The 72,089-nt window shown below is 35.6% G+C and overlaps 2 protein-coding genes and 1 pseudogene across 3 annotated transcripts; 1 reads left to right on the top strand and 2 right to left on the bottom strand.

Annotated features, from left to right (window-relative positions):
* Positions 1-19,466: 19,466 nt before the first annotated feature.
* Positions 19,467-24,637, bottom strand: LOC127120140 (uncharacterized). 2 transcript variants are annotated; one of them, XM_051050540.1, is made up of 12 exons: positions 24,408-24,637; positions 23,135-23,232; positions 22,936-23,022; positions 22,682-22,838; positions 22,282-22,507; positions 22,005-22,132; positions 21,281-21,423; positions 20,974-21,171; positions 20,729-20,819; positions 20,489-20,654; positions 19,935-20,045; positions 19,467-19,829 (listed from the first exon to the last, which is right to left on the bottom strand). In XM_051050540.1, exons 1-12 carry the CDS (start codon positions 24,522-24,524, stop codon positions 19,693-19,695), a joined length of 1,659 nt encoding a protein of 552 aa, XP_050906497.1. In that variant the 5' UTR covers positions 24,525-24,637; the 3' UTR covers positions 19,467-19,692. The 2 variants fall into 2 exon arrangements, with proteins under 2 accessions (XP_050906497.1, XP_050906505.1); XM_051050548.1 differs by lacking the exon at positions 24,408-24,637 and adding an exon at positions 23,334-24,378.
* Positions 24,638-32,447: 7,810 nt separating this feature from the next.
* On the bottom strand, positions 32,448-42,215 carry LOC127094414 (uncharacterized; annotated as a pseudogene).
* Positions 42,216-45,826: 3,611 nt separating this feature from the next.
* LOC127094405 (DNA repair protein RAD5B) lies at positions 45,827-49,736 on the top strand. Its single transcript, XM_051033248.1, has 14 exons — positions 45,827-46,735; positions 46,905-47,038; positions 47,203-47,338; positions 47,422-47,469; positions 47,601-47,750; positions 47,845-47,996; positions 48,087-48,165; positions 48,259-48,459; positions 48,602-48,745; positions 48,832-48,984; positions 49,128-49,195; positions 49,305-49,427; positions 49,527-49,626; positions 49,671-49,736. Exons 1-14 carry the CDS (start codon positions 45,827-45,829, stop codon positions 49,734-49,736), a joined length of 2,463 nt encoding a protein of 820 aa, XP_050889205.1.
* Positions 49,737-72,089: the final 22,353 nt, after the last annotated feature.

Genomic DNA, 72,089 nt, shown 5'->3' with positions numbered 1-72,089 from the left:
CTTGCACCTCTAGGGTAACCCTCTCTTTGTTGCCTTACGATATTACGGTCATGTCCTGCGAATGTGGGGATACCATTAGCAAAGACCCTTTCGATTAAATCATCATCATCCCTAAACAGATAAGTCATAGTCCTTTCGATCAAAAGGTCATTGTCCCTACAAGATAAATCATAGTCCCTCGAACGTTGCCTTCGAATATATGACCTTGTCCCTCGAACGTTGCCTTCGAATATATGACTTTGTCCCTCGACGACCCTTCGTTGTAGCCTACGATTAAATGATGATCTTCCCTTCGAATGTTAAGGTATCCTTACAAATGTTTCCTTCAATGACCAATCGACGACCCCACGATGTCCCTTTACATCCAAAGGATAAGACTACTTACTTCTCAATAGTAAGGACAGTTTTACCCTCCTAAGGATAGGAAATACCTATAAAGACCTTGGTTAGGTATAACTCTTAAATGCTTGCTCACAGCTTAAAATACTTTTCACACCTCACACTTTTCAAAACATCTTTTAGAAAATCACCACTTGGTATACATTCGCACCAGAATTATCGCCGAGTTATATTTTTCTAAACATCTTTCAAAATCAAACGAGATAAACACTTTGTATAGATTCGTACAAGAATCATTACAAAGTTAAACTCTCATTTCAAAATATTTTCTAAACACACCACATTTCTCAAACACTTTCTCAAACAAGGAAAACATAAGTGAGTTAAGCAATTAAGAGCCCATGGATAACCATGGATACAAAGGGTGCTAACACCTTCCCTTTGTATAATGTACCTCCCGAACTCAAAATCTAATCAAGGTCTTTCCTGTTCTTTTCCGCCTTTCCTTATTGGATAAAAAAAAGTCGATGGCGACTCTTGCTGTCCGCAACATTGCTTTTCAAAGCAAAAACACCAAGTCAGTTCATCGTATCACAGTGATACATATCATATGGGTTGGATGTCATGTAAACATCCCAAACACAAATGAGTTGGATGTCGTGTAAACATTAAAAGTACAAATATGTGTATTAAACTATTCTGTTATAACCAATTTGATAGAGCATGTTATGTGTTTGTTGTGTGTGACACCCTGAGTGGTTGTATTATGTTTAATCAAATTCCATGATGATTTTATGTGTGTGGTTTAGGGTGTTACACCTCCGTCCCCATGACCTATGCTTTTGAAGCTGACGACTTAGGGATGTCATGCAAGTGGAAAACCTCCTGTCATATCTGCTTGTGGTGAGTGTTCAGGGGCGTGAAACTTTCCAAAATTTTCCACCTTGTTAAACATTGTCTTATCCCTGACGGGGAAGGTGTAGTTGATCTTTTGTGGGTGTTGTGAGCCTTCAGATTTAAGGACACACTCTTTCACATCACATGGCTTCTTCTCGGTACCTCACCATTTATATTGCATTCCACCATTATAATCACATGCGCTAATAAAGACGCTGGTCTTCGGGCGAGGGAGCACTACTAGAAAAAACACATTTAACCTCGGACGCAAAATGCATTTAACCTCAGTTACCTATGCGAGGTAATAAAGGGAAACATGAAAATTTTCCAATTTACCCCTTGATTTTAGAATAACCGAGGGGAAAAGCATTGGACCTGTAGTGGGTTTGATCCCTAATAACTGCATATTTGTGTTTTTAAAAGGTGCAACTTTACCTCTCGATTATTACTTTGTTGAAAAAAATGAAAGAAACATGTATTTTTAATATATGAAAGAAACATATATTTCATGTTTTATTAACATATAAAGTTACTTATTTTATATTTTTTGTCGTTCTCATCTACAAGTATAAATGTTTGACAAATTGTAAATTCGAATAATCTTCATCATTGTTCGAATCATCTCCATCACTATAAATATGGGGTAGCAAATACTGGTATCCCTCTTCATTTGATCCTTGTGGAAGAACAAATGTTGGGTATTGCATGCATTTGTTTCTTATATAAAACTAAAAAAAAGATTAAATATATAAAATAAATTTGCAGTTACATGATCAGAGATTATGTTAGAAAACCAACCATGAACCATATTTTTTTCTTGCTCTTGCAATCCATCACAAATATTTTTGGCAAAGTAAATACACTTTCACCAACCACATATTAAATAAACCTAATTTTTTCCTGCTCTTAAAATCTATCACAATGATACTTTTACTTTGTAAAATCTCATGACACTCTGATTAAACATAGAGGGTTTCACAACATTGTTTGGGTTTCACAATAATGTTTGGGCTTCACAATGTAGCGCCCTATATATACATGAGTGGTGTTCGCGTTCTGATTGGACGTAGATAGTTTCTTGTGGGTTGACGTGTAGGCAATATATTGGGCGATGTTACTTTGTAAATGGACGACAAAGATATATTGAGACAAAATTGAATTATTTTGTCCCTCAGTTTTGTAATAAATCGAGGTCTAATATTATTTCTTTTAAAATAAAAATAACATAAAATAAGGACGTATCCCTTCTGTTACTAAATAAATCGAGGTAATATAAGTAACTTTGTATATTAATAAAACATAAAATATATCCAAAATATAATAGTGTTTCCTTTTACGAATTCAACATTGGCAAGAAGTAGAACAACAATATCAATAACAACCAAAACAATAACAACAAAAAAAAAACATCATGTGAGATGGATAACAAGAGCAAAAAAGGGTTTGTTAAACGTGAGTGTTAGAGGAACAACACCACATAAACAAATAATTTTTCTATTTTGATATCTATCCCAAAGAATGATGTTTACAAGTATGGAGATGTTGTATATATGAGTTAGGTTTAGGAAAAACTTAGTGAATGAATCACTTTATAGTTAAATCTGGATAACATAGCCATCAGTTATTAAGGAAACCGATGGAATATATCATTTAATAATTAAATAAAGACTAAAATGAAAAGAAAGAAGCCACTTTTAAATAAATAAAAACAAACATGTTATTGGTTGGATTCTAAGCATGTACCCTGAACTAGTTTACCCCTTAGTTTATTATAAAATCGACGAAATATATTGTTATTTTTAGAAAGAAAAATAAAACATGGCGCATACATGTATTATACCTCGAGTTTTTGTTGTGAGGTGAAATCATTGTCATAAAATATATTATTTGTAGTAGTGGATATATTCCCCAATGACTCTGAGGAGCTATATTGAATGTTGAAAATGATGGTGGTATACATCTTTCTATGTCGACTCACTGTGAATTGGTGCACGAGTTTCTTCACCAGATCTTGGTAGCTGGCGATGGAGGATCGGAGTAGGCCCATGTGTTGGTGTAAGCCCTAGAGGCCAATACTTTTGATACTTGTATATAATTATTTATTAATAATAAAATGCTTTTTCTTTATTATGTTTGTTTAATAAAGTCCCTGGAATAGCTAGTCCGTTTAATGTATCAAGTGTGGCTTAATCATGAGATCCTATTAAACATAAGGACATTATTCTTAAAGTATCCGTAGTCGAGCTTTATGTGAAGTGGGATAACATTAAAGTATTGAGACTATTATGTATGTATATAGACTGATGATCACATCTCATGGATCATGGATGAAGAGTTATCAAGTCTTAAACATAAGTATGAATATTAGGAGTAATATTTATACTAGATTGACCCGCTATGAGAATACTACATAAAATATTATACAAAGTGTCATAAGTTATTCTCATCGTGATAGTGGTGTATACCACCCTTCGACCCAAATCCACTATGGACTCTAGATGTAGAGTCAAGTGCTTTATTGCTGATCAAACATTGTCCGTAACTGGATGACGATAAAGACAGTTGATAGATACTCCACGAAACATGCTGAGAGACATGAGTGACCTGATGGAATTTGCCCATCCTGCGTAACGGGATAAATGTCTAAGGGCCCAATATTAAACTGGACAAGGATGACATGGTCAATGCATTGTGTTCAATATAGACATAAGGGGGAAATTATAATTGTACACACAAGTATTATCACAAAAAGGATTTGTCATATCACATGACACTTTCGTGTCTTGGGTAGCAGTGATGTGTTGCTAGATACCACTCACTGTTTATTATGTTAAATACGTGATTTAATATAATTGTCAATGTCGTGAAAACCTACAGGGTCACATACAAAAGGGTAGATTAATGAGAGATAGAGTAAATAAGGAACATCGCAAGGTACGACGCACTTAAGTGAATTGTAGAACATCGTAAGGTACGATGAACTTAAGTAGAATACAAAATTTGGTAAGGTACCACGCGCTTAAGTGATTTTCGGTATACCATAAGATATGGGCCATATGCAATTAAGTGAGATTTTTAGCTTGTAGCCCACACAAGTGGTTATATAAATAGAACCCTTGTGCAGAAGCATTTTACTTGATGAAATTTTGTTTTCTCTCTCTCTCTCTCTCTCTCTCTCTCTCTCTCTCCCACTCAAAGTCTTCATTTGTAGCAGCTAGCACTGAGACTAAAGGAATTCGTTCGTGTGGACTGAGTAGAGGCGTTGTCACCATTTAACGCTTGTGATCACTCCTTAGATCCGTGTCAAAGGTTTCAATCGTCACAAGAGGTAATTGTTTCTGTCACTGATCATGATCATTCGTAAGGATCACTAAAGGAAAAAAATTTAATTTCTGCTGCGTTTTGGATCGCAATTTTCCTTCACCATGTACCATCGTAGGGTTGCATCCCTAAAAGTTCCAGACAAAAGCTTGCATTTTAGAGAATCATGTGCTCTGATGATGGCCATTTGCACTTTTATGAAGGAGGATACATACTTGTCAGCGTCACTACACCCATCAAAATTTTCCAAAGAGGAATGCTTGAAACCCTCAGGGATAGGTGCTTCCCATATCTCCTCTGAGAGGTGATAGGGATCCATAATCCCCTTCTCCTTTGTGGGGGTAGTCTCTCACTGGTGTTGTTGAATATGAAGGACGTTGTCCTCAAAAGTTTGTTTTTGACAGTGCAACTCATCCATGGCGGCACACATCTCTACCATGGCATTAGAATCGCTGCTACCTCCCGTATCCTCTTGTGCATGGGATTGTTCCCTCATAGAAACCATGATAGGGGACAATTAGGACTAGGAATGGAGACTTTGAGGAGTGTCAAAATGGTGGTAATAATGGAAGGTGTGATCCATGTCAGTTTTACCAGGACCCCATGGTGGGTGTCACTATACTTGCTAAAATAATATAGATGCGTAAAAACTCTTAGCTAGTAAGGATTGCCAAAGACTTTATTATTTCTGCGGGGTTAGAGAAAGCTCGCGAGGGTGAGAAATTCTATTTCATGGATGTTTTATGTGGATATCATATTGTTATCTTCAACCTTATAGAGGCCTATTGGTCTGGATTTGAGGGACCTAAGAAGTAGTAAGCGTTCCACCTCGACCATGAAACTCATGGACTGCCTACTTCTCAGGAATCATGGCCATGATTGCTTCCACGTATGGTTATAGATAACAAGAATATCAATGGGGCTGTTGAAGCTGCTAACAAGAATATCAAGAAGATTGTCCAGAAGATGGTTGTTACGTACAAAGATTGGCATGAGATGTTACCATTTGCTTTGCATGGTTATCGTACATTCGTCCGCACTTCAACAGGGGCAACCCCTTTCTCCCTTGTTTACGACATGGAGGTCGTACTCCCAGTAGAGGTGGAGATCCCATTAATGCGAGTCTTGATGGAAGCCAAGTTGATTGAGGCTGAATGGGTTCAGAGTCGTTATAACCAAATGAATTTGATTGAAGAGAAGAGATTGAATGCCATATGCCATGGCCAGTTATATCAGCAAAGGATTAAGAAAGCCTTTGATAAGAAGGTCAAGCCTCGTATGTTCCGAGAAGGTGACCTTGTGCTCAAGAAAGTCTGGTCTTTCGCACCCGATTCCATGGGCAAGTGGACTCCAAACTATGAAGGTCTATATGTTGTCAAGAGAGCCTTTTCAGGCGGTGCTTTGATACTCACAACTATGGATTGGGAGGATTTCACTCGTCCTGTGAATTCAGATGTAGTTAAGAAATAATTCGCCTAAAATAAAAACAGAATAGCTCGCTAAGTTGAAAACCCGTAAGGGCGGCTTAAGCAAAAATGAGCGTCTCGGTGGATTGAAAACCCGAAAAGGCGATCCAGGAAAAAGTTAGAGACGTAAAAAAATGAATATATATCCTGCTAGATTGAGTACCTCACCCTGGGGAAATCTAGGCAAAAATTAGGGATTTGGCAAGTAACTGCATCCTGACAAGACTTTGTTCTGCAACTGTCTTCTGTCAGAGATTCTCGCTCAGTCATCGTCAACTGAAGTTTCAAATACATCGAATTCAGAGTTGGTGGAGAAATGGTCATTATGTTCAATGTAGCCCTTTTCCAATATATATCACCAATTTCAAATTTGTAAAGATCCATGGAGTCTTGCCATTTACAGACTACCATTCCATCAAATAAATTTGAGCTTTTATCCAATTTTTTGCACTCTTATTTGTTTCTGCTTAACAAATGTTTGCATGTTTTAATTGATAAATATCATTGTTTTAAAATAAATAAAGTTTTTCAAACTGTTTTTAAACAAAGTGAACATTCACAACGACTAAAAAGGATAATTGGGACATCTTCAGTGCTCTCCCAAGGATAGTGTGATCTCCAAAAGGGTAAGACATTTGTTCATTATTCCTGGCATACCTATATCCTCTTTATTTTCTTCCAGGATGTCTCCTCCGTGAATGTAGAAGAAGGTTAGGCATCACCATTCCCCAGGGAGTCTGGAGTCTGGGTCCCATTTTGTTTAGAACAATATATCTCTAACATCTCACCAAGTCCCCCAGAGAGTCCGGAGTTTGGTCTCAGTCTTCTAGCTCCCCAGGTGAAGCTGGATCTAGCATCTGTGTTATCAATTATGTGGTTGTCATCCCTTGTGTGGATTGACCTAAAATCCCTTATAAATTGATGAATTGATATGCTATCTCTTTGAGGAAGTTGATTTTCCCTCATTCAAATTGGAATTCTCCCGCAGAGTGAGCAGGAAATCCCAGCATGAGTGGAATTTTCAACGAATGGATTTGTAGCTAACCCTCAGCAGATTCACGTACTGTGATCTCCAGCAGGTTTGATTCCCATTCATCCTCAGCAGGGTTGTTCATGTGAGACTTCCCTATTTCGGTCGCCAGCAGGTTATCTCCAGCTGATCGCTTTCAGGTTATCCTCGGTTTGATCACCAACAGTGTTCCCCAGGAGAATTGCTTGGCCAGAGCCTGATCGTTGTTATTTCCTCTTTCTCGGATGATTTCTCTTCCTAGCAGAGCGGGTGATGAAAATGTTTATTTTTCTATCCCCAATGGAGCGTTGCTTTCCCCTTCCTCAGCAGGGTTGTTCATATTTGACTTCCCCAGCTTAGTCTCCAGCAGTATGAGGATTTGTGCTGATTCTTGAAATTTCTATTTGGTGGTTGTTCCCCACAGAGTTTCTATCTTGCCCCGGTGGTTTCCTCAGTAGAGCTTCTTCTACAAAGGAATCTTATCCGTGTGTTCTCCCTGGCTGAGGCTCTGTTTGATCCTGGCCTGGCGTTGGAACTTCTGAAGAAGATGTTTTCTTTTCCTTCCCTAGTTGGAGTGACTGGTTCTCCTTCTCCGCAGCAAGGATATTCCTCCGTGGTTAGAAGTGGTTGATTTGTTTGATGCGCTTTTGTTTGGTGGTTGTTCCCCACAGAATCCTACATCACTTCCTGATAAGATCCCAATAGATTTCTTCTCTGATCTTATCCTGTTCTCTAAGTACTGTTGGAAGGTCCCCAACTTTAGTGATTGTGTTCCCTTTGCTTGCTCCCAACAGTGGTCTCTGATTCCCGGTGATCTTGTTTGCTCCCCTAGCAGTGATCTTTGTCCCTGGCAGTGACTTTATTTGATTCTCAACATTGGTTTTATCTCCCTGTAGAGATTGGTGTTTCCTGGTATTGGTTGCCCCCACCAAATTGGGAGTTTCCCTAGTGGTTTGGCTTTCTCTTTTGAGATGTAGTACCGGATGTCTGTCCATTGATTCTTGGACCTGTTTGTGTTATATATGTATGTTTGTCAGCATTCATCATACATAAACTACGCATATACATGGATAATCATAGCATTCAGATATTCATGTTGCATTCTTTGCCATATATCTTTGTTTGTTGTCTCCTTCTATTTGGTGATATATATTCCCAAGCAAATGTTTGCGTCTGATCTCTCCATATAGAGTCAGCCCCATAAGCAGAAAGTATTGATCTATTCTTCCATATTCCCCACTGAGTTATGTCCTCGTGGATGATTATTGTTTCAGTTTCCTCCCAAAATACGTATTGGGATGGAATTACTCCCCTGAGATATGTCCTCATTGGGTTAAGTTTGGTTTCATTGTGTCTCTCTAGTTTGTTCCTAGATTGACTGCTCTTGTTACTTCCCTTTGCAGCTTCCCCGTAGTTTAGATGAATGATTGCTTAGTAACCAGTAATTGTCCATCTTTTCCCGGCGGAGTCAAGTGGCCTCCTACCCAGTAACCAGTAGTTGTAAGTCCTATTTCTGTGGTTTTCTACCCTCATACCGGTAGTTATAACCCCTTTTTATCCCCTTGCAGAGTTAACCCTCGATTTTTGTTCATCCTAACCGATGACAGTTACTCTTTTTTCTGGGGTTTTCTGCCCAATAACCGGTAGATGTAATCCCCTCTTTGTTGGTTATCTTTATCCAATATTCGGTATCGATATTCCTTCACTCGGATGATTGCTCTGATAAAGCAATTTATCCCCTGCGAGTCATCTTTCATTTACCCTCGTTTGGTAATGATCGTTTCTCCCCTTTGATTGGCCATCACTTTATACCCAGTATTCGGTATCCCAATGTCTTTTCTTTTCGGTCGATTTATCCTTTATTAACCTAGTAACCGGTTATGGATAATCTTCCATGCGAGTATCTTATCTACATTCTGACGGTAATAGATAATATATCTCATGCGCTCTTCAGTCGAAGTCTTTTTCTTCCCCAGTCGAGTAAGATTCGTATTTCCTTATGGAGTCGAATGCCCATCCTGTAATCGAGTTTGCTTTTTCAGCCCTCCTTTCGGATGATGAGTGTTTTGGAAATATTCCCCAATTCACGCTTTGGTTGGTCACCTTTTATATGCCCAGTAATCGGTATCCCTGGTGTTCCTTCCTTTCTGCTCCCTATTATGACTTTTTGTCCCCTGTGGAGTCAGATTTCCCTAAGTTGAAATATACCTTTTTAGGTCTTCCTCAGATGTTTTTGGAGGATTGATATCTCTCACCCTTATACCGGTCTTAGATATTCATTCTCCCTGAGCGTGTTGTTCTCTCACCCTTATACCGGTGTTTTGATCACATGTCTCCTTGAGCTTATTACCCAGTAACCGGTAATACCTCATTTTTTGTTGTTTCCTCAGCTGAGTCATTTTTGGACATTCCCCATCGGAGTCCTTTGTAGGCGTTCCCAGCTTGAGCCCCTTAGTGGATTTTCCCCACCTGAGTCCGAATTTTTATCCGAAGTATCCTTTATGGATGGGTTTGCTGTATTGGCATATTCCCCAATACATGCATCTTTGCGTCAGCTTGAGTCTTTCCATTGATTTATCTTCATGGAATCTGTTTATGTCTCTCAGCAAGTTTCAAGTCGTGACATGCTCACGCGTTTTATCCCTTTACTCCCTAGTGAGTTCCCAGAGTCTGTCCCATTTATGAGTGTATTACTCATATGGATTTTCAGTTTCTCCCGATTTCTTTTCCTTTGTGGACACATATCTCCTCAGAGTATTAACTTTGGCACACATACATTTGCATCATGAGGTCTCTTAGGGACCAAAATTCGTCTCTTCGTTATTATTTAAGCTCATTCTACCTCGTCGAGACAAAGATTTTAACCTTCATATCTCCGGCTAGAATGACCTTAAATAGGGACATCTGTAAGACCCTAATTTTGACCCTAAGATCCCTCATGGCATCATATCATTGCACATTGCATTTGCCTCAAGGATCATAACATCTTGGCTCCTTAACCTTTGGGTGGGAACTTGTGTGAGTTGGTTTGAGACCACCAAGCATGCTTGAATTGTATATTATTGATTTTCTTACTTTGTTTACTAACCAAAAGCACAAAAATATGTCATTAACATCTTTTGTTTTGTAGCTTGAGCAATCATAAGATCCAAGGCTCCTAGAGGCCCCTATGCTCAAAGAATGGCCAGATGAAGTGGAAAGCAAGCATGACAATGGTTCACAAGTCTCTCATTCATCATATATGCCTCCCAAGTATCTCAATTTTTCAATTTGATCAAAGCAAACCAAAGTGCTTGAGGATTGTTTCCCAAGGAAACCCTAATTCAATTGTGCATCAACTGTGCCTTGCTCATGAAGCAACCTCAACCCATGATCAAATACAATCAAGGGAAGTTCTTTTATTCATCATTTCATGCATATTTGATCTTATTTTAGTTTCCTCAATCATCAATTCATCAAGGTTTGAGGTATGGACTGGAGAAGTTGATCAGTCAATTCATCTGACTATTTTGAAATCCACTAAGACCTAACTTTTTATGTGTTTGTCAAATGGAGATGACCCCAAGAGAAAACGTTTTATTAAGAAACATATGAACAACTTTCATGTTCATCAAAAATTTATTTGAAGCTTGGAAGGTCATCATCCATTTCAAAACATTATAGGTCATTTTGACTGAAACCCTAATTTTAGGTCAACTTCCCAAGAACATAACTCTCTCATTTTTTATGATTTTGAGGTGGGATCAAATGCATTGGAAATTTTAAGATGTATAATTAATTTGTTATTTTAAACAAATTTTCATAATCCTAAAATAAATACATGTGATAATGCAAAACATTATAGGTCACTTTGGACCAAAGGCATTGAAATGTGAAAAAGTCCAACTTCAAGTGCCCATAACTTTCTCATAAAAAATCCAAATGATATAAAATTTGAGTCCAAATTGATTTTCTTGAAAAGATCTACAAATTTGATGTTGAAGGTTTTGTCATTTGAGGCTTGCATCATTGAAACAGAAGGGCTTGAAGTTGATCCATTTTGGAAATTTTCACATGCACATGTTTTGCACCTCGAACTTTATGACCAGTTTTCACTAATTTCCCAATTCCAAATGAAGTTTTGTTCAACATAACAATTGATCTTCATGCCAACACCTTTCCAACCATTACCCACAAGGCCATGTTTCATTTTGGGAAGAGGCATTTTCGAAGAGATGAAGATTTTGGTGTAATTATGGAAACCATGTTCAAAGTTCATGCACAAGCCTATTACCTCACATTTGCACGTCCATTTCAGATCAAAATGACTTAAGCTTGCAATTCCCATTAGATTTGGGCCCTCCGTGCACCTGTACAGGCCCATGCATGGAGGCCCTTATCATTCATGCACACATAATTCTCATGCTTGCCTTTGCCATTTGCTATATATAGAGGTGCATACCTTCATCATTCTTCAACCTGAAGGCGCCTGTTATGCTGCAAAACTCCATCCAAATCTCACTTTAAAGGAATTTCTCTCTTTCATTTCAAAATTTCATATCTAATTTTCAACTTCATTGGTTGATCATTGAACTTAAAATTCCTTGGCCTTGCTTCATCTTCACCTCAAGAGTAAACTGCAACCAAGAATTGTGAAGAATCGTGCTCCATAGATCTACATTTCAGAGGTGGATGTTCAAACTTTTCTTCTTTGAAACTCATTGATTATTGCTTGTTTCTTGTGTTTATTGGCTTGGCTGAAGTCCTCTCATTAGAGGCATTTGAATTGTGCATTTGATTGTGTAAATCCATGAAGTTCAAAATGAACACCATGATTTTCTCTCTCCGATTTCTCTTCATATGAGAGTCTAGAGGAGAATCCAATGGTACATGGGTGATGCATATCACCCCAACTTTCCAATGATATATAGATCGCTTCGTTGGGTTGAGTTTGCCATGTCTGCAACTTCCACCAGCGCTGGTGAGCTCGCCGGAGAAGACAGTGGTGTACACCACCGTCTCTTTTCCAGATCAATTGTGGACCCTTGGATTTGTTTTCCAGATCTAATCAGGGTCTCTCATTCTTATAACTTTATTTAATGCCTCGTGTGTCTCAGTTGACTAAGGCATTTGGTGCGTGCGCATGCTAGAGCCCTTGGATGTGCCAGCTCAATTAATGAGACTGGATCCAACGCGCTAAATATTTCCTATTTTTTATTTTCTGATTTTAATTTCTTTTATTTTCTTTTATTTCCTTTTATTTCAAAAAAGCATATCTCTCTCATTTTAATTCCAAAAAATATGGGACCAATTGCATTAGTTTCCTTTTAATTTCTAGTTTCTAAAAATGATTTTTAATATTTTTTTATTTTGTCATTTGATATTTTTTGTGATCTTTCTCTTTTCTGGTTATTTTTAATTCATTTTAAATAGTTTCCAATATTCAAAAAATACAAAAATATTTTCTTAACCTCTTTGAATAATGATGGATCTATGAAAAATATTCTCATCAATTTATTGATTGATTTGAGATTTTAATTTAATTAGGTTATTTTTTATTCATTTTTAATTGATTAAAAATAGTTTCTGGTTTCTAAAAATGCTGAAATTTTTTGTCAAGCTTTGTTTAACCTTGTTGAACTTAGGATGATCCATTTGGACTTTTCAAAGTTGATTTGAAATGGATTTGAAGTTTGACCTTTAATTGATTATTTTAATTCAAGTATTATTTTAATTTTGAAAAATACCAAAAATATTTTATTTGTTTCTTGACTTTTAAGTTTCATTTTGCTTCTGTTTACTATTGTTTGACCTTGATTCCATTTGTCTTTGGTCAATGCACTTTGCTTACTTCATTTGAATTCTATTAATGTACATTCTTATGCATCTTCTTCTTCATCTTTTTCTTTTTGATCAATGAGTTAAAGATGGGTGGTTAGCCTTGATGTATATGAGGTTTAACCTTCCTTGATTCAAATCTAATTCATCTTGATCAAAGATCAAGTGAATGGCTTTTCATTAAGGATATGTTGCTTCTTGATCAAGCAAAAAACCTAAATCAATACAAGATCATTCTCATTTTCTTTTGGCATGGCAAGTTGTAGGAGCTTAACTTACTAGTTAAGGTCTCTAACTTGTGTGTGTTGCCTATATTTTTATTGACCGACCTCAGATAGGTGTGACTACTACATTAGTCCACTTACGATTGCTTAACATAGCGCTAAATTGCCTTATGGCACACTAATACTAACTATTGACCATTAACTTTTAATTCAAGTCATTTAATTCTTGCAATTTACTTTATGCAATTTATATCTTGTACATATAATTCATTTGCTTTTGCCCTTTGCTCACTTGAGCTCATGTTTATGTTAATGCAATTTGCCTTTTGCTCACTTGAGCACATAATTGTATATATACTATTGTGCTTGTGTTTTGTTCTGATTGTTGTGAACCAAATGCCAATGGACAAAAGGACTTAGATTCTAGGACATTCCCTATGAAAAAATAGAGTCAAAGAGCAACTAGGCCTCATGCCTTTAGAGTGTTATAAATGTCAAAGAGCAACTAGGCCTCATGCCTTTAGAATGCTTAATCTTGAAGAGGACTTTGAAATGACCTAATCTCTAAACTCACTCTTGTCCATTCTTTGTTTGCATTATAGAACTTTTTGATGTGTGTGTTCTTGTGCTAGGAATTCCAACTTGAGCCAAATTGAAGAACCATTGTCATGAGCATCTAAAAGTGAGAGATACAAAAGCCATTGGAAGATTCCTAGGAGCTTGTTTTGATTGTGTGCTTGATTGCTTGAGTATTTGCTTATTTGCTTGCTTATTCCAAAGGATGGGAGCTACTTGGATCATCACTATGATCTCAAGAAGGGAACTCCAATTGTGATTTTATTCCTCTTCCTTCATCTTTGTATGTTTAGGACTTAGCCATTCTTCTTCTTCCCTCCACTCTAACCCAAGCCAAAACTTTTGTGCAAACATTAACATTTGTTTTCAACATTAGAAACCTAAGCACTATGCTTTTGATTTTCAAACTTCTTTTCATAACACTTATTTTGAATTGAATCCTTAAGTCAACTATGACCATACTCTGTAAATACTTTTCATTGGTAAATACAACTCACTCAATTGTTTTTGTGGTTTCAATGGCCACTTTCTTACCAAAGCTTTTCATAAACATTAGCTATTAGGTTTGAGTTATCCTTGAGGTTGATATAATACTCACCTATATCCTTAGTGATGGAAAATTAGTCTTCCATGCTTATTATAGGGTTAACCCCTCACTAGCATGTTGAAGCTATCCTCACATGGTGGATTTGTGGTTCTAGGTTGAGTTTTTCTCCCTTTGATAACAAAAGACCTTAAGGCTTTCGGACCAATCAATTCACCAACTTCTTTTGAGATTTTTACCCCGAACTACAAGGTTTTGATCATAATCTTTTTTAAGATGGTACATAGGCAATGGTACATTCTTCTCTCATCTCCCCAATCATGTTTGCACAAATAATTTTTCATAAATACCAACCTACCTTACAACAAGTGTGAAAAGGGCTCCCTAGGAGTACTTAGGATGTTTTGGGTGCTTAAAACCTTCCCATTACATAACCAACCCCCTTACCCCGATCTCTGACATTTTTATTAGTTTTTGATTTGATAAAACTTCTCGGTTTTTGTTTGCTTTCTAACCTTTCCTTTGGATAAATAGAAGTGCGGTGGCGACTCGAATTGTATGATTTACTTTTGATTTAGTCAATAAATCTAAAGGTAACGAATACCCCGCTACACATATGTTTTTAGTGCCCATAAAAATCGTGGCAACTCCTTGTATGAATCCTCCCAGTTGCCGAAAACTTGTTCAACAACCTTTGTCCTCGCAATCCAGACTTTCTTGTAAGATGGAGTATAATTATATGTTGTTCTAATATGGGATATAATTATACTCACCTTCACTGGTGGGTCTTTATTAACCAACGACAGAATGTCTTGACATATCAATGATGCGCTTAGTTTACGGTGATCTTATTCAATGTTAGTTGCAATGCAACTGTGAGGTGGGTCTATTGAAGCGATCTCCCAAGAGTCGTTTTTCTTCTTGTAAGACGCATCCAAACGAAACTTACAAAGCATGTTACGACATTCGATAACATACCTTCTAGAATCAGTGTGTTTCATTGTAAAGTTAGCAGAGTTATTCATGTGGAATTTTTTGATAGCCAGAACACATTCTTCTTTGGTACGAAACATGTCTCTCACCTTTAATTCGCCTTCTGATCTCGGATACGGATTATAGACTGTTGGATGTTTCATCATCGTGAAGATCCATATTTGTCATATGTTGAGGCGGATTGTAGACATGACTAGGAGGTATTGGTGGTGGTTGGTCATAATCTTCATCGTCGTTGTTCAGCATGTGATCAACCTGTATCTCGGTCTCCTCTTCTTCTTCATCAACGACGTCCACTTCTGCTTCTACTTCTGGGTTGAGTTCATCTGACCATTGTGGATCATCTTCACCAGATTCATCCTGACTGGTTAGTTGAGACTGTTGAGATGGTATACATGGTTGAAGAGTAATGTACAACTCAATACAGTTGTAGCCTGAATGTTCATGACTAACAAACATGTATTCAACTTCTTCATCGTATCGTACCTTAAGGGGGAAATACTTGCATTGACTATTCTAAAAATATATTGGATTTTGATATGTGATCTTTGACACAATATCTGATCCTATACAGGATTGTATTCTTTTTTTCAAATGCAATAAGGTTGCATTTCTCTTGATCGTGAGTCTAATGGTATCGGTGTTTCAAAAACAAAAACCATATATCTCAGACTCGTATGTTTCACCGTTGCAGTGAACGTTGACACTGTATAATGATGAAGATGATATTGTGTAGATGAAAATTATTTTCTTACTGTAAATGAATGTGAGTGAAATGTCTTGGATGTTGATAGTAAGACACTTAAATAGAGGAGTGAAGTGTCTCACATGCTAGCAAGTTCGAAGTGACGTGTCGCACATGCAAGCTACTCCGAAATGACATGTCGCACGTGCAAGCTACTCCGAAATGATGTGTCAACCATGCAAGCTACTAAGAAGTGACATGTTCAGCATGCAAGAGACAGGACAACCACATGTCAGACATGCAGGCACACACTCCAAATGAATTGGCGCCCCTACTTATTCCTTGCACATGGGCGCCAATTCAAGTGGAGACACCTTGTCAAAGCATGCATTCAGACCTCGAAACCAAGCAATCAGACCTAGGTCTTGCATGCATGTCCCTATGGAGGCGCCAATTTGAATGGTGACCCCTCTTAAAGGTTGTACATGGTCGCCAATTCAAATGGAGACACGATGCAAGCACAACTTTTCATGCTCCCATCCATTTGCCTATAAATACATCCACTCCATCAACACTTCTTCCACACCATCACTCTCACTACTTCTTCTACAATACTTCTTCTACAATTTCATCTGCAACAACTTCTTGTAGTTTCATCTACACCAACCCCCCGACAAAATGTCTATCCTCACAATGGGCGAATCACATAGAGGAACGGTTGCAAACATCGCAACATATGTAAGTTTTTTCTTTTGTTAACTTTTTATCTTTCATCTTCACCAACCCTCTTTTATTTTAACATACCAACTTAGTCAAGTTTTTTATTCTTTCTTTTATAGGATGTATCAAGGTTCCGAACTCGGGTCCACGAATATGTCCATATGGACCCGATGATTCAACCTTATGTTGAACTCGCCGATTTTGGTCATATAAGTAAGATTTTGTCTTGGTCCATAGATAACAAATTCATTCTAGCTTTATGCGAAAGATGGAGACCAGAGACACACACATTTTGGTTCCCAACCGGTGAGTGTACCGTGACGTTAGAAGGCGTCTACATGCTTTTGGGACTACCCATTGAAGGTAAGGCTGTTAATGGTAAAACCAACTATGCAAATTCAATTTGCATGGATCTCTTGGAGACTGATTTGTTAGATGATAATGCAAGAGGTCAAGGTATACTACTCTCACGCCTTAAGTCGTACTATAATAGTTTATACTTAGATGAGCATTCTACCGAAGATGATCGAATAATAAAAACTAGGTGTTACATTATGCTGTTAATTTGCTCGTTTTTATTTCCCGAAGGTAGTGGTTCTAGCATGCATATTATGTATTTACCTATACTTAGACATGTAGATAGAATAGGAAGTTACAGTTGGGGATCTGCTTGTCTAGCCTATCTCTATAGCTCCTTGTGCAAAAACTCACACAAAGACACATCTACATTTTCTGGATGTGCTGTTTTACTACAAGCATGGGGTTGGTCAAGACTACCGTCTCTAGCACCCATCAATAACAACCCTTTCACATTTCCGTATGCACAAAAGTAAGTTGTTTAAATTGCTATATCTTTACTTACTTCTTTAAAGATTATTACCTCTAACTAATATTTTTTGACTTTTTGGTGTAGATGGTATGCACGTGGTATGAGTTACAAGAGATGTCCAAGACACTGTATTACTCAGTATCGCAACCTGTTGGATCACCTTCGACCGACAGACGTAAGGAAAATAACTTAATTATTTCGTTATATTTTGTTAACTTCTTCTACATTGACTATAATCCTATCTTCTTTCACATTTCAGTTCATTTGGCGTCCATACCTTAATTTGGATCATGACCATGAGGTCAACGCTGAAGACGCGGCCGTATGGACTGCATGCACACCGATAATACAGTTCACAACTGTGGAGATGCACAACAGTGATCGTGTGAAGCTGCAGTTCGGTATGCCCCAAAATATCCCAGATCCCCCAGCTAGCCTAAGAGAATGGCATTTGTGTAAAGTTAACGACCAATGGAACTTCAATCCATGGCAAAGCTTCGCAAGATCGGAGTGTCGCAAATAGAAGCACCGTCATGACCATGTGTTAACTGACGCAGTCATGCCAACTGAAGAAAAACCAAGTCGTACTTATATGGCTTGGTACAGATCGGTTGGTTTTCAGTTCATCGCCGAGGATATGTACTTGTACGACCCACGCCAGATGACTTACACACCTGACACCTCAACATCAAACCCCCAACAACAGTGTCAGACCGGATACACACAACCCCATGTCCGTCAAACGTTCCGTTCAACCAACACACAAACATACAACAAAAACATTCCATACACCCAACCCCAATACCAAGAGCATACCCCATACCACCACCAACAAATTGACCATCAACCTGAGACTCAACATCGCTTCGCATCCACCCCATCACCCTACGAAAGTCGCCTAAGCCAGAACACCCAACGATCATTCAACACCAACCGCCACTCCTCCTACCGTAGCCAAGAAGCCCAAACCTCACAAAATCAAAACATCCAACAATCTTATCTCTACCAAACACCCCAACAACCTTTTCAACCTTTCCTCTACGCATCGTTCACACCCATGTCTCCCTTCAACCGTCCTGGTCGCCCATCAATGAGTTTACCATATCCCAACTTCTATGGCATGGGTCATGAGCTCAGCTACAGCGGTACACCATCGATGCATACTGAAGACTATGCCGATTTGTTTGACTACCTCAACAGACCTTCTCCTGTAGTTGGTAGTGACGCTCCTGGCCCCTCAGATGCTCAAACACCGGTACAGAATCGTCAACATGGGTTAGGGCCCTGGGTTAGGTGATCCCGGTCATCACCATTAGGTTTCTTTGTGTAAACGGCAAATTTTATTAATATCAAGTGGTCCTATATCAAATTTATCTATCAAGTATACCATTTATAAAAAAAATGCATTTTAGGAGGAGTCTCAAATTGAATTGGTGACTCCTCTTAAATCCTACACAGGGGCGCCAATTGGATTGGCTAGGGCACCTGCCATAGCCAATCCAATTGGCGCCTCCATTCAATTTTTAAGAGGAGTCTCCAATTCAATTGGCGACTCCTCCTAAAAGCGGGGTAGTTTGAGATTTTTTTGAAACCGGGGGTATTTTGGGAATTTCCTTGAAAAAGTGGGTTATTTTTGTAAAAAAACCTTGATTTTATGCCATTTAAGTTCTTTTAAAATCAATTTACATTTTTATTTAGATTCGTTTGTATATCAACAATCCTAACTTATATGCTTAGGATATAGTAAATATAGTTATTTATTTGTACCGAAATAATATAGATTTTGCATTTATGATATTAATCGAGTGGTATCATTCATATGAACATTCAAGGGTTTGAATTTATTACCAATACAATCTTCACTACCATTAATTAAATTTAACAAATGACTGAAATCCATTTTTTACACTAAAAGTTTAATAAATGTATCATAATTCAATCTTTAAAAAAATTGTAGAAGAAATATTATTAATTCAAAGAACTATGATACATCATTTTTTACAATCTAGCAAGTATATAGAATGAATTTATGTAACTTTGCAAACATAAAGGATCAAACATTCATTACATTTACGCCAAAGTAGAATCATCATACAAGAGATATACAACATCTTCAATATTTGGTTCATCTGCATATTGCATCCTTGCTATTTGAAGAGTTAGAGTGAAATGAAATAATCCAACTATTAAACATGATTAATTACATTCAAAAACCAAAGACTCTTGTCACTATCACCAAAAAATTGGAAGGACCCTTCAATCTGTCAAACAATTATCCTGAAGTCAGCTTTGGTAACCAATCTCTCCTAGAGGAAATGTACTTATCAATTTCGTCTTTTTGCTCAGCTCCATAAGCAAACCATTTTTCATCAACTTTCGCAGCATCTTCGCCATTATCGATCTTGATATCTGAATGTTGCTAACCGTTAGTAAACTTGCTAGAGGCTAAATCCTAATGGTATGATACCATCGGTATCCTTTGAAAAAACTATGCGAATTTGTTTTGGAAATTACCTTGTAACAAGAAAGCATATTCATCATCACAGCTTCTTAATTTCCAGAATGACTTGCAACTGTTATCCATGTACTGATGTTCAATTCTCACTGCATCACAACATTGGTTCCCTGCAATGTTATAAGGAAAAATAAAAATGTCAACCATTGTAATAGCAGAACATTGAACTCTTCCAAAATAAAGTGTAACCATGTATTCATATATTTTCTATATTTGTGTTTCTTTGTTAACCAAATAAAATCCAGTCTGGATGTTAAAAAGGTAAGCATTAGTGATGCAATAATCGTATTTTACGTAGGAAATTGGCAAATTTAAACCAAGTGAATTTAAATGAATTGAGATTCTTTTCTATAAACAATTTTTTTATCATATACCAATTACAAGTTCCTTGCAGTTACAAAGTTCCCTCTATAATAGATGCATCACACAAATACTATACTCACATGCATGCATGCAGTGTAGTCAAGATCAAGATTGAGTGTTGGATCGTAAGATCTTACATGCTAAGGATGCCTGAGAGTGATACAATCAACTCATAAACATCACAACATACCTTTAGGAACTGTGCCTTGTGCCTCAATCAACTCAGTATGAGCTTTCGCTGCCTCACTTTTTATTGTTGCAAGAAGAGCATCATGTTCTGAAATTGAGAGGTTAGCTCCATTTGATACAATAGCTTTTGCCATCTCGTCTTGCAGCTTTTGCTTAAGACTTTTTTCCTACAGACAACATGTACACATAAACATGAACACCAATCAAGAAACAAAAAACAAAACACCACGTGTTATTTTACCTTTCCCTTAGCTTCAGTAACCTTAGCTTTTGCTGCTTTCTTTTCTTCGGCAAATTTTTCATTTTGATCATCAATATAACTCCTTAGCTTCCTGAACATAAAAAAGCAAATAACACACCACTTTAAACAAGATAAGGACTATCATTAAGAAGACAGGGAAAGAATGAAAAAGAAATAAAGATAAGAAAACAACGAAGTAACAAGAAAACTCGGAACAATATCTTGTTTAAACTTGAAATACTTACATTGTGCCTAGAGCTTCATCACAGATAAAATTCAGAAGGATAAGCTTTTTCGATAAGTCCAAATCATAATATCCGCTAATACCTTTACTAAGCCAATCCAAAGGAAATTCTTTTAGTATAAGATCAGATTCAGTAATCAATTCCTCCAGAACTTTCAACCATGAATTTTTTCCACTGCTAGCAGTCAAGGGTGAAGACCTAAATAAAAGCGATCCAAAAAATAACATTCAAGCATAATATACAAAATACATCCCTTTCACCCTACAAAAATGAAATAACAAATAAAAAGTAAAATGAGATAACTCACTCAATTTCTGAATCAGATACTATAAAAGTCAACAATTTGATTTGAAACTCAACCACTAAGGTATTTTGTCCACGTCGCAAATTTTGCTTACGTATCAATGCTCTTAAAACAGCTACCGCCTCTCCTTTGTTGACATCAAGAGCCTGATTATACAAGGGAACAGATGTAAGGAAACTTGATAAAGCAATTATAATCAAATGTAACCATATAATGTGTCACACAAAATTATTTAAATTATAATAACACCATTATGCCTAGAGAACTTGATTCAATTTAAAGGAATAAATCAATTAATTGAACAATTGCAATGTAAATTTAAGGATTGATTTATAGATTAAATAATAATAATAATAATAATAAATAATAATAATAATAATAATAATAATAAATAATAATAAATAATAATAATAAATAATAATAATAATAATAATAATAATAATAATAATAATAAATAAAAAAAATGGTAAATAGTCTGAATTCTATATAATGACTATTATTAATTTGATCTTAGACTCCAATATCAAGAGGTTACGTTAGACCACAACTAAACCAAATGAAAGCTAAGAGATAACACAAAATACTTGCTGATTGAACTAACAATCTATGATCTGTGACAATCAGTAGCAATAAAACAAAGTGATTTGCAATTAATCAAACAAAGATTTAAGATAAAATTGAACATTTAAACAAAAACTGAATTCTAATATTCATAATAAAGGCATACCTTTCCAAACACTCTGCAGAATTCTAAAAACTGCAATGCATTCCCAACATCTTCTGGTGCAAGCTCAATGTCTAATATTTTTGTAATTTCGGTGCCCATGGGTAAAGGAATCTCTTCCTTAAGTTTTTCTGCATACAAAATTACAGCCTTTGTTTGAGACTTGAGACCAACATTGTTATTATCACCTATCACTAGAGTCTTAGCAATTTTCTCATGCAATAGGTTAATAATTCAGGAAAATAATTTGCACCCGAAGCCTTAGGATCATAAATCTTACCATGATCCTCCTCAACATTTGTTTCCATTTTATCATTTCCGTTACACAGTTTAGCCTTTTTTGATTTCTTGCTTTGGCAAACATCATCAACACTGCTGCCATTAGATATTTCCTTTAAGTTTTCCCGCTTCACTTTCTTGCTTTTCTTATCACCATCCTTTAAAGCATTAATTTTACCTAAGGTGTTCTCCTTCTCAGGTTCCCCTGATAGACCCAATACAAGCTCCTATAGTATATAACAAGTATGAAAACCAAGCATAATAAATACACTGAAAATCAACACAATTTTGCTTCTGCCATAATTAGTTTAAGTTGCATACATGAAGAGGAAACTTATTAACCATCAAACAAAGTTAACTTACATGTTAACTACAGAAAAATGGAGAGAAAATCAACACACCTTTTTCAAAGTAGCATCCTCTTTAAGCAAAACAGCAGCACTGTTCAATTCCGAACCTTCAGAAGCCTTCTTGCGAAGCATATCTGACACGGAGTTAAAACCGGATTTCTTGGCTGTATGAGCTAGTAAACCAGTAGGCTGTTGCCCTCTTTTTTTCCTACAAGGTCACTCTTCTTTCAAAACTAACACATAAAATGGTACAAAATGAAAACCACAAGACCAAACAAAAAACACATATTCAAACCACAACTTACATGCAAAAACTGCAGTTACAAATGCCTTTGCACTTAGGACACATCCAATCATTCAATAAAACAACCTCTTCTGCCTTTTCCCCATATCTAAACTCAACATAGAAAAATCATTAGCAAATTAAAAAATCACAATAAACCTGTCTACCTTTGTACTCAAAATAAAACTTATTAGCTCTGAAAAAAAAAATGTTAACCAAACCTATTCAAGAGGCACTTGTGGCAGAACCTAATCGTACAAGGCTTCCCGTTCCTTGGATTCTTACACGCAGCACAAAAGTCCCTTGTTTTTTGCCGGCACTTCAATGTGGAAAAACCAAGCAAAAAACACATTAGAATCAAAATGAACATCAAAACTGAAAATCAAAGACAAACACGGTTTCTAGCTAGTCAAATTATACCTCAAAACATCATCATTGTACAACCTATCAACAAAGTTCACAGTTTGCATATAATTCCCATAAGTCATATACCCATGTCAAATTGTGCTCTCTCCAGAAATCACCGCGTCTCAAAATAAATCAATAAACATATAAATAAAAAATCAAGAAACACACAGAAAGAGTAAACTTCAATCACCATCACATCACCCTACCATCCATCAAATAAAATTTTCACATTAACTAACAGCTTTAGAAAAAAAGGTATGCAATCACAACATGTATCTTGAGCTAACAATATACTCAATGCAAACCAATTAGAACATCCATTCAAGCTGACAGCAACATAATACCTCAAACGTCAATTTTATCCCATTCAAATAACTTTGTAATCAGATTCACAAGTAAAACAGAAAACAAACATTCAATAATCAGATTCACAAAAAAAAAGGTTCAAATCCCACTTTCTGAGTCTTAGCAGAGCCGTCTCAAACTTTTGAGAGGCCCTGTGTAAGAAGCTGAAATTAGCTTCAGTTGAGTAGTGAATTTTTTTAAGGGACCTATTTAACCATAAATTAATCGTAGAATATGTGTATAGAGACCCTTTTGTCCTAGTTTAATCATGAAAAAGCATGAGGCTATGTGCTATAGGCCGCCTTACACACCCTTAAAGACGACCCTCGGTCTTACATGCCAAGTTGCAACAACATCAAACAATTACACCCATTTCCCCCTCTTAACTCCACTTCCTCATTTCAATACACTATCCACCACCACATCAGACAATTACACCTCATTACAAATCACTCCACGATCTAAACCTGCGAAGCTTCAACGCAAACACATACATCAAACATGACACTGACACGTCAACACCGGTAATAATTTAACAAAACAAAATAATTGAATGTAATCACATACACCAACAACACATTAGCCTCATTATTACATAGATCTAAACTCGAATACTACACTTTATTAAACATAAACACAAAATGAATAAACATAACGCATGCATGTTAATAAATCACAATCCAGATTCTGAAGAAACCCTAAGAGGCTGAATCAATCAAAACAGAAAGCTTAGAAATCAACCTGATGACAAGTTTTGCCATTTTCAGAATCATAAATTCTGTTACCAACAACTCGAACTCCGCATTTATTGTTACGATTCAGTTTCTGTTGAGGTGAAGAAGATGAATCGATTTCCATTTGGAAGAGAGAAAATAAGAGAATTTGGGGTTTTCTTCACGAAATGGGTTTTGGAGTTTGAAGTGTGAAGAGGGGATGAATTGAAAATGCGGAGAGATTATTAATTATTATTAAAAGTTTGAAATATTATTTGGAAATTTTATTTTTCCCTCCCACTATGATGAGGTGGCGGAAACGGTACCATTTTGAAAATTGTTTTGGAGATTTTTGTATTAAATTTTAAATTTGGTATAACTTTGAAAGATTTTGTTTTATGAGTTGTTTTGAGAAGAAAAGATTTTTTTTTTAAATTTGAAATTGATATGATTTTTATTTTATTTTATTTATAAAATTTCAAATTTAGATTTTTTTTTAAAATAACCATCTTTTTGAAATTAAATACGAAAATAACCAAGTTTTCAGACAAATTTCCAAAATAATCATGTTTGTGAGAGGATGTGCCGGGGGAGTTGGCGCATCCCTTGAAATTTTAGGGCACCTTCATATCCCCCTAAGGCAGGCGCCCATGGGGTTGGCGCTTAAGCCTCCTCCTAAGGGAGGCGCCCCTAGGGTTGGCGCCTTAGCCTTCAGCTAAGGGAGACGCCCTTAGGATTGGCGCCTGGGTATGTGTGTTTTGCGCCTATGTGTGTTGTCGGATTTATCGCCTCTATAAATACGATCACCTTGCATACAATTATTTTCAGTCAAATTCATCTCCTAGTCTATATTTTCACTCAAATTCATCTCCTAGTCTAGTCCAACCATCAATTTTAATTTTCTTTGTTTTAACAATGTCTACATACATTCAAAAACGAAATGCTGATGTAATATTTTCTGTCGTTGCGGCTCCGATACAGGTTCGACTTTGGAACACATATACGTTTGAACGTCTTAATCGGACGTTGTATAGTTGGTTAGAGGGAGAAATTGGAGAGGGTGAACGGATTAGAAGAATACAATGGCTTGTGTCCACGTTCAACCAAAACGGAGAAGTGCGTGAATGGGTGGATATTAAGACCGACCAAGACGCTCGTAGGATGATGCAGTACATGTTCAAAATTGTTTTGATGGTTGTAATCGCATAGTTTTTGTATTCCAATTGTTTTAATTGTTTGTGTTATTTTTTATGAACAATTGTCTTTTCGTCACAGCCGTCTACTATGAAGTAAAATTAATTTTCCATATATTGCAACAGAGGTACTTTGAAATAAATGTAAGTTTCCATATATAGCAATAGAGGTACATCTGAATTTATCTTTATGTGCTCGTTCTAACAGTAGGACAGTTATTACGATTGTGACCTGGTTGACGGCATGAACTACATAGTCTAACCATTTTGTTCGCCGTATCCATTTCGGTTTGAATTCGGGTGCTGTTAGGGCGACCCTTTTTCTTCCTTCGCATAACTTCGTTGTGCCAGACGATGTCCCCTTGATATTCTGGCCAATAATCCTCTTTTGCCACTACTGAAAAACTAATTTTATAAACATTTGAAAGGCTGGCGACTTTGTAAAGTTCAGATAGCAAGTAGGATGGATCTCTTCGAACCTTTGAGCACGCCGCTATGACATGGGAGCAGGGGGTACGGAAGGTTTGGAACCTTCCGCAGTCGCACCAACCTCTATCTAATTCAACTTTGTACTGTCCCATTGGCATGCCCTCATTGTGATCCATGGACTCGGCAACACTAAACCAACCTTTTGTTCGGTCAAATACCGTAACCACGTGTGTGTTTGTTTTGGCAGCTTCATGTCTGATGAATTTCATTGAAGCATCACCGAACAACTGTCCAGATTGCAACACGGAACTCCATTTTGAGCGTCTGGTTTCAAACAACGCCCCTAGCCTGAAATATGTAGCTTGCACCAAAGCGGTTATTGGTAGGTTACGAATTCCTTTGAATACAGAGTTCATTGATTCCACAAGATTTGTTGTCATGTGGCCCCAACGTTGTCCGCCGTCGTATGCCCTAGTCCACTTCTCCAACGGAATACTATCGATCCACTGAACCGCATCTTCGTTCGACAATCTTATTTCCTCGCGGTAGTGTTTGAAAGAAGGTTCTGTCAATGTGTAACCTGCATTGACAACCTTCTTACGCAACGTCTTATCTTTGATTTTTCGATGAAATTCTGAGCAATATGTCTAATACAGAACACATGCGTCGAATAAGGATTTTGCCAGCCATTGTCAATGTTATTATATGCACTGATGATTGAGGGGTGTCTATCAGAGATCAAACACAAGTTAGGTTGAGGTGCTACGTGCAATCGGAGATTTCTTAGGAAAAAACTCCATCCCTCAGCTGTCTCCCCTTCAACTAAGGCGAAGGCGATCGGAAAAATATTGTTGTTCCCATCTTGTGCCACTGCCATCAGTAACGTTCCTTTGTATTTTCCATACAACCATGTACCATCAATTTGTATAATTGGTTTACAGAAAGAAAAACCTGTGATACACGGTTGATACGCCCAAAATAGACGGTGAAATATTCTATTTCCAACAGCACATGTACCATTTGGTGTATATGCGGGCAATGTTTCCATCTTAAAAATTGTACCGGGAGCATAGTATTTTAGAGCGAACATGTATTTTGGAAGTTGTTTGTAAGATTCCTCCCAATTGCCAAACACTTTTTCAACAGCTTTTGTTCTAGCTATCCATGACTTCCTATATGATGGTGTGTAGTTGTACTCTGCCCTAATATGCGAGATTATTGTACTCACCTTTAAAGACGGATTATCGGCAATGACAGACAATATTTCATCGCATATTAGTTGGGAGCTTAATTTACGATGATCCTGCATTGGGTTGGTCAGGATGCATGTGTGATCTAGACCCATTGATCCAATCTCCCAAGACTCCTTCCTCTTCCTGTACGAAGCTGACAACTTAAAAAGGCAGTGCTCATTCGGACAATAAACTTTATACCTCAATGCGTCAGTTCTGTCAACTCTGAAATCTGCTGATAGTTCCATGTGGAATTTTTTGATGGCTTTTACACATTCCTCTTTTGTGCGAAATGTGTCTCCTTGTTTCAGAGATCCTTGCATTTGCACGTAAGGATTGTACCATACATCTCCCAAAGGTTCATCCGAACCCAAATTTAACCTTGTCATATGTTGGGGTGGGCAATATCCATGACCTGCTGGTATTGGCTCCTCTTCTTCTTCAGCGTTCACCATCGAATCAACGATGATCTCAGGTTCCTCTTCTTCATCGTCTGGAACATTCACCTCAACTTGTTCGTCATCAGTCTCACAAAACACTTGTGACTGATTAATGTACTGGGACTCCTGTTGTTGATGTGGTAATATATACAACTCTATATCGTTGTAACCGGATTGTTCGTGACGGCCAAACATATGTTGAACATCATCATCATCTCGAATCTTCTTCTGATAAAAGTTTACCTGGTTTTCTGCAAAACAAACTGGATTTTTATAGATGATCTGACCGACATTATTGGACTGCAACTTCTTTTCTATTCTTTGTTTTAGGTGTGAAAAATTTGATCGCCGATTTATTGTAAAACGAGTCACCTGTGTGTCTCGAAAACAAAAACCGAACAACTGATGATCAAATATTTCACCGTCAACATGTGCACTGATCATATATTGTTGTGTGGAAGACATTGTGTTGAATGAAATTGAACTAAATGATTTGTAAATCTTGTTCAACCGCACAACATAAATAGTTGGCCAATGCATTAATAAATTCATAATAGTCTGTACAGACTTGACTATACTTGCACGCAGAGAAAAGAGTGAAAACAGACTTGACTATACTTGCACGCAGAGGGAAGAGTGAAAAGATTACACAGAGGGAAGAGTGAAAAGAATACTCAATACACAGGGAATCAAAGAATCTCTGATTTCTCTGTGCCCTAAGATTAAACATAAAGTAAACATAGGCGCCCATTCCCTTGGCACCATAAAGTAACATAGGCGCCAAAGGGTTGGGCGCCTCTTCCTTGCATGTGAAAAATCACATGTAGGCGCCAAAGGTAATGGCTCCTCTTCCTATTGCATGTGATTTCTTCACATGCGCCTACTAGATTCCTTCCATGCTATTTTTGTCATTCATTTGTCTTTCAATGTTTTTTAACCTCATGTGCCTTTGCATGCAACCAATCATAATTCTTTATGGTTTTTAAACCTACTCACTTATTCATCTATAAATACTCTCCCATATCAACATTATCAAACCATCTTCATCACACTCTTTCCTTCTACCACATTTCTTTCATCTAACAAACTTAAGCTTTGCAAAATTGAATCATGTCTTTGTTAACTATGGGCGATGAACACAGAGGCACAATCGAGAATATCTCGACATTTGTATGTTATCTCTCTCTTTTAGTTACTATTTATGGATTACTTGTAATACATATGTTCTTTGTGTTATACCTTTCAAATCTCTTTCTTTTTAGTTTCTATTTCTGGATTACATCTAATACATATTTCTTGAGAATGTATTTCTTCTGCTAATTGTATTTTTGTTTTTTTGTTATTAGGATCCGAAGCGGTTTAGATGTTATGTACATGAATATATACCCTACGATCCTTTAATAGAACCATATATTAGAGGATGTGGATTTGGAAATCTCCTAAACATTGTTTCGTACTCGGTGGACTACAAGTTCATCCTGGCTTTGTTGGAGAGGTGGAGACCCGAGACCCACACATTTCACCTTCTGATTGGTGAGTGTACCGTCACACTTGAGGACGTGTACATGCTGTTGGGTCTTCGTATAGATGGAAAGGCAGTGAATGGGAAAGTTAACCAAGACAACAACATATGCAATGAATTACTGGGTGCCCCTTTGTTAGACGACGAAACTGAGGGAGACACATCCAGTCAAGCAAGGGGGCAAGGTATAAATTTAAAATACCTTAGACAATATTATAACAGTATAATACTGTCTGAAGATTCAACCGAGTATGAGAAAATAATAAAAGCTCGGTGTTATATTATGATTTTATTTGGTAACTTTTTGTTTCCAGAAAGTACAGGTAATTCTGTGAATATAATGTATTTACCTTTATTACGCAACATCAATAAGGTAAACAGTTATAGTTGGGGTTCAGCTGTGTTGGCCCATCTATATTGTGCATTGTGTAAAAATGCAAAAAAGAATACCTGTACTTTTTTTTCATGTGCTTATTTGCTTCAAGCTTGGGGGTGGTCTAGGATGTCGTCGCTCGCCCCAAAAAATGAGCGTCCATTCGTGTTCCCCTTTGCAACCAAGTAAGTCTACCACTTTACCATTCACCATTTACTTAATTATATCTATTATTTAAATTAACAGTAAATAATATTTTTCACTTCTTTTTATTATCTTAGGTGGTCAGTAAGGGGAATGAACTACAATAGGTGTCCGAAACACGCTATTGTAGTCTATCGAAATCTATTGGATCACATTGGACATGATGATGTAATACTCCTACCAAACTATAGTTAATCTTAAAATAGTTCTCAAATTATTTTCCATCTAACGATTTGGTATTTTTTTCCAGTTTGTATGGAGGCCATATCTGGGTCTGGATCATGATGTGAACCATGACGATGCTGCAGTTTGGACAGCGAAGACACCAATTATCCGATTCACTACAGTTGAAATGCACCAAACTGACCGGATCAAACTGCAGTTCGGAATGCTACAACATATTCCAGAGTCTCCCACGTGTTTGGGGAATTGGCATCAAAAAAGGGTCGATGCACAATGGGATTATTCTGACTGGAGAGACTTTGCAAAAGACATGTGTCGTCAATGGAGAAATCGACGACAACACATCCTGAACGAACCAATCATCCAAGGTGTAAGACCGACTCAACAATATATAGCATGGTTTAGGTCTGTAACAACTCAACAATTCGTATCTGAGCCGCGGTATTTGATGGATCCGCGCCAACTTGCTTCGTCATCGTATGTCCCACATCAATTCACCACCCAACACCAATGTGAACCCACCCAAACCCAACAACCAACCACACAACATCAACCGACCACATACTCAAACCAACCAAACACCCAACATCGCAACCCGTTCATGTCAACCACCCAACAACGAACCATCCAACGTCGCAATCCCTTCATACCACCCACCCAAACACAAAACCAAGAACCAAACCCCGCAACCACAACCGTCTATAGCACCGATGATTCATATGGGTCACGTCATCGTAGCCCCCCACCATTTAACACCCAACCACTGTTTAACTATAGTACGCCCCAAGAACCATTGCTTCGTTTTCAAAACGACTCAATGACCCAATTTGGGCAACTATACCGTCCCCAATTCACCCAATTCACCCAACCCCAACGCCCTAACTACGATGACATGGGCACCGAACTCCATTACGGAAGCGCCGTTGGCCACAACCCCTCCGGATATTGGGAGCAAATGATGACACATCTGTCGAATACCGCCGGAACCTCTGTCGGACCTTCCAACCAGCCATCGCTCGATCAGGTCAGCACCCAAAGACCACAAACACCTCAAGAAAATCGTGGGAGACCTCGGAGACAACCTAACGCACCGGGATGTGGGACCGGGGGACGTTATAATCGGGCGGGTCATTAGGGTTTTGGTTATTCTAATGTAATAAATTATTATATATTTAATGAAGTCATTTTATTTTTATTTTTATTTATTATGTATTAAATATGAAATATGAAATATTAAAAACAAAAAATATTATAAAAAATCATAATTAAAAAAAATAATAATAAAAAAAATAAGACACAGGCGTCAACCCTAAGGGCGCCTCCCTTAGTGAGGAGGCTAAGGCGCCAACCCCATGGGCGCCTCCCTTAGGGGTATATGCAGGCGCCAATTTCATTGGCTCCTCCTTTAGGAGCCCAATGCAATTGGCGCCAATACGTGTGGCGCCTGCCCTAAAATTTTAAGTGATGCGCCAACTCCCCCGGCGCATCCTCTTCCAAACATGGTTATTTTGAAAATTTTTCTGAAAACTTGGTTATTTTCGTATTTAATTTCAAAAAGATGGTTATTTAAAAAAAAATCTCAAATTTATACTTTTGTAATTATTTTTTTGTTTTACTTAAAATAGTGATATAACTGATGTGTATAGGCATGACAACATAACTCATACCCGTGGGTACCCACCCGAACCCACCCCGAAGTTGACGGGGAAAATCCGCTTTGACTGGGTTTGGGTTTGGGTTCGGGTTTTCCCCGATTATAAAATATGGGGACGGGTCGGGTAATGGGGACACTGGTACCCACCCCGAACCTGCCCCCGAACCCGCCCCGTTTATTTTATTATGTACATTATTATTATTTTTTGATAATTTAGAATATTAAATATGTGGTTAAAGTTTTGATATTTTAATTTAAATTTATTATTTAAAATATTTGAAATGTATGTATGAAATTTTTTTAGATTGTTTTATTTTATTATTTGTAATGTAATTTTATTTTGGAAAAAATAAATATTTCTATTAAAAAAATTGATTTCATTAAATGAATGGTGGTGGGGCGGGGACACCCGAACCCAACCCGAACCCGTTTGGGACGAGTTTGGGTTTTGATTCTCCATCCCTGTTTGGGTTTGGGACGGGGAACGGAGATTGTTTTGGGATTCGGGTTTGGGTTTGGAGGATGTAAAAACCGTTCCCGACCCGCCCCGTTGACATGCCTAGATGTGTATACCCGTGCGGGGGATGAAATTATATTATTATAACTACTTACAGTTTATAAATGAAACTTTGCTAATATTATAATTTATCTCTTTTATTAGTGGTACACGGAAAAATATCTTTGTTACTTAAAGTGCACGCATCCCAATTTAAAATAATGAGTCTAAATGTTACAAATTGGAGTGTTAAAGACATGAAACAGGATTTTGGTACTACTATCCATATGTTCATAAATTGTCGAAAATTTCGCTATAGACAACATTTGTAATGTCCACACACTAATTTCCTTCACCATCTAAAATAAGAATCTTCGATCATTTTTTAGACTTTACCCTTGAAATAACAACATAGAATTGACCATGAGTGAATACAGGGCGTTGTAAATATAAACCGACTTGAGAAAGAGATTAACCTTGCCTTTTATTTATGGTCATTACAAAACACAATGCAATTGGAAATTGTCTTCTCTGAAACTTAAATGGAAAACTTGGATCAAAATGAATCATTCATCCTTGGTATGTAAATCTTACCACAATTTTTTTCCTATAATGATAGTGGGACCAATAATATTTGGATACAATTCATTTACGAGCAACCTTGTTCCATTGCAGAGCCCATCGGATTGATCTATGTTCCTCATAGGCATCACTGGAACACCAATCTTCAACCTTAATTGATGATTTGGCATTCCTGAACATTTCATTCAAAAATTTAAATGTGAATCAATCTTCCTGCACTGCACAATTTTCATAAAAAATAACTATTGAGTCAGCACTCAAATATTCCTTTTCAGTACCTAGAATTAATGACAGAACAAAATCATTAACAATATCTACAAAATCATGAGTAGGAGAAAGTAACGCCCTTTCTTCATAGTATTTTAAATTGTTCTTGTTTAGTAAAAGCATCGAATATGTTACTTCAACCATAGATAATAGAGGATTATTAGAATTTGTAACCAATAAGTCTTCAGGAATATGAAGTGTGCTCTCTCCACACTCATTTGAGCCTTGTTTACCATTTCCAATATCAATCATCCAATTTGCAAAGTCTTTTACTTCATTAGAATCTTCATTGGAGTTTGGAGCAGACAACTGCATGTTCTTTGACAATGTCAATACCTTGCAATATTTCCATAGTTCAGATGAGTTTATTGAAGTTGAGACTATGTCATGCCTACATCCATTTCTAACAACGGGTAATATTTGTCTGAAATCTCCATAAAAAAACACATTATTGGTCAACAAATAACACTATTGGTTTATATTGGTTAGACTCGTCTACATTCCTCATTGTATCCTTCAAAGCACGATCAACAGATTCGACACAAAATATATTTAGCGTTGGCGCTTCATCACATATAACAAGCGTATAATCCAAGATAAGGTTACATCTATTAGTACATTTTTTGATATTGTACGTAGATGTTTCAGTTGTAACTAAAGGAATACAAAACATATAGTTAGTCGTTTTTCCTCCCGATAACAATAAAGTTGCAGTCCTACTTGAAGCAACATTTAAAACAATTAAACCATGGGATCTAAGAGCAACTGACAAAGCTCTCTAAATAAAAAAAATTCATATGCCTCCATATCCATGTAAGAGGTAAAATCCTTCTGAACTAGTCATCACATAATTAATAATTTGATCATACACTGGCCTTTGTTCAGCAGTTAAGGTTGACATCAATCACATGTGGGTTGCAGCCAACTCTTCCTTGTCATAGGTTAATTCACCAGCTAATAAACTATTTCTAAATTTAACCATTTCAGAATTTGAAGGTTGTGGCATGGACTCAATGTCATTAAGAGACTTACCTTTCATGGAAAGCAATTTTTCAAACTCCACCAAACAAAAAAGTTTCAAATGATCGTCACTAAGTTGAAGACCTATAACATAAAGAATAATGTTAAACATATAATAAGACTCAACCAAATTTATTTTTTTCAAATGACCATCACTAAGTTGAAGAATGGATTTCATAGACTTTATAATGAAGTCCTAGTTTTTTCTTATGGTTTAAAACATATATTTAACATATAATTAAATACTTGGGCTATTTAGCCTCTTCCTTACGTCATACAAAGTTCGATCACATAAAAGTTTCCATGTAGCTTCCTAAACGACAAAAGGATTTGTCATTGAGTCCATAAATGATAACATAACAAACAACACATGCTTCCTTAAAGGTTTTGTGTATTGTTCCAGCCAATCTTAATATCATTTTAACTTGTGCAGCTATTTTAGTCAACAAGAGTCTCAAATAAAAAACATTACCACATCGGTAGGAATATAAGTAAGCCTTCCAATAGAGTTACCTTGTTGTTTAGGATGCCACACTCTGACACTTTTATCATAACCAAACATTGTAGGAAATTCACCATAAGTTAATTCACGTTTATGTGGATATTTTTCCTTTGCCTCAAACCAAGCCAAAAACATCGTGTCAATTTCTTCATTACGATTCACGACAGACTCAACTGTATGACTTTTAGAAAACATTATTGACTGCTCATTTTCTAGGTGAAACGAAAGCCTTCTAATAGGAGGCCACCTCTGGTGTATGTCATACTAAAAAATCCTCCATACATCCTCACACGATGGCAAATATCTACGTTCTTAGTATTGTTTTATTTCATCCAAAACTCAACCATTTTCAATTTAGTTTTAAATCCCAATCGTGGCTTTGTCAGGGCCTTTATTAACATAACTATTGTCCAAACTTACCTTGTTGCAATCTCAATTTTCAGTTCAATTTTAAACAAATACTTGATAGCATTTCCCTTGTTGCAAACATCCTATTATCCAAACTTATTCCTTTTTTCAGTTCTTATTTGTTAGGCTATAAAAAAGAAGATGCATCTTGTTGATATAGGTAGTACTAATCAATCCTTATAAGTATTCCTTCAACCATGGAGTCTCATACATGCACAGTCTCAGGATTCCTCTCATTCCGATGTGAATTCGGTTTTCTCCCTAGAAGCTGCTAGGAGTGTCTCGTTGTCATTCCTTATGCACCGACAACCACTCCCTAGCCCATGGGTGTTACATGTAACCACTCTCCGTCCTCTTCGACCTCGGGTGTTTACATGCCCACCAACTTCCACTTAGTTCGTCCCTGAACCATATCATATTGGGAGAGGTTTGACTCTGATACTATTTGTAACGCTATAAACTACTTTCAGGATTATCGACTGACCCTATAAACCAACACGGTCTTTTCAGCATGTTTTATCCTCACTCACACGCTTTCCGGGAAACTTTCCAGAAGGTCACCCATCCAAATACTACTCCAAGTCAAGTACGTTTAACTATAGAGTTCTTATCTATTAGGCTACCGAAAAGAAAATACATCTTGTTGGTATAGGTAGTATCAATCGATCCTTATAAGCCTTCCTTCAACCATGCAGTCCCATACATGTATAGCCTTAGGATCCCTATCATTCCGATGTGGATTCGATTTTCTCCCTAGAAGTTGCTAGGAGTGTCTCATTGTCATGCCTCATGCATCGTCAACCACTCCCTCGCCCTCGGGTGTTACATATAATCACTATCTTTCCTCTTCGACCTCGGGTGTTACACATGTACTTTGGCTAGCCCTCATCATTGACTATAGTGGAATTCTGGTAATCCTTTGGAAAATACTTTGAGCACTTGCCATATTTCATGCGTGGGAAATTTATATTAGCTTTTCCACAGGGACCGTGTAACATTAAACTTGAAACAACATTACAAGGTTTGGATAGAGACTACGATTAGGTAGTTCTGCATAAATGAACTTGTCGATGCCAGATCCTATTTTCAGTGAATTTGATGCTTCAAGCCACAACTAAATATGTGCATATTGTAGCGGGGCTTTCGTTACCGTTAGAGATATTGACTAAATCCAAGGTAAACCATACAAGTCGAGTCGCCACCGCACTTCAATTTATCCAAAGGAATGGTTAGAAAGCGAACAAAAACCTAAAAGTTTTATCGAATCAAAAACTAGTAAAAATGTCAGAGATCTGGGTAAGGGGGGTGGTTATGCAATGGGAAGGTTTTAAGCACCCAAAACATCCTAGGTACTCCTAGGGAGCCCTTTTCATAAGTGTTGTTCTAGTCTAAAGGGTGTAGGTATATCTAAAGTACTATTTACTAAAAGGAAGGTTAAAAGAAAATGACTCGCAAGGATGTCGCATCCACTGCCTACGTATCTCATCTGAGTATGAGAATCAGAGTCTTCGTAGCTCAGCTACCTATGGGTTAAAGAGAAGTGTGCTCGGTAAGACGTCGCGTCTTATGCCTACGTATCTCATCTGGAATGAGAATCAGAGCAAAACGTAGTTCGGCTAACTAGGGGTTAAGGATTTCCATTTGAACATGGACTTACAAAAGAGGACACCAGTTGTGTCAAAGGAGGGTGGGCAGTGTGTTCAACGTCATAGCAGTAGGTGTCGCATCTCGCTGAATCGAGTCTTAGGCAGTTACCTCTTTGCAATAGAACGGACTGACATGCCACAAGATCGGAGACGCACGGAAGGTCTAAAAAATGAGGAAGCTCTGCCCTAGAGTTGTCATGCAATATGGACCTATGTTTTAGGATTTACAAAGGGGAACATCTACCTAATGTTAGCATGCAAAGAATAGGGGAATTATACCTATGTTATCATACAAAGGGTTCTACTTAATGGGTGCTACCTAAACAGAACAAGAGTCGACGGATGGAGCGCGGAGAGGAGTTACAGATAAGGGTAGATGGAGATACCGAATGCAATCGACTTACAGGTAGATGGTGATGCCTGAGGCAATCGACTTACAAGAGGATGGATGAATGCGTGCTGGTTCTGTTAAGTTTTGAAAATGATTACTTGATGTTGGATCGAGCTTTTGATCTTATTTTGAAATGGTTATCGGATGTTCATTTTAATTCTTGTATTAATAGGTGACTAAAGAAATAAAGAAATAAATATTATACACTTTATGGGAGAGGGGTACATTTGTTATGAATGGGAATTGTTCATGGCAAACAAACAATAAGAATATATGCCTCATACATCATACAAGTAGGCAACAGTTATCAATTAGATAGGATAAATAAACAATATATAATCAAACCAAAGAATCAAATAATGGAGCATTTAAATAATTCATGGGAGTATGAACATGTTAAATAATCAAGCAATAGAAAGCATGAATGAGAGAAACAAGTATAAAAGATAACAGATGAATCAAACAGATGAAAATATACACACGAAAGGTCCACTGAATAATTTAATCAGGAAATGAGGTAAGGACCAAATAAACTCAAGGTAAAAGGCCTCTAATACATGGCATATGAGATGAAAAAGGTAGGATCAAAAGATCTCTTCAATTTCCATAAGCAATCCCTAAGTCAAACATCGATCATAAAGAAGTAAACTGAAAATTCAAGTCAAATTAAAAAATAACAAATAAATAGTAAATTAATCAAGAAAATTATGAAAAATTAACATAAATAAGGTGGGGTCAGGACATCATCATCCCCAAAAAAGATTTTAAAAATAACGAAAATTGGTACATAAATTAATTAAAATAAAACCAAGGTCAAACCAAAAGTCAATTAATGAGACTAGGTTAGAAATAAATCAAGAATAAATAGCAAATTAATGAATAAAATTATTAAACATTAAACTAAATAAGGTGGGGTCAGGACATCATCATCCCCCAAAAATATTTTAAAAATAACGAAAATTAGTACATAAATTAATTAAAATAAAACAGAGGTCAAACCAAAAGTCAATTAATGAGACTAGGTTAGAAATAAATCAAGAATAAATGGTAATTATGAAAAATTAAACTAAATAATGTGGGGTAAGTACATAATCATCCCCAAAAAGATTTTAAAAATAACGAAAATTGATACATAAATTAATTAAAATAAAACCGAGGTCAAACCAAAAGTCAATTAATAAGACTAGGTTAGAAATAAATCAAGAATAATTAGTAAATTAATCAATAAAATTATGAAAAATTAAACTAAATAAGGTGGGGTCAGGACATCATCATCCCCCAAAAATATTTTTAAAATAACTAAAATTGGTACATAAATTAATTAAAATAAAACAGAGGTCAAACCAAAAGTCAATTAATGAGACTAGGTTAGAAATAAATCAAGAATAAATGGTAAATTAATCAAGAAAATTATGAAAAATTAAACTAAATAAGTTGGGGCCAGGAAATCATCATCCCCCAAAAAGATTTTAAAAATAACTAAAATTGGTACATAAATTAATTAAAATAAACCGAGGTCAAACCAAAAGTTAATTAATGAGACTAGGTTAGAAATAAATCAAGAATAAATAGTAAATTAATCAAGAAAATTATGAAAAATTAAAATAAATAAGGTGAGGTCAGGATATCATTATCCCCCAAAAAGATTTTAAAAATAACGAAAATTGGTACGTGAATTAATTAAAATAAAACAGAAGTCAAATTAAAAGTCCACCAACCAAACTAGGTCAAAAATAAATCCAAAATAAATTGAAAATGTGAAATAAAATTCCAAGAAAAGGTCAGGTTGACCATGAGACAGTGGTTAACCTTCATCCCAAAAATCAAATGCTAAAAATATTTTTAAGTCATAAAAATAAAATCAATAAAAAAAAGTGTGTTAAAATGGACCAGTTAGAATAAATAATTAAAATAAAATATTAATATTAAAAAAATACGAAAATAAAAATTATATAAAATAAAATAATACGTTAAGAAAAGTGAAAAATATTTTTGGGGAATTTTATGGACGAAGAAAATATTTTAAATAAGAAAAAGAAATACGAAAATGGAAGGATTAATGGTGATGAACATGGTAAGCAAGCGTAGATATATCAAAACATGGCCATGGAAGAGATGATTACCTAATGGAAAATAGAAATGGAATGGAATCTGATATGTGATGAAGCTTTGCCTCCTTGCCACGAAATTTCAATCCTCCTTCAGGGTTAGGGTTTCAGCTTCTTAAATAGGGTGGATTAGGTGTTCTCATGGGCTTTTTAATGAGTGATTTATCCATAAGAATAAAAGTGTGAAGTGAGGTGTAAAATGTTGTTATTTTGGGCCAAACTTTAGTGAATGGATATCCAATGCATGGCCAAAAGAGGTAAAAAAAAACGTGACTGGTTTGTGCAGAATGGTTAGAAAATCTGATTGGGCCAGCCAGGCCCAAGATCTGCCTAGAAAATCAAGTCATGGTGCCCACTTTAAATGAATGTATCTCTCAAACCATGAATCCAAATGAGATGATTCCAAAAGTATGTGAAAGAGGACATGTGATCCGCTGTCGCGCGCGGATCAAAACGAGTAATTTTGTAAAAACGTAATACAGCGACAATTAAACTCGGATATCGTCTCAAGGATTCTTGTTTGTAATAATTAAACGTAATCGAATGGGGGGGTTGATTTGGTGTTCAATTACAAAAATGCAGAAAATAAGTGATTATGAAAAGTGATTATTTGAATAAGCTGAAACGAATCAACCCACTATATCATCTTCCGACTTATCATTGATCCCTATAAAATTCCAATTCCCTAAACGAGTCTGATCCTATTCGATTACAAAAGCTACTGACAAGCGCAATAACAATTATACGAAGTATGCCCCTGAATTCCGAGTAAAGCAAACGGATTAAAACTATTGCGAATTAAGCAAACGCAATATGATCGAACGCGATAATGCAAAAGCTACACTAATCACGAAATTGATTCAAAAGCAGACAACAATCAAATTAAAGAATTCTATCATGTAAAAACAATTAAATTAAGCAAGTAATTGTGATTATAGATATAATTCAAAGAAACAGATTAATGGAAAATTATAAAAGAACCTCAAAGTGGCATCCGATTACAGTGAATTGATTATTGGGAAATTAGTTCTCCATAGTCATTCTTTGCAAGCTCTCAAATTCGTACATGAACCGTGATTTTTCCATTTTTTATCCTCAATGGTCTACGGCTGCTAGACCTAGGGGAAAACAAATACCCGTTTTACAACTCAACTGGGTCGAAAACATAACCCAAACCCAAAACTAATGACCAAAAACTTAAATAAAACTAATGCTGCAACTTGAAACGAAATTCTGGAATTTTGAGCTCCGAATCTGACTTCGACTCCAACACGAAAGTCGTAGCTCTCTCTCTTAGCTTTCCGGCGATTTTTAGAACGCCTCAAACGGATTCCCGGAACTCCAGTTATGATCGTTTCCGCGCAGACTGCTAAAGCTGAAAAATAAGTGCGAAAATTAAATTAAACTAAAAATAAAATAAAATATGAAAACATAATAAAATATAAAAATAAACAAAATAAAATAAAGAAATGCCTAAGTAAAAAGTAGGAGAATTGTGCATAAATATGCACTTATCAAATTCCCCCGGACTTGAACTTTTGCACTCCGAGCAAAATTGAAATAAAACAAAGAAAGCACACACACATCAATAGCTACTCATTCCAGACTACAAGTCTTCTTCGGTTAAGTTTGCATTGATAGGTACTAATCTTGTACACTAAGGATATTGTAAGAACACTAATCCACAGTTATGCAGACATAAACCTCTTGAATACACAAATCAACTCGAATCATATTATTATACTAAAGCCTAACTTACTCATCCTTCTTTTGCCCTTTTTCATTCAGGCGCAATCACATTAAGCCCGTTATCTCCACACACTCATAGCAAGGCGACCGGTTAGTGACTCTGATCCTTTTCTGCACGGGGTTCTGGTACTTAAGTGGCATAACCCTTTGCTTACTCACTTGTAGTTGCGGAGGATCGGACCGTAATTCGCCCTACCAAGTTCAGCACCAGAAACCGCTGAACCAACTAACAACGAGTCAAAAACTTTTTTTTTGAAGGTTCTACAACCGTTGAGTTAAGTGACCGGGTGAGGGTCACCAAACTTAGAAGGTGCATTCCTTTATTTTTTTCTCTTTTTTTTTTCTTTTTCGGAACACTCACTTATATTCATCGGCTTCCCTGCGTAGAGTGTGTGTGAGATGGTGCTGACTGCTGAAATAAACTACTCAAGAGCTGTCAGAGAATGAGAATTTAAGGCTAAAACATAATAAAAATTCAACTCAATTTCCATATGCAGGAGACTTACGGTGTTAAAACAATACCGATCTTGTGAATTTTTCTCAAGTCTCCGCAAACTCGACTCAAAGTAATCTATAGCCTAAAACTTTCAAGAAGATGCAATTTTTTTAGAAAGAAAACAAAAACAAAACAAAACAAAGAACAAAAACAAAGAAAATAAAGTATTCCCTCCCCCACACTTAAAATATGCATTGTTCTCAATGAAACAAACAAACATAAAATAAGAGAGAGAAGAGAGAGGAAAGAACACACCCGAGTAATCAAGGAGGATAGGTGATCACATAAGCAGCCTTTCCCAAAGAGATATATTCTACATTTTCTTCTTCCAAAGTGGGGTTGTCATGGAATAGCTTTGGGTAATGTCCATTGAACTTGAAATTTTTATTAGTATCTTCGCCTTTTATTCCAGGATCAAAGAATCTTCTAAAAGTAAAAGTGTCAAATGGACACGTGAAGGTGATATGACTTGGAATGTTAGCCAATGTCCAACCAAATGCCTTTTTATGCTTCCTTAAAATCTGCAAAAGCTTATTTTCTTGATCGGAATCAAGGTTAGAAGAGATAATAACAGGGAGTTTCTCATTACTCTCCAAGTAAGCATATTTCAGGTTCTCATGGAGCTCTTTTAGCTCTAAGGACGGGGGTTGCTCGGTGGATGGAGTGCTTGGGGCAGCCGGGAATGCAAGAGCATCAACTGCAAAAACAGGTTTATTGGTAACAACTTCACCTGTAGGAAATGTATCAGCCTGTAAGGCAACATCAATCTCAGCATAGACAACACAAACGTTAGTGTCAGTACAATCAGAACATGAATAAATATCATCAAAACCAGAGAGAGATGGAAAATCAAGCGCAAATAGTTCAGAACTAGAGTCATCAACTAATTCAGAAATCAGCTCAATATGAAAAACGGAATGCTCCTCCACAGGGTGTTTCATGGCATCAAAAATGTTAAATTTTGCGACAATGTCACCAAATTCCATGGACATGGTTCCATCGTCAACATCAATTTTTGTCTTCCCCGGCAACGGCGCCAATTTGATCCGCTGTCGCGCGCGGATCAAAACGAGTAATTTTGTAAAAACGTAATACAACGACAATTAAACTCGGATATCGTCTCAAGGATTCTTGTTTGTAATAATTAAACGTAATCGAATGGGGGGGTTGATTTGGTGTTCAATTACAAAAATGCAGAAAATAAGTGATTATGAAAAGTGATTATTTGAATAAGCTGAAACGAATCAACCCACTATATCATCTTCCGACTTATCATTGATCCCTATAAAATTCCAATTTCCTAAACGAGTCTGATCCTATTCGATTACAAAAGCTACTGACAAGCGCAATAACAATTATACGAAGTATGCCCCTGAATTCCGAGTAAAGCAAACAAATTAAAACTATTGCGAATTAAGCAAACGCAATATGATCGAACGCGATAATGCAAAAGCTACCCTAATCACGAAATTGATTCAAAAGCAGACAACAATCAAATTAAAGAATTCTATCATGTAAAAACAATTAAATTAAGCAAGTAATTGTGATTATAGATATAATTCAAAGGAACAGATTAATGGAAAATTATAAAAGAACCTCAAAGTGGCATCCGATTACAGTGAATTGATTCTTGGGAAATTAGTTCTCCATAGTCATTCCTTGCAAGCTCTCAAATTCGTACATGAACCGTGATTTTTACGTTCAATTCCTCCTGGTCTACGGCTGCTAGACCTAGGGGAAAACAAATACCCGTTTTACAACTCAACTGGGTCGAAAACATAACCCAAACCCAAAACTAATGACCAAAAACTTAAATAAAACTAATGCTGCAACTTGAAACGAAATTCTGGAATTTTGAGCTCCGAATCTGACTTCGACTCCAACACGAAAGTCGTAGCTCTCTCTCTTAGCTTTCCGGCGATTTTTAGAACGCCTCAAACGGATTCCCGGAACTCCAGTTATGATCGTTTCCGCGCAGACTGCTAAAGCTGAAAAATAAGTGCGAAAATTAAATTAAACTAAAAATAAAATAAAATATGAAAACATAATAAAATATAAAAATAAACAAAATAAAATAAAGAAATGCCTAAGTAAAAAGTAGGAGAATTGTGCATAAATATGCACTTATCAACATGGCAAGGTATAATTGTTGTGAAGAAAGTATTTTCAAAAGATGCCTTGAAGTACAAGAAAACTGGCCAAGAAGTCTTGACAAATTTTGAAGATTTTGGACTTAGAAAATTTCTAAGTGTCCTAAAAAAATGTCTCACTTTGACTAAGCATAACTTTCTCAATTCTAATCCAAATGGAGAAAACTTTATATCTCTAGAAAGCTTAGAACAAGAGGAACAACTTTCATGTTGGAGAAATATTCAAATGGATCTTTTATCTTGATGCAAAATGGGATTAAAGTGAGTGCAATGATAATGAAAACTTGCCCTAAATGGAAAGTTAACCATTTCCAAATTAAGTAACTTTTCCAATTCCTGATTAAATGACGAATCCATGATCCAACCTTGATAAAATTTCACATGTAGGATCCCCTAGGCATGGATTTTGAGATTCCACTCTCAAAATGTCAGGAGTTGACTTTTCTGGCCCCACAGTTGACTTTTCCCAAACTGTCTGATTCCCGATTCCATTGATCAATTGAAGCACTTCTAGCTCAAATAAAGAGCTGATTTTTTGTATGTAGACCCTTGTGGACATATAGAGGGTCATGGAAAAGAGTTTCACCCAAAGAATCAGAAATAAACTGATTTTATACCAAACCCTAGTTTTAGGGCAAAATGATCAAGAACTGATTGCACTGATTGCCAATGGATCTTTCTGAGATAATTGTGAATCTTCCTGGGCCAAGATGCCTCTCTAATCATGATATGGATGAGCTCCTCTACTTCCAACCAAATATTGCCTGTTGCAGGTAGCCATGAAACCCTAATTTCTGATTAAATCCAGATGAACACTCTGATAGCTTTGAATCCTTCACTGATGAACTGAGGACCATAATAAGATACTTGGACCCCACTGAGACCCTTGAGACTTGTATACTTAGAAAATGAAGTCCAATTCTCAATATTACTTTGTGTGGGCTCTTTCTGTTAAGGAGTGATCAATCAAAACCTGATTTCCATGTCCCTAATGCAGTATGCAATGAGTATGACCTAATATGATGCTAATGAAGTGTGAAACATAATCCCATGCTTCCAGGAAAAATGAAGGGTAAATTTTGTGGTATTACAGCTGTCCCTATTCAATCAATTGGAAACCCGAAAGAAAGATAGCAATGACTTTCGCACTTTTGAGGTATCAAGTGATTGAATACGATAAAAGCCCGAAAATTTACACTGAAGTGAAAAAATGAAGTAACAATGCCTATCAGAATTGGCCAAGAGGTGCTCTTGAAAAAGAATCCGTCTGGTACGGTGAGAGTCAGTCCGAACACCGAAACAAGGAATGTTAGCCTGAATACCAAAATAAATGGTAACATAGAAATAACCATGGCCTGAATGCCGCTCATTAATCTGAATACTGGAAATGACTTCGATCTGAGCATCAGACGATACTTGATTATCAAACATCGGTCTGAACACCGGGAAACTGGCCTGAATGCCACTTTGGTCTGAATACCGGAAAACTGGCCTGAATGCCACAAGTTGCATCGACCTGAATGTCGGAAACTTCTTCGATCTGAACATCGGAAGATATTAGATTATCAAACATCGGTCTGAACACCGGGAAACTGGCCTGAGTGCCACTTCGGTCTGAATACCGAAAAATTGGTCTGAATGCCACTTCAGTCTGAATACCGAAAAATTGGCCTGAATGTCACTTTGGTCTGAATACCGGAAACTTGGCCTGAATGCCGGAAACTTCTTCGATATGAACATCGGAAAACTGGCCTGAATGCCACTTCGGTCTGAATACCGGAAACTTGGCCTGAATGCCACAAGTTGCATCGACCTGAATGTCGGAAACTTCTTCGATCTGAACATCGGAAAACTGGCCTGAATGCCACTTCGGTCTGAATACCAGAAACTTTCATGCTTGTCAGCATCGGCAGAAATAGGGAAAATGATAATTGAGGCGGCGCGTGGGCCAACGACCCCTGCTGGGAATAATAAAGATAAGTCATGAACAATCTTCAGTCTGAGTACTGGAAACAACTTCTGACTTATCACTTGGGATACCGAGAATGCCTTATGCACTACGCCAAAAATGACTTTTAACAGCGCATCTTAGACAGCGCTTTTAAAAGAAAGCGCTGTCTAAGGTTAAAACTAAAATAAAACACGGAAAATGTTCCAAAAAAATAATGAAAGCGCTGTCTAAGGGGGGGTCTTAGACAGCGCTTTCTAAAAGCGCTGTCTAAGACCCCCCCTTAGACAGCGCTTTTAGAAAGCGCTTTTAAATATAGACCTTAGTCAGCGCTTTTGATAAAGCGCTGTCTAAAGTCTTTAAATTAAAAAAAAAATTAAAACCAAAAGCGCTTTCGAATAAGTTTGATATTTTCTCTTTTCGTTAAGTTATTTTATGATATTTCTGTATATCCATGACGGAACGTTCTCGAAAAAAAGAGAAGGTTTTCAGAACAATGGAAAACGACAATGTCGTTTTTAGAAACGGAAATCCAGTTCTCGTCGCTCAGCCACTCACCGTTGTCCGCGCCCTAACCAGCAATGGCGGCGCTCGTGTTCTTGCCACGCCGCCTACTCTGAACCCTAACTCCGACGAGTTCGAAGCATGCAAAACCCCGATGATCAAGGTGAACGACGAGCCTCAAGAAGAAGATGTCAAACCTTCCGTGGAGCGGCGTTCAATGCTCCCGTTTGACGATTTTCTAAAGGCTACGAACACACAAGTTGTCACTGTTGACGAATCGATGAAATCAATGGAAGTTGAATCAACGATTCCAAAGAATACGGAGAGTGCCGATGTTGATGTGGTTTATGAGACTCAGGAATCGGTTAAGACTGGATTCGTAGATGAATCGCTGAAGTCAACGGAAGTTGAACTACCTATTCAAACTGAGGAAGAAGCTGTCAATGTCAATGTGATTTGTGAAACACAGGAATCCATCATCGCTGATCCGATTAATGAAGCAACGCAGATTCAATCAAATGAAGAAGCTTCCAAGGAGAAGGAAGTAAATATTAATGATTTGGAGGTGTTAAAGGTAGTGAAAGGGAAAGAAGCCGCTGTTAATGACGAAGTTAGTGTTTTGAAGGTGGTGAAGAAAGATGCAGTGGAAGAGAAGAAGATTCCGAATCTTGAGGATGGTGAGTTTCCTGTTGAGCCTGGGTGGTCATTACTCGGAAGGAAGATTGAGGTTGCTACTTCCACAGCTAGAGGACTAAGGAGATTGGTGGATAATGAGATTGTTTATTTCAATTTCCCTGACCCAAATACCTCTTACAAGTTCCAATGGATTGTTCGCGTCTCAACCAAACGTTCTGGAGTGGTAATAATAATATCAATTGATTGCAATGCTTACTATTTGAAATATTTTATTGTGTGTAATTTCCCTGAATTGTTTTGTTATTAAAATGCAATGTTGCTTGATTTGATGCTTTTGTGAGAAGGAATCGAAGTCATATATTTTGGTTATGTTGTTGTATTTAACACTTTAGGTTGGGAGGCTGCCAATGGAATGGGCAAAATCTGTCATGCCTCTTGTGCAATCTGGAAATGTTAGGGTTCAAGGCCGATGCATTGCCACACCATATAAATTGGAAATGATGCAAGAAATAATGTTGTTAGTGAGGTATGGGTAACTTCTTGTTTCCTTATGTTAGTTTAGTTTAGTTTAAATGATGTTGATGAAAGCTTTCCCTTTTACTTAGTTTTGTGCCTGTAACTTGGCTATTTCATTTGAATATGATGTTGAGTTTATTGGTGGATGAACCCATTCGTTTGATTTATGGACAGTTTTTATGTTCATCAATCTGTATTCTTGGAGTCTGTTGATACCTCTTGGAGGCTAGAGGCTTGTGGCCACATTAACTCTGCTGCTTACCCCCTCCTTACACTGTTAAACATGCTAGAGATTGAGCCATATAGGAAGGTATTGAATCACTATTTTTTAATTGTTTTGTTTGTTTGTTTGTTAGTGTTGCATTTGTAATGTGCTTTTGTTATTTTAACTAGGCTGATTTCACCCCTGAGGAAATGAAGGCTCGGAAGCGGATTCTTAAAGTATGTTCAACTATTTTCTTTCTTTCCCCACTTTTATAGAGCTTTCATGATATTATTGTTTAAATTGAATTGAATGTTGTTGTTGTTGTGAATGCATGCTAGATGCCTAAATTTTCTGTTTATATTACTAGCTTGATTCAGATGAAGCTTCAGTTTTGCCTGTTAATAAGCGAAGAAAAGGCATCAGTGAGCCACTTCCTGAGCCAAATAAGAATGAACAAGCTCTTTCAGAGTCAGCTTTGAATAAACTTGTTGGAGCTGCTGAAGTCTTTGACTTAGAGGTGTATAAATTGTGTTCCAATTTCAATTGATAGTCTTCAACTTCTCTTTCTTCTGTGTCTGTGGCCAACCCATTTATGTCTTACGTATCTTTAGGAGAAAAAAGCACCAACAACCCTGATGTGTAGTCTAAAGCCTTACCAGAGTCAAGCTCTGTATTGGATGATAGAAATTGAGAAGGGAGCTGATGATGAAAATGCTGATAGAAATCTACATCCTTGCTGGTCAGCCTACAATATATGCAATGGGTAAGTACTAATAGTACATGGTTCCTCAAACAAAACGTAGCTTTTACCTCAATATCAGTATACATTTTAACCTGACATACTTTTTATCAGAAGGACAATTTATGTGAACATATTTACTGGGGAGGCGGCAAAGAAATTTCCACAAGGAACACAGAGAGCAAGAGGAGGAGTGAGTTTGTTTGAAGCCATCAATTTTGAAATACCAAATGCGACATGCACTTTGAACTGTTTGTCTTATTGCAGTTGTGTTTGTTTATTGAAGATTCTGGCGGATGCAATGGGACTTGGAAAGACTGTTATGACAATTGCTTTGATTCTAAGTAATCCAGGCAGGGTGAAGTCAGAAGACAGTAACGCAGAGAGCCTATATGACAACATTTTCTCAACTAAGAGGAGGAATATTAACAATGTAGAGGGTGGCACTCTGATTGTTTGTCCCATGGCATTATTGGGTCAGTGGAAGGTGAGATTCCTCTCTAATTAAGCCAATTAAAAAAGCATGGTTGTTCTTTTATATTTAAGCCAATTAAAAAAGCATGGTTGTTCTTTTATATATATCTCAATATTTATGTGAAAGGCAATTTACAATGGTTTATAATATCCAGGACGAGCTTGAAACACATTCAAAATCAGGCAGCATATCCATATTTGTTCATTATGGTGGGGGTAGAACTGATAATGTTGATTTGTTGTTAGAGTACGACGTTGTCTTGACAACATATGGTGTCCTATCAGCTTCATATAAAAGTGTAAGGAAATGTTTATTTGTATTTTATTTTCATAAATTTAAATAGTGAACCTCCTCATTTTGGATTCCCTGATTCTTTGAAACCAGGATGGAGAGAATAGCATCTACCACAGGGTCCAATGGTTCAGAGTGGTACTAGACGAAGCTCACCATATTAAAGCCCATAAAAGTCAGGTTGCCCAGGCTACTATTGCCCTGTCCTCACACTGCCGCTGGTGTCTAACTGGAACACCGCTTCAAGTTAATTATTGAGAAACATTTTGTGTAATTTATAGAATTGCTAGTAGAAAAGTACTCCTCCCATATAATGAGCTCATAGTTATTAAGCAAAATAGTGTATTGTCAAGAATCTCTTTATGAAATTGTGATGTTCTCTGTTTCAGAATAGTTTGGAGGATCTATTCAGTCTCCTGTCTTTCCTGCGCGTTGAACCTTGGTGCAGCTGGCAGTGGTATGTCAAATATTAGGCTATCTTGTAGCTAGTGTAAATTGATCAATGTTTTGGAATAAAAATCATTTGAAGACTACTATTTCATTTGTTAATCTGCTTTGTAATATAGGTGGACTAAGTTGATTCAAAAGCCCTATGAGCAGGGTGATCAAAGAGCCCTGAAATTGGTCAAGGGAATTTTGAGGACCTTGATGTTAAGAAGAACCAAGGAAACAAAGGATAAAGAAGGAAGGTAGTCATTCTTACTTCATGTGAATTGTCTCTTTTAGTATGCATGAGTGAATTTCTTAATTTATAATGATAGTTATCAATTATGCTTATGTTTTTTCAGGCCTATACTTGTCTTGCCACCAACTGATATTCAATTGATTGAGTGTGAACAGTCAGAATCTGAACGGGACTTCTATGATGCTCTCTTCTTGAGATCTAAAGTAAGTTGTCCATAGCTTGCTGCTATCTGTAAATATTTGAACAGAAACTTGTTTCACAATTGTCATCTTTTCATAAAGTGGTAGTTTTGGAAACTGTAATTTCCCTCTAATGTTGCTTTTACTAGAAACTTTATAATTGTTAGGATATTCAAAGATACTACCTTAGTTATGTATTTTCGTCTGGATTAATTGTTTACTTTAATAAGTAGGAAAACCATGGATAAAACATGGATCTGTGCCGATCGAATGACCAAAGAGTACGAGAGTGGGGTTGCGGAATTCGTTAAGTATGCTGTTCAACACGCTGAAAACCCCAGACGAATGCATTGTCCTTGCTTGCGTTGTTGTTATATTGGTAAGGTTGACGCACATGGATTGAAATCGCATTTGCTGAGGCATGGAATTGATCAAAGTTATCAGTGTTGGATATTTCATGGTGAGAAAATTAACGAGAATGTTGAATCGAGTGGATTAATAAGTTAGTGACTTAGGTAAATTATCCATGGTTTCTTTATTTTTTTTTTCAATTGTTTTGATTATAAGTTATATGTGATAATGCATGATTTCATTATATTTTTGTTTTCAATTGCTTTGATTATAAGTTATATCTGATAATGCATGATTTCTTTATTTTTTTGTTTTCAATTGCTTTAATTATAAACCTGGAAAAAATGTGGTTTAAAACAAAAACTTCAAAAATTTTCGTATACCTTAGACAGCGCTTTTTACAAAAGCGCTGTCTAAGGGGGGGATTAAAAAACGCTTTAGGCAAAAGCGCTGTCTAAGGGGGGGGGGGGGGGGGGGGGGGGGCTTAGACAGCGCTTTTTGAAAAGCGCTGTCTAAGGTATACCTAAAAAATTAAAATAGGAGGGTCTTAGAAAGCGCTTTTGGCCAAAGCGCTGTCTAAGGGGGTGGGGCTTAGACAGCGCTTTTCAAAAGCGCTGTCTAAGGTATACCTAAAAAATTTAAAATAAGAGGGTCTTATAAAGCGCTTTTGGCCAAAGCGCTGTCTAAGGGGGGGGGGGGCTTAGACAGCGCTTTTAAGATTTAAAAAAGCGCTGTCTAAACCTTTAGCAGCGGAGGTTTAGACAGCGCTTTAAAGCGCTGTCTAAGGCTAAAAAAAGCGCTGTCTAAGGTCTTGTTTGTTGTAGTGATGCTTTACATGCGTATGTTTGAATTTTTCAATGGCGTAATGCTCCATGAAAATGGAAATGCTACGCAATTTGGGACGATGCAATGCAATATGATTCTACATGCAGGGATGCAAAATGCTTGATTATAGAGAACGCCAAGCTGAGGCAAGGAATTCTGCTGGGGAAATGATCACCATCTTCTGGACCCTGACAAGGCTGTTGGAGATGCACAACACAAAGAACTCTGTGGGGAAATGACCCGCCACACGGTGTTCTGGCAAATAACAAAATACCGAGGCTCTGACTGGGGAGAGAATGACACTAAAAACTTGCTGCTAAGGAAAGCGACAGTGGTTCTGCCAACCATAATCTGCGAGAGAGACGACTCAGTAGGGGAAGCAAACACCGATACGGTACCAAGATTCTGCTTCAAGGAAAGAGACCATGAGTCTAGCGTCGAGATCATCAATCTGTCATCAAACTCTGAGGAGCAGCCGCTTCTGCTGGGAAGATACAGTCTAGCACTGTCAACTCCGCTGGGGATATACAGTCAGACATTGTCGGCTCTACTGGGGAGTGTATAATCTGAAACAAATGCTTGGGGAAGTACAACAGTGAGAGTCTACTGGGGATTCAAGAATCCAACGCTTGGACCAACTTTGTAGGGATAAGATACCAAATACCAACTGTTGAGGAAAACATCCGCGATCATCTGCTGGGGACTTTAAGGAAATGCCCCGAGTGTACCTGTTCTGAATAGACGATCCAAAGCACTTAAAATTTGCAGCAATTTTCAATGTTTATTAAGCACGTACCTGTAAAGCTCACAACTAGGGGGAGAATGCATAAATTCAGGTTAATTTGCTAACGACAAATGTTGTTTTTGTTATAATGTAGTTCCCAACAAAAATGTGTGTGTGTGACATACCCCTTTTCTGAAACTCTATGGTATATGTCCATAATTAAAAAAAAATAGTTAGTTATAAATAGTTATTTATATAGATAGTTAAATAACGCAAAAAAAAAGTTAGTTAAATTACCTTCAACAACTTCTCTGAAGATGTTTTATTTTTTAAAATAACTCATCATGTGATCAAACATTTTATTAAAGATTATGCAAACAATGTCTAGACGATCACTTGTTGTAAGGCATCTGATAGCAACAAATTTTTTAATTTCCAGACAATTAGCATTGCACGTGTTGGTGTTGAACGAATCGGGATAACCAAATGTTTTGCAAATTGCCATTGCATCCCGACAGTCGTTAAACATGTATCGTGGTCCTCCGATCAAAGATGCAGGTAGTACAACATGTTTTCCAACTGCAGATGGTTGATTTTCTCCGTTGTTAACTGCTTCCTCTAAACCACTTAATATATCACATCTAATTGATGCTTGGTTCATGCGAAGCCAATGTAACCTCTGTGACTCAATCATGAAGAAACTGTCAACAACACATTTTTGAAATAGTCTGCCAACATTAACAATGCATCCATGTTCGAATTCTCTCTCTTCTATGTGAAATGCAATAAAGTCTCTAAATGTAACTCGTAGCCTCTTCCTTATTCATTCTTTGACCACAAAGTCTCTATAAGGAATATTTTCATGATATTGGTCTTCACCGAATGGGGACAGCAATGGATGCTAAAGAGGTAGGAATGAAACATGAGTTTCTTTGATTTTTTATGTTTTTATGTATTCTTGAGTTGGCTCTATTATTCTCATCAGCAACTTCCACAATGCTCCTTTTAACAGGAGTGTAATCTGGTCATCAACCTCGATATGTTTGGGCACCGAACCGCTATATTCACATTCTCCTCAGCAACCACGTTCTTAAACTTGGAATTTAAATCCTAAACTACACCAACAGCCAACTCACTATGAACAACACCAGCAGCCAAATCATCCTCAACACCAGTAGAATTCTAAACAACATAAAATATAATCGTAATTAAGTATATATTAAAAGACATGTCATTTACACCCAAAAAAAAAACAAAAAAAGTTTAATATATAAGACAATATTAACCACATTCACAACAAACTTGAACCTAGTATTGGCACAAACTTTTTTTACGCGAAATAACTATTCAAATCCAGAGATCACGTCATTCTTGACATCTGTCTTAAATAGCAAAGTTTCTTCAACAAATTCACCGATAACTCTAGGCACAAAGATTGGCTCAAGATTCTAATATACATATTTTCTTAACAAAGTTACTATCAAAAATAAATTTAATTATACTATGACACTAAAAAATATTGTACAAACGAATATTTGAAAAAATACTAACACAATCCATTTCTTCAATCAAATCAGAACATGTCTTCTTTGTCGGTAAACAATAATTACGATCAAAAAGCACGAAAATAGCATAATATGTTTTATCAATCACTCTAAGTTTGATACAGTACCTATATACTTAAGAAAGTAAGGAAATTAGATAATAAAAATATAAATATATTAATAAATTATGAACAATAGAAACATTTTATGATAAAGACCTTGGTATAATTGCCCGAACATGCTTGTTACATTTAGGACAGAAAAACCTTTTGGAATCTGCAACAACTCCCTTGTTGCATACGCATGCAACATGGACTAATCATTTCCACCAATAACATGTTTGATTGAGCCTAACACAACACAAACCCCAAACCATGTTCTGCACAAAAAATAATAATAACAATGTTAAATAAACCAATATATATATATATATATATATATATATATATATATATATATATATATATATATATATATAACATGTGATGTAAAATATGTAAGAAATTGAAATTTAATTAAGATTACATCTTAACAATCCTTCAATTCCTTAATTGTTTTGCATTTACTCAAACTTAAAAAATATTCTTCTAAACTCAACTCAGAAGCATCCTTCATATAACTAAATGGCTGAGTGGGTGATCCAATGTTATCACTGATAAGGAAGAAATAAAAGTAACCAGTAATAATGAATGAAAAAAATCATAAAAGGTATTTGAATAAATAGTTAGTGACTACTTACTTGAGTTTGAAACTATATATTTCTAGATTGAACAATAGCTTGGTACAGTTCATTACATTCTGCAATGAAGCTTTCCCATTATATATTTTGACTTTCAGATACTGAGAAAGCACAACAACATTTCCTGAATAGTCCGATTGGAGGTATGCATCAAGGTCATCAACATATAGTCCAAGTAGTGTGCATTCAAGCTTCATACTACATGAAAAAAAATGAAATCAATTAATATAAATTATATAGCTAGCTCTGACATATAATGTAAGTGTAGAGTGCACCTAAGAGGGGACCTAAGAGGGGACCTAAGAGGGGGTGAATTAGGTATTTTGAAGTATTTTCAGTTTTAGCGGAATGTTACTTTATTTTTCTGGTTTAATGGTGTTTATGAAAGCTGTAAAATGCATAAAAGTAAAGAACACAAGAAGTTTATAGTAGTTTCCCTCTTAATCTGAGAGTACGTCTAGTCTCCTTACCACATGTAAGAGAGATTTAACTATTGTTAGAACTTTGTACAAGTCTAATCCTACCTATATACACAAGTTACTAACTAAATCAACAAGACACACTACCTTATTATTTTACAAAACAAAAAAAGAAAACAATCATTTATTTTTCACTCTCTTGTTTCCAACAATCCTAGACAATAAGGTATATACACAAATCTGAGTTTTTGCAAGAAGTTTGAAGTAGTAAGACTTTTATCAATTACTAGAATCGATCTTCCGTTTCAAGTAAATAAATCACAAATATGGTACACAAGTGCTCAGAACTGTATTTATGAAACTTTTTAATAACGCAATGAAAGTGAATGCAGAAAATTTAACAAAGCTTATGACTCAAGCCACTTGGTTAAAACTGAGAGTTTGAATTTGAATTGTAATGAAAGAGGTGGAAATTGAAAATCTGATACCACGTGTATTTATACAAGCATTATACCTTTTTGAAGAAGCATGATCTCATGAAACAATGCCATAATTGATATATGCGTTTTGAAATTCGTTCAAATTAAATTTTATGTGGTAACTGGTTAGCACATAATCGTAACCGGTTACAACTGAAGCGAGTTATGAATTTCAAAGTTTTCAAAGGTGTAACCAGTTACATGTATTGGTTAATCGGTTACACCTGATGTAGTTTTCAAAAATATTAAAATTCACATTCTTGTAACCGGTTAACAGTATAGTGTAACCGGTTACACCTGATGTAAAAGTGAAAAATATCTTAAGTTAAATTGAAATGCAAAACCATTTGATGCTAAAAGATATTTTATGCATTAAGATGAAATGTTTATGATGGTTTTGAGCACTGTGATAAAACACACGATTAAATTGTAAGTTGTACCTTAATGATGTGATCAATCTTCTAAGGTCCAAGAATATCTTGATATTGTTCCTTATGATATAAGTCTTGTTACCATATAGCTTTGAATATAGAACTTTTTCTCATCCTTTAATAATGCACTTTGAGCTTGAGAGATATACTTATCTTCATCAAAATACAAACCAATGTTAGAGAAGCTTGTCTTCACAATCTCCCCCTTTTTGATGATGACAACCATTGAAAAATTGAAAAGCTTGAATATCTTAGAACATTGAAAAGATCTTAAGCAAGTGCTCCTTCTAACTTTGATAACTCCTCCTTGATCAAACTCCCCCTTGATCAATAGAGATTTAGACGACTTTGTTACTGCAAATGTTAGAGGATACAAGAAAACATACACGTCTTCTCCCTCTTTATCATTATCAAAAGAAAAGGGGAAAAGAGAATAGAAAAGTATGGAAAACATAATTCATAACAGAATTTTGGAACATTAACAGAAATACATAACATAATGCAAACCACATAATTCATAACATAATAATTGTCTTAGAGTTACACATCAAAACTAATATTGAACATAACATGAAAGTTAAGAAAAAGGAAAGGTATAAACATGACAATTGCATAATCCTTATACATGATAAGAAACCATAAAAGACACAAGGAAACACATAAGAGGATTTAGTCACTTTCATCCTACAATTCTTCATCACTCTCCTCTTGGTCAAAGTTTTGGTTTCTTTTAATTTTGACTATCTCAAGGCGAAGGTCACGAAAACTTGTTGTGACAAGGTCTTCAATGGAGTGCATCTTATTGTAGAGAACTTAATTTGTGATGTCGCCTTCAGGTATAAGAGCAACTGATAAAGCAGTTTCCTGATGCTTAAAAATCCCATCTTTATCCTTGAAAACGCCCATGTTTTTGTTGGCAGTCCCAACAGAAATTTCATGTTATTTTGAAGTCATTTTCACTTTAGCTTCTCCCTCTAAATCAACCTGACAGAATTCTAGAATTTTTGTGATTAGCCTTGCATATGGAAGACCACCGGTCATACCTTTTTGATGTATCATATGGTGCATGGTTAAGTAGGACCAATTAACCTTCCACTTATTCTTCACAACATAAATTACTTTCATTTTCGTATCGTTAATCTGTGAATGATTTGAGTGCTTCGACATAAGGATGTATGCAATGAAGTAGTATAGCATACAATCGATTACCGATAGGTTTGAGGAGTACACGATTATCCAGTTTGAAGCTCTCACATAATTTCTAGCTTTGTTAGTGAAAATTCCATGCTCAGATAACCTACTTATGCTAAAGTAGTATTTATTTTTCTCATAATCCGTCCAATCACAAGTAAAGCCTTGACAAATTCTTTCACCCTCAAAGGGAATACTTAAACACTTTCCAAAATCCTCCTTAGTTAACACAATATCCTTTCCTTTCACAAAATATTTAACAACATAGCCATGTTCAGTAAACAAATTGCAGTAAAAAGTTTTGACCAAATCAGGGTAAAATGGACCACAATTAGCAATAACAAATCCTAACCCTTGAAAATGAAATAGAGTAGGGAAATCAAAGCTATTTGCAGGAAAATTAGACAAATTATCATACTTGGGTGTAGTTAGAGTTCTGTCTCTAAATGCAAGTAACAACCTATTCTCTTTTTAGGTTTGAACCAACCTTCCAAGGTTCAATGGATCAAGTATGACGGGGGCATGTTCATATGAGTCAACATCAACTTTGCCCTTGCCTATGTCTTTTCTTAGAGGAGCCATGGATTCTGAGTTGAGAGTTATTTTGGGTTTTTTAAGTGATTTAAATGATTGAGGGTAATGAGGAAAATGAGATGGAAAGAGTAAGAAAAGTGAGTGATTTATAGAATGATTTGATGAGTGGGGAGTAAATATTTTCATGGAAGCTGTTGGAAGATGAGTGGATGATTAAAGATAGGGTTTTCCCCAAGATAAAGAGCGAGGAAGAAGGTTGACTAAGCAATTAAAGCCATAAAAACAATTTTCTGAAAAAGTGATTCTTAACAGGTGTAACCGGTTAATAGAACCCTGTAATCGGTTACCATCATGCGCCCATGTAAATTTTTTTAAAAGAAAACAAAAGTTTCGACCATGTAACCGTTAACGACAATATATAATCGGTTACATCCATAATTTTTTGAATTTTTTAAAAAAGAAATGGAAGACAACGTGTAACACCAAGCTAAAAACACATATCTCATATCATTAAGGTTAAACATGTTCACAAGGACTGTTTAATTAAGAAGAATATTAAAAATATGTTAATTCATACATGAATTGTGAATTAACTCATAAAATGAATCATATGTACCTTGATAATATTTGATAAGAGAGTGTATGTTATCAATAATGATTGTAGAGTTGTCTTTGTGTGATGATAAAGCATCATGTTAATCCAATATTCCCAGTTCTCTTTGAATTTTGAAAAATGGTTCTTTTGCTAGCGGTATTTTGAAAATATCCTCCAATTGATTATGAGTATCCACAAGTGTCACTTAAACATCACCCTTAAGCACATGATCTCGTAAAAAATGATGTTGAATGTCTATATGTTTGGTTCTTAAGTGCATGACAGGTTTTTGGTTATGTTGATTGCACTTATATTATCGCATTTCAACGGAATGCATCCAAGGCTTACGTAGTAGTCGCAAAGTTCTTGATTTAACCAAAGAATTTGTGCACAACAACTTCCTGCTACAATATATTATGCTTCCGCTATACTAAGAGCCATACATGGTTGCTTTTGTAGGACCATGACACGAGAGTGTTTCCTAGGATATGACATGTACCGCTTGTGCTTTTCCAGTCAGTTTTACAGTCTGCATAATCTGAGTCAGAATAAACAATTAAATTAATACACTACCTTTAGGATATCGTAGACCAACATTTGTTGTTCCTTTAAGGCACTTCATGATTCTCTTCATGAAGGCAAAATGTGATTCCTTTGGATTTTCTTAAAATCATGCACAAAGACAAACACTAAAAATAATGTCAGGACAACTTGTCATCAAATATAATAAGGAGCCAATCATACCTCGATATTTAGTGATATCAATAGAAACCTCAGATTCATCTTGATCTACATACATTCCAGAACTCATTGGAGTAGCCATTACTTTACAATTTTCCATATCAAACCTTTTCAAAAATTCTTTGCAATACTTGGATTGGTTGATGAAAATGTCACTCTTTAATTGCTTAATTTGTAGTCCAAGAAAGTAGTTCATCTTACCCATCATAGACATCTCGAACTCTCCTTTATCATCAATGAAAATTCTTCACATAGTTCTTTATTTGTTAAACCGAATATGATGTCGTCAACGTAGACTTGAACCAACAAGGTACAATTTTTAATTTTCTTAATAAAAAAAGTATCATTAGATTTATCTTTTTCAAATCCTCTTTCACATATAAAGTTGCTAAGTTTATCATACCATGTTCTTGGTGCTTTCTTTAAGCCATAAAGAGCCTTTTTTCAACTTGAAGACATATGAAGGATTCTTGAAGTATCCAAAACTGGGAGGTTGTTTGAGATAGACTTCCTCATTAATGTATCCATTCAAGAAGGCGCTCTTGATATCCATTTGGAATAATTGAAAATTTAATGAACAAGCATAAGCAAGTAATAAACGAATAACTTCTAACTTTGCAATAAGAGCGAATGTTTCTTCAAAGTTGATTCCTTCTTCTTGATTGTAACCTTGAGCCACCAATACTGCTTTGTTTCTAAAAATTATACCATTCTCGTCAAATTTGTTCTTAAACAGCCATTTGGTACCTATGATGTGTTTATCACTTGGCCTAGGAACAAGTTCCCAAACTTGATTCCTTTTTAATTGATTTAATTCTTCTTGCATGTCAACTTGGAAAGTATCAATTGGTCGTCTCCTAAGGTTTCATCAATCTTTGAAGGTTCTATTTGAGAAACAAATGCCATATTCAAGCAAGCATCCTTGAGATTAAGTCTTCTTGAAACTCCTTTACTTATGTTATCAATAACTTTGTAAATTGGGTGATCACGATGGGTTCTCCATATGAAGGAAGATTACTTTGATTTGTCTCTTGTTAGATAGATTCCTCTTGTATTCCGATGGATCATCATTGTTATCTTTGGTAACATATTCCATAGGAACTTATAAAAAAACATCATTGTCGCGGCGGGAAAAAATTGAGATTAAGCTATTGATTAACTTAAATCAGAAAAGCAAGAGTCGCCATCGAACATTTAATGTTTCCAAATGGAATGGGAAAAAGGTCGAACAAAACCCACAAAAGATAAAACAAAAGAGAAATATGGATACGGGGGTTGGTTATGCAAGGGAAAAATATTAGCACCCCTCACATCTGTGGTAATCCATAAGAACTACTTCCAATATATGTGTTTATGAAAAAGCTGGGTTGTTTGTTGATTGATTTTAATATGAAGAGACATTTTATCGTATTCGAGTGGGAAAACTCAGCTTACTACCCACAAGTATGAGGAAATGAGCATTTGCATCATCTTGATATGGAGAATTTTTACTTGGAATTTCTCACAAGCACATCTCAACATTCAAGTGGAAAATGTCAATCATTTCTCAATATATTGTAGAATTATAATAGTTTACATCACTTCAAGAATAGACTAATGTCCAATCTTTTCAGAAAAAAAGACTCTTAAAAGAAAGTGCATAAAAGCAAAAAAAGAAGTTTGATGAGGTTTACCCTTTTTTAGAAGTTTGAAAAAGAGTTTAAGTATGCTTATATGTTTTAGCATTTACTAAGGAAAAGATTTTCTGGATCACTTGACAAAGTCAAGGTTTATTAAGAAAATGTGTGAAGTTTTGAAAATAAAAGGTTTTTGAAATAGGGAAAAGTTTTGAAAATTGAAGAAGTGGGAGGGAGATTAAGATACTACCCTAAAGTATAAAGTAAATGACATGATATAAAATGTCTCATTGTAAGGTAGTCCAAGAGAAAGCTTTTATGTGTGCAAGTGTACTAACCACAAGATAGAGCAAACATTTGACATTGGTCAAAACAAGCATTCTTTTCCATTTTGATTAAGACACAAGATGAATAAGAACATGATTAGATGAATATGAAAAGCAAAGCCACAAAGCAACATCCAAGTCTTGAATTGAAGATCAAAACGCTCAGAGGGATCACAAAGTATCAGATGAATCAAGGTGTCAGATAAACACCAAGTCCTAAGGTCCAAAGTCCACAATACTCCTCAAGCAAGGGATAGTAACACAAAGTCCATAAGATTAGATTAAAGTTGTTAGGGTCTTATCGATTTTATCATGTTTTTGTTCTTTTGCAATAAGAAGACAATAAGAAACATAAAGTGAGAGACAATAATATAAGTGTAAATGACATAAATGTAAAGAACATAGATATAAATGTTAGGTGTTAGATGTTAGATGTTAGATGTAACAAGTTAGTGATCATGAGGCAAAGAATGTATGCGGCAATCATGTTAGAGTGTTGATACAAAGTCAAACTCTCATGGCATAAAGCACAACTATTCCAAAACTCAAAGAGAAAATAAGAGAACAAGAGGTGAGATGAAAGCAAGCTCAAGTGTTTGACTTAGTATCCACTACCAAATAAGTCAAGGGACCCAAACATATGACACAACCTAGGGATGATCTATCACTAACTCAAAGTGCAAAAAATATGATCAAATGATAGAAGCATTGATAAACCAAGTCAATAACTCAAGCTCAAACATCAAGTTGTACAAAAATTAATTAAAAAAAGATTTTAAAATTGATTAAAAAGGGAAATTAAAGAGAAAATTCAAATCAAGCACCAAAACATAAAATAAATGGTTGAAAAAAATAAATGAAGTCAAGAAAAATACAAGTAAATAAGTCTCAAAAGTTGGATCTCAAAAAGTTTGAAATTGGTCAAAAATAAAATTGAAAATGAAAATTAAGAAGAAAAATGAAACAAAATATTAATAAATGCAAAAAATAATTTTAAGAATTATGAAAAAAATAGATGTGATGCAAAATATTTTTAGAGACTTTGTGTAAAAAAATGGATAAAAAATATTTAAAAATGAGAGAGACATTAATTTGGAAATAAAAGGAATAAAAGAAAATAAAAGAAAAAGAAATTAGGGCGCCAACGACTACTAAGATTAAAAAAAAACGTGTGGAAGGATATGATTGGCTGGATTCAAATGTTTAGCACCAAGGCCTACAAACCAGACTTCATCTTCAACCTTTTCTCAATTTCTGCAAATCATGAACTCGTGTTTTTAGCAACACCCAAGCATGGAGTTAGCTTCGCAATACATCATTGTTCTTGTCTCTTTGCATCAGAGCCATTGATTGACTTTGAGCAAAGAGAATTTGCTCAAGAACGTGAAGAACCTAGTTCTTCAAAGTAAAATTAAATGACTAATACACAATATAAATTCAAGGTAGTTGAGGACTTTTGATCAGTGAATCACGATGAACACACTGGTAACTTGTTTGCTCAGAAATGTAACTCGTACCTATCTTTCCCGTTGAAGCTTCAGAGGTCAACAATGTTGGATTTGGAAGTCTGGTTCCAAGGTGTTTCAAGCCAAGGCAATGCTAAGTCAGCATTAGAAGGTGCCGATGAATGATTATGGGTGAAGATTCAAAGCTAAAAGAGCTTGAATCGAAGAAATCGTTAACTGGTTTTTTGAGGTATCGGGTTCAAATGGTTTCAGAGTTTTCTTGACTATCAAAGCTTGCAAATAAAGGAAAAAACCTCCTCTATTTATAGGGAAAGATATGAGATCATGATGCGTGTGAAATAGAGGCCAATTCGTGTGAATTAGGTCAGACTTTTGATGATTTGCAAAGCGTGTGAAATGAGACATGAAATGTGTGAGTTGATGATGAAACCAAGTCACTTTGCACTTTATCAAATGTGTTTTCTTTGTCAAAGAGGTTGCACATGTGCAAGTGGTCCCAAATTTAACATGGCATGGAATTCGTGACCTAAAACTTGTGCAAGAACATAGTTCATGGTATCATGTTGGAGCTTGGGCCAAATGAGAGTCACTCGTGCATTTTGAGATATTCTTTGTGCCAAATGATCTACTCATGATGAAGAATCAGATGCAAAAAGAATCAAATCAAAAGAATGGTTGAGTTGAAAATGGCATGGATGGAAAGTTGGGGTCGTGACCTGAAATTCTAGGCCAAACATTAGGTCAACCAGGTCTTAGATCTACTTTTGTGCACACATGGGCATCTTGAACAATTCCAAAATTAATGGACTTAGAGGAAAAATTAATGTTCGACCCTTGAATAAAAGTTGTAGAGGAGTTCAAATGTGACATTTAGCTCGAAGTAGATTCCAAAAATATTGAGAAATGAGAAAGTTATGGTGTTTGGACCAAGTGACATGCCATACTTGATTTTAGGTCAACCAAACATGTGCCAACTTGTGATTTTCTGCCATTTCTTGCATCCAGAGGCCCAATGATGAACACTTGAATACCAAATTAAGGAAGCTTGATTTTCCTTTGAAGAATCTTGACAATTGCTTGAAAATTGGACGGAGATTGCATGAAAATGAACACATGAACCATACTTGAATCAACTTTGAAAACATGCACCAAATTTGAAATTATCTTGATCAAATGATGTTGAATGAAGCTTGACATGAATGTGACCTAAGATTATAGGTCATGCCTTGAAGTAGAAGCTCTTGTGGCCCTCTTGTTGACTAAACTTTGACCTTGGGAAACCAAACCCTAATTTAGAAATCAAACTCGGCCATTTGATTGCAAGTCCCTACCCTATATAATAAGACAAAGGAAACAACACATATTTTTGTGTTTTGAATAAGTTTAGCAAAGTTAGAATGCAAGCAAGCAAAAAGTTAATAAAAAAAACACAAAGGATGCCTGATGATCTCCCCTAAAGGCAAACCCAAAGAGGTGAAGGTTAGGTGGACACCATGTTTGTGATCTTGGTTGAAATGCATATAATATGATAGGTGGAATCTTAGGGATAAAATTAGGGTATGACAATCATCATCATTACAAATAACTTTATCCTCCTTAGAGGGGTTAGATCCATCAAAGGTAACATACATTGATTCTTCTATAGTTAATATTCTTTTTTTATAACTCCTATAAGCTTTACTAGAGAGAGTAATCAAGGAAGATACATTTTTAGGATTTTCCGTCAAACTTACCGAGATTATATTTATCATTATTCAGGACCAAGCACTTACATCCAAAGATATGAAAGTGAGAAATGTTTGACTTTATTCCTTTGAAGAGCTCATATGGAGTCTTTTTCAATATTATTCTTATGATAACTCGATTACTTACATAACATGTCGTGCTAACCGCATCCGTCCAAAAATACTTTGGTAGACTTTAATCACTAAGCATTATTCTTGCAAGTTATACTTGAGATCAATTTTTTCTTTCCACCACTCCATTTTGTTGTGGAATCACTGGTGTTGAAAAATTGTGAAAGATGTCATGTTCCTTACAAAACTCTTCAAATGATGCATTTTGGAACTCTCCACCATGGTCACTTCTAATTGATGCAATTTTTAGTGATTTTTAGTTTTTTTTACTTGCTTTGCATACTTCTTGAACGTCTTGAATGCATTACTTTTATGCATTAAAACAAGTGTCTAAGAAAGTCTAGAAAAATCATCAACAATAACTAAAACATATACATTACCTCTAAAGCTTCTTGTTCTTGATGGACCAAACAAGTCCATATGCAACAATTGAGGTGACCTTGTAGTTGATACCATATTATTTGGTTTAAAAGTTGATTTGTTTTGCTTCCTTTTTTGACATGCATCAAATAATTTATCTTTGATAAAATAATGACAAGATCATGTTTGACTAGTTTGTTCAAATATTCCATATGAATATGGACAACTCTTTTATGCCAAATCCATGAGTCGATGTTGCTTACCATGAGACATTTTACTTTATGATGATAAATCATCTGAAAAAATCATGAAAATGTTATTAATTCTTTTACCTTTGAGTTTTACCTCATAAGTGGCTTCATCTTCAATCAAACATTCTTCTTTGGTGAACTTGATTTTGAAGCCTTTATCACAAAGTTGGATTATGCTTAGAAGATTGTGCTTTGGTCCTTCAACATAAAGTATATCTTTAATGGATGTGAAAGGTGGTGCTCCAACTTTCCTATGACAAGAATCTTTTCTTTGTTGTTGTTTCCATATGTGACACATCCCTTGGATTTTAGGACTATAAATGAAAATTTGTTTATGTCTACCATCATATGCTTAGAATAACCGCTATCAAGATACCATAGATTTGTAGTGGTCATTAAGCAAACCTAAAAAACAAATTAAATTTTGTTAGGTACCCAATATGTCTTGGGTCCTTCATAATTAGTTACTTTTTACCCACACATAATGTCCACTATCAACACTAAAGTTCCTTACATAGAAAACATTAGATGTGTGACAAATTATACCATAATAGAAACATATATGAACAAAATTACTTCTATATCTATGAACATAAGATTTTTCTTACAAAATATTTTCTTAGGATAATGATAAACATGTTTCACTTTGTTCACTTTCTCTTTTGTGGATTGGTCACTTGCCTTAACTATGATAGTTTTGCTAGAATTTGATTTATCAAATTTAGAAAAATCGAGTCCATTTTTGTCATTGGAATATCTTTGTTGAATAAGAACAATATATTTTAAACGATAAATTCAAGTAGTTGAGAGATAGGTTAAGACGGCGGAATATAGAAGTGTTTGGTTGGGTGGAGCTTAAAGTTGAGGAGGCAATGTATGAACAAAATATACTTGACAACATAACATTGCCAATAGGGGATAGTGGGGGAGAAGACCCGAGAGCTAGTAGAAGGAGAGCTTCTAAATAGGTATGGGATTGTATCCATATGAAAGAAGCATATTCAAACAGAAGTAAAGGAACAAGTGGATAAGAGAAGGTGACCTGAACACGAGGTTCTTCCATAATGCAGTGAAAGAAAGAATCAGAAGAAACTCTTTATTTAATCTAACTAATGAAGAAGGAATTAGGTTGGAAGGGGTTTAGAGGTCAAAGGGGAAGTCAAGAGATATTTTGAGGAAAAATTTAAAGAAAGAGGTAAAGAGATACCCTTATTAGATGGATTGGATTTTACAAGAAGATATTGTGAATTTTGTAATGGAATTTCGTAGAAGTGGAAGACTGCCCCAAGCAATGACAACTTCATTTTTAGCATTGATTCCAAAAGTTACTAGTCCTCAAAACTTAGGAGAGTATAGGTCTATTTTCATGGTAAGGTTGAATAGGGTAATAGGCAAGGTGATCTCAGTAACTCAGATAACATTATACCTGGAAGAAGATATTAGATGGGGTGTTGGTTATCAATGAGATTTTATATTTAGCCAAGAGGGAGAAAAGAGAATACTTACTATTTAAAATTGATTCCACTCAAGTATATGATTGTGTTAGCTGGAATTAGTTGAGATATATGTTCAACAAATTAGGTTTTGGTTCTAAATGGTGCTTGTGGATGAAAGCTATAGTGTTTGACAGAAGCATGTATGTCCTGGTAAATGGGAGCGCCCCACTAAATATTTTTAGGTTCATAGAGGATTAAGGAAAGGTGATCCATTATCACCCTTTTTGTTTGTTATAGCAGCTGAAGGATTGTATGGCATGATGAAAAATGTTGTTACATTCAATTTGTTCAAAGGCTTCCAGGTGAATGAGCGTGTAAAGTACAGTCTTCTGCAATTTACAAATGACACACTGATGGTTGGGGAGGCCTTTTGGGAGAATATATATGGGCCATAAAAGCCTTGGTAAAAGGGTTTGAGATGGCTTCTGTTTTAAGTATCAATATGAGGAAGAGTAATTTGTATGGAGTTGGCATTAGAGAGCAATTTATGCAGGTTACCTCACTATTTCTAAGCTGCAAATGGGGTTTGGTGCCCTTAAAACTCCTAGGTATGAATGTAGGATGAAATCCAAGAAGACTTGAAGCATGAGAAACAATTTTACAACAGTTTAGAAGGAAGCTTGCTAAGTGGAAGGGAAGACATTTATCTATTGGAGGGAGGGTGACATTGTTGAATACAGTATTATGTAATCTTCCAATTTAAATATATCCTTTTACAAGCACCAATAAATTTTTTGCAAGCTATTAGAATAATACAAAGGAAGTTCATTTGGGATGAAAAAGAAGATAAAAATGGGGTATTTTGGGTCAGTTGGAAGACTATGTGCATGGAGAAAAGCCAAGGTGATTAGGTATTAAGGATGTGGGAATGTTTAACAAGGCATTATTTTGTAAATGGAGATGAAGATTACTTGAAGAGCAAAAGGCTATATGGATGGGAATTTTGAAGCATAGGTATTGGTACTTTCAAAGTGGTTTAAGCAGATGTTGGGACAATAAGCACAAAGCTAAAGATTCCTCCAATTAATCAATGGGAACTAGGATTTGTTTGTGCGGTGTGGTTGTGCAAGTAAAGCTTTTACTCTACAATCTTGCCATAACTTGATGATCCAGGTTGGGGAAATTCCAGAGTTGGATCCAAGCAAGATATATACTCTAGATTTGATTTGGGAAGCCAACGTCCCTTCAAAGATCAAGGTTTTTGCTTGGATAATCATGCTAGATACCTACCCGGGTTCATTAAAAGAGCCATCATACCAAATTCTGCAAATAACAAGTGTACTTTTTGCTCAGTTGAGGACAAAAGTTTGATCCATCTATTCTTTTTCTATCACTTCTATGATTTTTTCTGGTAGATGGTATCAATTTGGATGGATATATCATGCTATGTAGTGGAAGATCCATGTCAATTCCTTTACAGAATTGTCGTTGATTAAAAGGGAGAACTATGAAAAATATGGAATGCATTATTTAGCTTGCTACTGTTTGGTGTATATGGATAATAAGGAATGACTGTCTTTTTTATAATAGGGTGAGTGATATAAGTGAACTTATTTTTAATGTCCAACTAATCTCATGGTTCTGGTTGATAATAGAGGCCAAGAAGGGTAGGTTGTGTAGCTTCTATGAGTTGATTAAACACCATATTGATCAATTAAAGTAGATTGGTGTATGTAAATGGGAAGAGTACCTCTTGTACTAAAACATTAATATATATTGTTTATTAAAAAAAAATCCAATCCAATTTGTCCTTTTTCATATATTTCAAAAACTCTTTTTAATTGGGCAATTTGGAAAGAAAGTAACTCACACTCTTTACATGTAAAATTATGTTTTTGTTTTTCAACTTCAAAATCTTTTTCCATGGTGTCAATCTTTTCTTCAAGAGATGAAATTTATTTCTTTTGTGTTGACACAGTTTTATACAAAATTTTACATTCATTGAGTAATTCATCTATTTCTCCTTGAGCGTCATTATCATAAGAAGAAATTTCATTACTAACCTCTTCATCTTCATTATCGAAATGGTGTGATGCCATCAATGCGATATTTTCATATTCTTCACTTTCTGAATTGGATGATAAACTTACTTCATTGTCATCTCATGCAATGTATGCCTTTTGGGATTTTGTCTTTTTTCTACCTTTGAAGTCACTTTTCTTGGTGAGTTTTGGACAATCCGTCTTTATGTGTCATTGCTTTCCACATTTATAGCAAGTGACATTTTATGTTGAATTAGAAGCATCCTTTTTCTTGAAAATTTCTTTCTTTTTGCGAAATTCAAGGATTTATCATTATTACCAAAAAACTTACCAAGCCTTTTCATAAGGACCATGAAATTTTCATCTTCTTCTAGAGCATCTTCTTCTTGTTCTTCCTTTGAGTCAACTTTTAAAGCAATGCCTTTGGATTTATTTTCTTGATTCTCATGCTTTTCTATTCTTCCAAGTCCAATTTCATGCTCTCGAAGTTTTTCGGACAAGGATGCAGATGTCATTGTAGAAATACTTTTCTTTTCAGATATTATTGTCACCTTTGGTTGTTATTCCCTAGTTAAAGACCCAAGCACTTTAAGATTAAGTTCATCGTTAGTACAATTCTTACCAAGAGAAATCTAGTGATTGGTCAAGTGTAGAAATCTCTTTTGCAATGCAAGAGTTGATTCACCGAGTTGCATTCTAAATAACTCATACTCTTGACTCAAAGTATTCAATCTTGATCTTTTTACTTCAACGGTTCCTTCATGAGTTTCCACCAATGTATCCCATATTTTCTTTGTCATAGTAAATTGAGAGACACGAAAGAATTAATTCATGCTAAGTGCACTTTGAATTAGGTTGATTGCTTTCTTGTCATAAAGGACCTTTTTATTATCATTTTAATCCCATGAACTTTTTATCTTTGTCGTTCCAACACCGTTGACAACACTTATAGAAACAAACATGCCATTTTGTACAACATCCCACATTTCTTCTCCTTGTGCTTCTAAATGTGACTTCATGTGAATTTTCCAAAAATCAAAGTATTCACTACAAAGAAATGGAGGCTCATTGTTGTTGCCACCGTCTTTGAAAACTGGATTTGCGGAAGCCATTCTGGATCTTTTAGGAACAACTTACCTTAACCTGCTCTGATGCCAATTGTAAGTGTAGAGTGAACCTAAGAGGGAGTGAATTAGGTACTTTGAGGTATTTTTGGTTTTAGTGGAATGTTACTTTATTTTTCTAGTTTCATGGTGTTTATGAAAGTTGTAAAATACAGAAAAGTAAAGAACACAAGAGGTATATACTAGTTCCCCTCACAATCCGAGAGTATGTCTAGTCCCCTTACCATATGTAAGAGATTTCACCATTGTTAGAACTTTGTAAAAGCCTAATCCTATCCTCTATACACAAGTTACTAACTAAAACAACAAGGCACATTACCTTATGATTTTATAAAGCAGAAAAAGAAAATAATCTTTTCTTTTTTAATCTCTTGTTTCCAACAATCCTGGACAACAAGGTATATACACAAATCTGAGTTTCGACAAGAAGTTTAAAGTAGTAAGACTTTTATCAATTACTAGAATTGGTTTTCCCTTTCAAGTAAACAATTCACAAGTATGTTACTTAAGTGCTCAAAACTGTATTTATAAAACGTTTTAATGATACAATGATTGATAGATGCACATGTATTTAGACAAGCATTATACCTTTTTGAAGAAGCATGATCTCATGAAATAATTCCATGATTGACAGATGCATTTTGAAATTAGTTGAAATCAGATTTTATGTGAAAAAGTGCCATTTCTTCAGTGGTAACCGGTTAAAACATAATCATAACCGGTTACAGCTGAAGTGAGTTCTGAAAGTTTAAAGTTTTTGAAGGTGTAACCGATTATAGGTATTGGTTAACCGGTTAAACCTGATGCAATTTCCAAAAATATTAAAATTTCCGTTCTTGTAACCAGTTAACAATATAGTGTAACCGATTACACCTGATGCAAAAGTGAAAAATACCTTAAGTTAAATTGAAATGTAAAACCATTTGATACCAAAAGATATTTTATGCATCAAGATGAAATGTTTATAATGGTTCTGAGTACCATGGTAAAACACATGATTAAATTGTAACTTGTACCTTAATGATGTGATCAATCTTCTAAGATCTAAGATTATCTTGACATTGTTGCTTGCGATACAAGTCTTGTTACCATAGAGCTTTGAACATGAGTTTTTTTGTCATCCTTTGATAATGCACTTGGAGCTTGAGAGATATACTTGTCTTCATTAAAACACAAACCAATGTTGGAGAACCTTGTCTTCACATATAAAAATTAAAGGTTTATATCATATCAAATAACTTACCTATTAGATCCTAACTCAATAACTTAAAATTTAGTAGTTAAATGATTCCTTTCATAGACCATTTCACGTCCAACAACAGATAAACCCCCCATAACATCTATTACAAAAATAAGACATTATCATTAAACTTAACAAAAGAAAAATATCAGAAACAAAAAATGTGTTTTAAATGATTTTACCAATTAAGTAGTCCATGTCAATTTTCCCAATAATATATGGGAAAGATACAAATGAATAAGGGGATACTGTTATCAGTCTAGTTCCAACTTCTATAACCATGGTGCCATTTTGAAAATTCAACTTGAATTGGTGTTTTGTGGTCCTATACACTCTAGTATTAGCGACGACACCAAAAGATTTCAAATTATAAGCGGTTCCCTCACAAATCTTATTTTCAAATTGAGACAACATAGCTTTTCTAACTGAAGCTTGGATTTTGCCAGTCTATCAATTTAGAAACAATAACAATTAAAACAAAACCATATATATATAATCGAACAATAATAATAAAAGGAAACAACAACAACCTTCTCATCCATTAGAACCATTTCCATCACAAGAAACTTTTGTTTCACATTCATATATGGTGCAAACCATAAGCAAATAACTCGAACAACAATGTCCCATGATTCCTTTGCGGGATTCATGTCTTCTGGTGGCTATTCAAAAAACCGAATACATAATCGAGTAGTAAAAATTGTAAATTTACCAGAGATGAACGAATTGAAAGAATTGTGAAATGGGAGACGAAACTGGTCCTATCTATATAATTGAAATCATCAAAAAACAGCATAAATAAACATAAATTTAAATTAATTACCTAGAAAATTGAAGAAATGATGTTGATGATTAGATGAATCGGGATTGGGAGAAGAGAAATTAGAATTTAAGAGTTTGCATTGAGAAACCCATTTGGAAGTGAACCATTAGTGTAGTTGTTTGTGTTCACAGGTGGAATTCTAGCATTTGTATTGATAAACCAATTTGCAGTTGAACCGACTTGTTTGTTCTCACTGTCCCAAATTATTCACTTATGTATTGAGAAACAAAATCGGATGTGAACCAACATTGTTTTTGTTTGTTTTCAAGGCCCAAGTTAATCAAACAATTATTATTAATATTAATGAATCGTAGATAAATGTATAATAAATAATAAAAAATACGAATTGTTAGGAATTAATGAAATAATTAATTAAAAAATAAAAAATTTAAAGATAATTATAGAAATATTATTATTAATAGTTGATCCGCTGTCGCACACGAGTCAAAAACAAGTAATTAAGAACGATAGTCTAGGGAAGCGACACTCGGGTATCGTATTGTAAGGACTCTTGATAAATTAACCAAATAAGAAAATTAAATAGGGAGGTTTTGGTTCTATTAAGAATAAGTGATTATAAAAAGTGATTATAAAAAGTGATTATGAAATAAGCTGATCTACTGGTTTGGTTTCCTAACTTATCATTGGTTAATATAATTTTCATGTCCTAAGTGGATTCTAATCCCTTTTCGATTACAGTAACAATAACAAGCGTATTGATACTAATATATGATATGTGTTCATAATTTCTGAATCAAGCAAACGAGTTAAGCACACACAAATTAAGCAAATGCGATTATGGAACATATATAAATCAGAATTAATCAACACATATTCTATAGAAATTAAATAAATCATACAAGACATAGAACAAAATATTGACAGGGAAAAAAGACATTTGGTTGAAAACTAAGAAACCTCAAAGTATCGGCTGAAACCGATTACAGCATATCGACCTTGTGAATTTTAGTTCTCCATGAAATCGTCTAAGCGATATTGTATCATCAAAATTCAGAATAGGATTACTGTAGCAGTGAAAGATCTAATATAGTAAAAGGGAAATTCGGGGCCTTATGGTATCCGACCCGAAAATTACAAAAATCGACCCAAACTAACTATTTTAATTAAGTCTAGAACTTCAACAAATTATTTGACCCTTCTTCATTCTCACGCTGTTTTTGACTTCAACATAAAAGTTGTATTTGTTTCTCTTAGCTTTCCAACGCATATTAGAACGTGTCAATTCGACTCCCTTAGCTCAAGTTATGATCTGTATAGTGACAAGGTATCAAATAATTGTTTATGCTGAAAATAAAGTATGGAAATAAAATAAAGCCAAAAATAAACTTAAATATAAAAATACACTAAAATAGT

This window comes from Lathyrus oleraceus, chromosome 1, assembly GCF_024323335.1.
Source record: "Lathyrus oleraceus cultivar Zhongwan6 chromosome 1, CAAS_Psat_ZW6_1.0, whole genome shotgun sequence".
NCBI lineage: Eukaryota > Viridiplantae > Streptophyta > Magnoliopsida > Fabales > Fabaceae > Lathyrus > Lathyrus oleraceus.
This window is presented reverse-complemented; position numbering and strand designations above follow the sequence as displayed.

Bases quoted from the DNA above. Each gene is read 5' to 3' on its own strand.
- LOC127120140 (XM_051050540.1), bottom strand. From the start codon at position 24,524: ATGGAAATCGATTCATCTTCTTCACCTCAACAGAAACTGAATCGTAAC. The intron at 22,839-22,935 runs GTAAGTTGTGGT...GTGACCTTGTAG, and splicing joins TGTAACTGCAGTTTTTGCAT to GAAAAAAAGAGGGCAACAGC. The intron at 19,830-19,934 runs GTAATTTCCAAA...AGCAACATTCAG, and splicing joins ATATGCTTTCTTGTTACAAG to ATATCAAGATCGATAATGGC.
- LOC127094405 (XM_051033248.1), top strand. From the start codon at position 45,827: ATGACGGAACGTTCTCGAAAAAAAGAGAAGGTTTTCAGAACAATGGAA. The intron at 48,460-48,601 runs GTGAGATTCCTC...TATAATATCCAG, and splicing joins CATTATTGGGTCAGTGGAAG to GACGAGCTTGAAACACATTC. The intron at 49,196-49,304 runs GTATGTCAAATA...TTTGTAATATAG, and splicing joins CCTTGGTGCAGCTGGCAGTG to GTGGACTAAGTTGATTCAAA.